Genomic DNA, 71,839 nt, shown 5'->3' on the forward strand with positions numbered 1-71,839 from the left:
GCCTGAATGCCAAGCACCATATCTGGAGGAAACCTGGCAACATCCCTATGGTGAAGCATGGTGGTGGCAGCATCATACTGTGGGGATGTTTTTCAGCAGCAGGGAGTGGGAGACTAGTCAGGATCAACGCAAAGATGAACGGAACAAACTAAAGAGAGATCCTTGATGAAAACCTGCTTCAGAGCGCTCAGGACCTCAGACTGGGGTGAAGGTTCACCTTCCAAGAGGAAAACGACCCTAAGCACACAGCCAAGACAACACAGGAGTGGCTGTGGCACAAGTCTCTGAATTTCCTTGAGTGGCCCAGCCAGAGCCCGGACTTGATCCCGATCGAACATCTCTGAAGAGAACTGAAAATGGCTGTGCAGCAATGCTCCCCATCCAACCTGACAAAGCTTGGGAGGATCTGCAGATAAGAATGGGAGAAACTCTCCAAATACAGGTGTGCCAAGCTTGTAGCATATGCAAACATTTCTAAAAACCTGTTTTTGCTTTGTCATTATGGGGTATTGTGTGCAAATTGATGAGGGAAAAAAACAGTTTACTCAATTTTAAAATAACACTGTAATGTAACAACATGTGGAAAAAGTCAAGGGGTGTGAATAGTTTCCGAATGCACTGTATGTAAAATAACAATTATATATTTTTAAAAGGCACGGCAATTAAACCGTCCACAACCACAGGGGTCTCGAGAGGGTGGTGAGCTCAGCCCAACCTATCACTGGGGGTACACTGCCTGCCCTCCAGAACATCTACAGCACCCAGAGTCACAGGAAGGCCAAGAAGATCATCAAGGACCTCAGCCACCTGAGGTCCTGGATGACCTGTTCACCCTGCTACCATCTAGAAGGCGGAGATAGTAAAGGTGCATCAAAGCTGGGACTGAGAAACTGAGGCCATCAGACTGTTAAATAGTCACCACTAGCCAGCCTCCACCCAGTACCCTGCCCTGAACTTAGTCACTGTTACTAGCCAGCTACCACCCAGTACTCAACCCTATACCTTAGAGTCATTTTTTTGTACCTTTATTTAACTAGGCAAGTCAGTTAAGAACAAATTCTTATTTTCAATGACAGCCTAGGAACAGTGGGTTAACTGCCTTGTTCAGGGACAGAACGACAGATTTTTACCTTGTCCGCTCAGGGATTCAATCTTGCAACCTTCCGGTTACTAGTCCAACACTCTAACCACTAGGCTACCTGCCGCCTCATTGAACACTAGTCACTTTAATAATGTTTACATACTGTTTTACCCACTTCATATGTATACTGTATACTGTATTCTAGTGTCATGACGTTGCCCTCTCTCTGGGTACAGAGAACACAGTTGAACCCTCTGCACCAGGCTTTTTCTATGCACCATCCCCCTACCTACCTCCTCCCACCCAGGCTGTGGTGAGAGGGGTCGTAAAATTCCAAAGGAGAATGTCCGGCCTCATGGCCCAGTTTTGAGACAGAGAGGGGTTTCAAAGAGAGACAAAGGAATTCTTCCAACTCACAGAATTGGGAAACCGAACGACATTTATGTTCTGGAGAAGGTATAAAAGATCAGGTGAAGAATCCAGCTACGAACTGGTCCACTTGGTACAATTTTGTGAGGCTCATTAGAGACAATATTGCCATATTACCATACTAAGGTTTATATAATAGCCTCAGCTATGGGACATGCATCTAAATGGTTGTATACAATGATTTAATAAGATTAAAGCTATTTGGAATATGTTGAGAGGCTATGCACTGATGTTAATGTGATAGAATTGTATTTCTGTTCAAAGCTTAACTCAGTCATCGCCACACCCCAGGGACACAGACAGGACAAGGCGTCATGTGACAGTTTTCTACATTCAGTATATAAGCCCACCCAGGGTTACTTTCTTCAGACCAGCTTACCTCAGAAGAGAGAGCCAAGGTTTGACCATGCCTTCGTCTACTGAAGTTTAACCATACCACGTGGTTAAACTTTTAGACTATCACCACGACAGAATAATAACAAGTCTTTGATATTAATTAATAGTCTGCAGCTAGAAATTTGATATCATCGAACGCGAAGACCGACGAAACATCCATTCTATAACGACATTAATGAATGTCGCTTTGAAAGATCCATTCTAACCGAGAGAGAGAGAACGCGGACAAAAACTCTCCAACAGGACAAAAACTCTCCAACAAGGATCCCGACGACACACTGAGCGTAAATATATATTGATTGCAATTGTTCCCGAATGAGTGAGCGTTCATGTGCAAAGGATTAGCATATCAATTGTTAATTTTTATCAACTCTGTAGGGTCTTCTCAGCTGACCCCCCCTTGTGTGTTTAACAAGCCGCCATGCTGGTTTAGCCCACTAGGGCACATTACTCTACCAATTCTTTGTGACGATAACCAACTGTTTTGTATGCTTTCTGTGAATTACTTAGTTTAGTAAATAAATGATTGTAAGACAATTGATGTATGGATGACTTAGTAAAGACTGGGTTCGTGCAGATACAACAATTTATGACATTTGGAATGAGACGGACGCGAGGTAAAATACACCATTTAAACCAGAAGATAATCGGTCAGATACTATAATATAATATATAATGTTATAATATAGGAAAGTTATATTAGGAAAATTATAACTTTGTAATCTGAATATTTTGCTTGGTGCCCCGATCTCCTAGTTAATTACAGTTAAACGATTAATCAGTTTAATCGTGTAATAATAACAGGGAGTTATTTTGATAAACATCAGTCTTCAGTTTAATGGTGCCCAAAGACACGACACTAGTCAAGGCTCATCCTATATAACTACTGATATACACACCGTTTCTATTCACATACTGTCCATACACACCATCATAATGTAAAAGTGGAATTATGTTTTTAGAAATTCTTACAAATGAATGAAAAGCTGAAATGTCTTGAGTCAATAAGCATTCAAACCCTTTGTTATGACAAGACTAAATAGGTTCAGAAGTAAAAATGTGCTTAACAAGTCACATAATGAGTTGTATGGACTCACTCTGTTTGCAATAATAGTGTTTAACATGATTTTTGAATGACTAGCTCATCTCTGTACCCCACACATACAATTATCTGTAAGGTCCCTCAGCCGAGCAGTGAATTTCAAACACAGATTCAACCAGAAACACCAGGGAGGTTTTCCAATGCCTCACAAAGAAGGGCACCTATTGGTAGATGGGTCAAAAGAGAAAATAGCAGACTTAGTGAAGTTATTAATTACACTTTGGATGGTGCATCAATACACCCAGTCACTACAAAGATACAGGCATCCTTCCTAACTCAGTTGCTGGAGAGAAAGGAAACCGCTCAGGAATTTCACCATAAGGCCAATGATGACTTTAAAACATTTACAGAGTTTAAGGGCTGTGATAGGACAAAACTGAGTATGGATCAATAACATTGTAGTTACACCACAATACTAACTTAAATGACAGAGTATATAGGAGGAAGCCTGTACAGAATATAAATATTCCAAAACATGCATCCTGTTTGCAATAAGACACTAAAGTAAAATAAACAAACATTTAAAAAATGTGGCAAAGAAATTAACTTTGGGGCAAATCCAACACAAAAAAAATCACTGAGTATCACTCTTCATATTTTCAAGCATGGTGGTCGTTGCATTCTGTTATGGGTATGTTTTTCATCTGCAAGGACTATGGAGTTTTTTAGGATAAAGATAAACGGAATAGAACTAAGCACAGGCAAAATCCTAGAGGAAAACCTGGTTCAGTCTGCTTTCCAACAGACACTGGGAATCAAATTAACCTTTCAGCAGGACAATAACCTAAAACACGAGACCAAATATACACGAGTTGCTTACCAAGCCGACATTGAAAGTTGCAGTTTTGAATTAAATTGGCTTGAAAATGTATGGCAAGACTTGAAAATGGCTGTCTATCAATGATCAACAACCAACTTGACAGAGCTTGAAGAATTTTAAAAATAATAATGTGCAAACATTGTACAATCCAGGTGTGCAAAGCTTTTAGAGACTTTCCCAGAAAGACTCACAGGTGTAATCGCTGCCAAGGGTGATTTTAACATATTGACTCAGGGGTATGAATACTTATGTAAATAAGATGTTTCTGTATTTCATTTTCAATAAATTAGCAAACATTACTAAAAACATGTTTTCACTTTGTCATTATGGGAGATTGTGTGTAGATGGGTGAGATAATAAAAACAATTTAATCAATTTTGAATTCAAACTGTAACACAACAAAATGTGGAATAAGTTAAGGGGGTATGAATACTTTATGAAGGCACTGTAAACATACATATTTATATTCCGGACTCTGACATTGCTCATTCTGATCTTTTTTAATTCCTTTCTTAAAAGTTTTGGGATTTGTGTGTATTGTTTTGTATTGTTCGGTATTACTGCACTATATTTCACTGCACCTGTGATAACATCTGCAAAATATGTGTACCCGACCAATACATTATATTTTATTTGTTTTACATATCTTACATAGTTCATCAGAAACCAAAGCTTATTGGGCAGTTCTTTCTCTCGACACAGAAAAAGCTTTTGATAGAATAGAATGGTCATATCTTTGGTCGGTTTTGAAACATATGGGGCATGGCTCCAATTTCATTAATATGATTAAAATACTATATGCCAATCCCTCAGCCAAAGTTATAACAGGTAATACCTGCTCTCTTCCATTCAGAATAACTACAAGTAGCAGACAAAGTGATCCCATCTCACCTCCGCAATTTTTATTGTCTATGGGGCCATTGGCCCAGGTAATTAGACAATCGAAAGAAATCAACCCTAATATCTCTCAATTCTACAGATCATCTCATTATACGCTGATGATATCTTACTTTATCTTGGCAATGTATCTCTATCCCTCCCAAACGCTTTGAAGATCATAGACAAATTCAGCTCCATCTCAAGTTATAAAATAAATCACCCCAAATCTGCCCTACTGCCTCAAGACCCTGATGGAGGACTCAATCTCCACTTATGGAATCCCAATCGTTTCCCATTCATATTTGAGAATAAATATTATTTCCTTCCTTAGATAAAACAATTGCCAGAAACTTTAATAGAACACTCAAATTAAGTTAATCCGACCTCAAGTAGATGGACTAACATCCCAGTTGCTGTAAAGCTTAAAGATTCAAAAATTCAAAATTCAAAAATTCACATTTGTGAATTATGGATCTGTCATTCTTATTGAAGGCAATTCTAAGAAGCAGTAGATCTGTTCTATGTGCATATTTCTATGCTTCCCAGTCTTTTACTTTCGGTTTTGTACACCGGCTTCAAAAAGCAGAAAATACAATATTTTTGGTTATGGAAAATACATTTCACAACCATTTAGATGGTACAGTGGTTCTCTACACTATACTTTCTTATTTTGCCCCATAAACAGAAATTAAGCGAATTATTAAAAAAATTGCAACCAGGAACCAGCAGAATATCTATTGTCAAAATGAATATATCGCCAAGACTGAATTTCTGTAGGTCAATGCTTCCCTTGTCTCCCTCTTCTGGCTATTGTGATAAAGTCCATAGTGTGGTTTCCGCATGGCAAGGTAAGTGATCCCGGATAAAATTAACATACTTACAAAGAGGGAAAGATGTAGGAGGACTATCCGTACCAAACTTTAAATTGTATTTACAGACACTTGTATTTCGTCCCATCCTAAATTAGTTTAGACATGATTCTTCCACACCCTGGCTGAGTATAGAGAAATATGGTATCTTATTGCCCTGGAAGAGGTGGTTATCACTGATATATCCCTTAAACAATGTAAACTACACTTCAGTCCTATTATAGCTCAAAAATCTCTATTTGGCTCACAATTGGAAAACAATGTTACTGGGAATCAAAATGGCATTCACATACTCCAATATTTCACAATAATGCCTTGCGATCTGAAGAGCGGACTTTTGTGTCCCCTCAATGGTCCAAATGTGAAATATGTACCCTTGCCGATATCATGGACGATAATGGTTTGAGAACATTCCAAGATTTGAAGACACATACACATTACCAGGCAACTCCTTTTTTCAAAATGTACAACTTAGGTCAGCTATGCTGGCCTATGGAGTCCCTTGGGAAACCCAACTACCAAACCATCCAATGACGGGATTTATAAATAAATGACCTGGGCTCCCGAAAGGACTGATCTTTATAATATACAGTACATTGAATACCGGACCGTATTACAAGGGGCCGCCCCTTTTGTCACAAAAAAACACATTGCAACACAGTGTCCGTAGTGTGTACATTTACCTTAAGGGGGGACAAAAATAAGAGGGTCCCTGAATGGTCTCACTCCATACACGCCCCCATCTTTAAAGCCACAGAAAGAGAGATTGAGAAAGGGGGAAAGAGGGAACAGTAAAGAGACAGCTGGAGCCCATACTGTACTGAAAAATTGGAGAGAAAAGAGGGAGAAGGTATTTTGTCTAGGATCAACATGATGAAGTTTTAGTGATCGCCAACCCTAGTCCCTGAGAGCTACAGGGCGTGCAGGCTTTTGTTCCAACCCAGCAATCTTGATAATTGGTTAGTGAAATCAGGTGTGTTACTGCTGGGCTGGAACTAAAACCTGCACCTGTCATAGCTCTCCAGGATGACCACCATAGACGATCACATAAGTTTCCCTGATTTGAAGTTTGGATCGTCACCCATCAATGGCTTTATTGATCATTATTGGTCATTGATACTTTGGCGTGTGATTGCTGGATCAATTTGGTCAGTCCTGCAGTCCAGCGTACATCTCTTGTGCGTGGTCTGACAAAGTCAATCATGAGTGAGAACCCAATTGCTTTCTCTCCTTTTCCCTTCTCTCTCTTTCTCTCCCTTTCTGTCTTACAATATCAGAAACAAACAAAACCCCACACACACACACACACACACACACACACACACACACACACACACACACACACACACACACACACACACACACACACACACACACACACACACACACACACACGTGCTCACACACAAACGCATCATATCTCAAGCACTCCCATCGAATACATTTAGGATAGATTTACCTGCCCATCTCCAATAACAAGTGAAGAGTGACAGTCTAACTCTCCAAGTCCACAACGGACCCATCCATACATCCATACATCTAGATTTACCACTGTTCCAACCCATAGTGGGAGTCATCCATACATCTAGATTTACCACTGTTCCAACCCATAGTGGGAGTCATCCATACATCTAGATTTACCACTGTTCCAGCCCATAGTGGGAGTCATCCATACATCTAGATTTACCACTGTTCCAGCCCATAGTGGGAGTCATCCATACATCTAGATTTACCACTGTTCCAGCCCATAATGGGAGTCATCCATACATCTAGATTTACCACTGTTCAAGCCAATAATGGGAGTCATCCATACATCTAGATTTACCACTGTTCCAGCCCATAGTGGGAGTCATCCATACATCTAGATTTACCACTGTTCCAGCCCATAGTGGGAGTCATCCATACATCTAGATTTACCACTGTTCCAGCCCATAGTGGGAGTCATCCATACATCTAGATTTACCACTGTTCCAGCCCATAGTGGGAGTCATCCATACATCTAGATTTACCACTGTTCCAGCCCATAGTGGGAGTCATCCATACATCTAGATTTACCACTGTTCCAGCCCATAGTGGGAGTCATCCATACATCTAGATTTACCACTGTTCCAGCCCATAGTGGGAGTCATCCATACATCTAGATTTACCACTGTTCCAGCCCATAGTGGGAGTCATCCATACATCTAGATTTACCACTGTTCCAGCCCATAGTGGGAGTCATCCATACATCTAGATTTACCACTGTTCCAGCCCATAGTGGGAGTCATCCATACTGAATACGTGTAAATGTTACCCTGTGGTGCGTCCATTTGTATGGATGGCTGTAGATGTATCCATGCTATGGGCCACAGTGCTATATTGTCTGTATAGATCTACTGAGATTGACTTGTGTTTTAACCCCTGAGTTGGCCATCAGTATTGATTAGAGTGGACTTAGCCTGGGTTTAATCCGTGCTTGGCCCGTCACTATCGATCGGGGGGAGCTTTCAAGTGGGTTTAACACCCCCTTTCCCTCTCCTCTGTTTCTACGCTCTTTCTTTCTTGGTCTTCTTTCGTTACTCATCCGAGTGGAGGAGTGGAGGAGAAGAGGAGTGGAGGAGAGGGGCTAAAAGGGATTCACTATCATGTACAGAAGCAGATGTGACACACATACCTCTCTCCAGGACATTACACCCCGTTACAGTGCTCCTCCAGTAAAACTGTTAATTAAGATCCGTATGTACAGCTCCTCTTATCCTGGGTTTGTTCAGGACATTATTACGGCGTAACACAAGATGAATTAATATATGTCACTGTTAGAATGCTCCCCAGTGAAATATGACCACTCACCCAGTGGTGGGAGATGTTCCCTTGTTTCTTTATGGGTCCATTTTAGATGGTCATATGCTACATTCTGTGGATCCATCCGTATGTGTGTGCGTTATTGCTTGTGTGCGTGTCTGTGCATGCGGCTGTGTGTGAATTTGCACACATCCTGATATTCGTGCTGTCTCTGTGTGTGTGATTGGCAGAATGTGAGTTTATTATACTGTGTGAATTTGCACACATCCTGATATTCGTGCTGTCTCTGTGTGTGTGATTGGCAGAATGTGAGTTTATTATACTGTGTGTGTGTGTGTGTGTGTGTGTGTGTGTGTGTGTGTGTGTGTGTGTGTGTGTGTGTGTGTGTGTGTGTGTGTATGCGTGTGTATGCGTGTGTATGCGTGTGTATGCGTGTGTGTGTGTGTTTGTGGTGTGTTTGTGGTGTGTGTGTGTGGTGCTGTACGTAGTGTGGGAGACGGAGAGTGTGCTTGGCGTTTCTCCTCCATTCGTCCTCCCAGAGGCAGATCAGGCGAAGGGGAAATAAATTGGAGAAAGAGAATAAATCAATGCTAAACTGAGCGCCAGCGAGACCTCCTAACCCTGACTCACACACAGGCGCGCACACACACACATTATATCCAGAGAGAGGAAGGGAGGGAGGAAGGAAGAGAGAAAAGGAGGGACGAAGAGGGAGAGAGAGACCTCATAACCCTGACTCAAACACACTGCACTATAGGGAGAACAATACGACCAGGACTGGGTGTATTTGCACTGGGAAAAGGAAGACTCAAACACGCATGCACACACACACATCATATCCTGTACATAAAACAGAGTATAGATTATTAAATAGCCCACCCAAAACAATTTTACAATCTCAAACATTATGCTATTACACGTTTGTTTTCACAATGGAAATACGAATACATCGCGTAAGCTTGTGTAAGTGTAAGCTGGAGCATACAAGTCTTCAGAGGAGAGCTATGGTGATAGGAGTGGGGGTTGGGGTATAGAGATTGAGTTTGAGGTATAGAGATTGAGGTTGAGGTTGGGGAATAGGGCCAAGGCTCTTCAGACTTTTCCATTCTCCTGCAGTCCTCCAAACCTCTTCTCTCCTGAGTGCAGCCAGCCCACTGAGACCTGATCTAATGCCGAGTGCCACATGTGTTGGAGACGGGGAACTTTGAAGAGAAACTCACTGGGGTGCGTGTGTGTGCATGTGTGCGTGCGTGTGTGTGTGTGTGTGTGTGTGTGTGTGTGTGTGTGTGTGTGTGTGTGTGTGTGTGTGTGTGTGTGTGTGTGTGTGTGTGTGTGTGTGTGTGTGTGTGTGTGTTTCTCTCGCTCTATCTAAAGGGCTGTTTGGTGTATTCTGCACAGGTCGAGATGGGGGGAGGTGGGTTCTTGGGGTCTTGCATTCAGATGTAATTAGTCGACACAAAGGCCTGGTTAAAGCTGGAATCCTCCGAGCCCCTCTCCCTTTGATTATGTGGGCCAGCTGTGGAGGAATGGCCATTATCTCCCTGTATCCAGTAGCATAAAGGAAACCCCCCAGCCTCACTCACCCCTGCTTTAGGGTTCCCACAGGGGGAGGGCCATGCTGTGGTCACCCCGTTGTACACACAATTAGCCTGCTCCTTGCCAAGAGTGTGTACTATCTGTATTATAAATATCATAAAGCGGAAACTCACTGCGCGTGGGGACACTTACCCCATTAGAGTTGGAGAAATTGAATCTTTACAGCATGCAGGCCATATAATTACTGTTAATTTAACACTCAGATTCTCTGTCATTAACTCTCAGGCTTTTGAATACAGAGTCAGCTGAGGCTCCTGAAACAGAGAGACAAAGCCTATCTAACTGGCCTGTGTTGACAGCCGCGCCAGTCCTTTGACTGAATTAACACATACTGTAGCCTGTCCGTCTTAAAAACAGAACTTGCATCATTTATGCGTTATTAAGTCTTGTAATTGGGCGGTCAGTAGTTTGCATATTACACAATTAGGGTAATATGTTTTGCTTCTCTCTGCCCATGACCGTTGGAGGCCCCCGGTGGCAAGTTCGGTAATTCTCGGAATTATGACCTAATCATCACAAATGTTCTTTCGATCTGGGTAATTCATTATAGGATTGATTGATGCCCAGATCAGCTACTTTATTTGATTCTTCAATTCATTGATTTATATGTTATATATAGAAAAGTGCATGACTTTTTACCCAATTCTTTAAGCTATGGTATGCAACTTGCATTGAAGTAACTTGATCTCAAAATGATCTTAAAGTTGCATTCCGTAAACTTTCCACAATCAAATAGCCCTGTCAATGATAAGTTTGTAATAGGCAAACAAATTTAATGGCATGCCTATCAAGTTTCTTGTTTAATCTATTGACACAGAGTGGTAGGTAGGACAGACACCATTTTCAGTTTACAAACAGCACCATCTTCCTGATTCCCTGCTGGTTCTGGTTCTTGGAGGTAGAACAAACATTGAACAAAATAGAACAAATTATACTTAACATCCCTGCAAATAATTCCGTTTTGGTGGAAAGTAACTACAAAATTATTTCACAAATCTCCCCAAAACAATAGTGTAGGCTATATTTCAATATTTGAAATTATTTATATAGTTGGCACCTATATAGTTTATTACAAGTGTCACATAATATCCAACATTGTTTTGCCTTCTCTCTCATGTTATGCATACAAAACTATATTTATTATCAGTCCTAATTATTATCACAAAACAAATGCCCTTCATCCTGTGTTGTAGACTACATTATCCCCTGCTGTGTTCATGAAAACTATGGAGCACAGGTGTTTTTGCCTTTGATTATTTGTCATTATTCATGTTCATCTTTATTTGTTTATTTTAGGTGGTGGGCCAATGCCGAGAAACGTGAAGTTGATCAATCCCTGACGAGGGAGGAGCTGATTTTTTTGTAAATTACAATAAAACATTCATATGATGACTATAACATTTGTTGGCACCTTCAATTCCTGCACATTTTCTCATAAAAAGTATATTTCAACACACTGTCTGCTCAAGAAAATATGCAAAACTGCTAAACTTGGTACCAATCAGAACTCCCGTACATATCCCTCATGATGAAGGCAGCCAATGGCCTGTTTCTATTTACCATGTAAACACAGCTATGTAAAAACACCAGCTGCTGTCTGATGAAGTGGACCAGATATAGCTAGCTAGCTCCCAGACTGAAATAAGAGAAATATCTGTTTTCGAGTGCACTTGATGCAGAATCCAATATGAATGGTCTTGATCGTATGAAGAGGTAACTCCGTTGACCATTTAGCCAATTTATGGAAAGCTAGCCAATGTTACAGTTTTGACTAGCCTAGCCAGCTATTGTAAATGTCCATTTGTGTTTCATTAGCTATATGTCTGTGAATTAAAAATGTTTTTTCATGTTTTGGCATGATTATGTCTCATTTCAAGTAACTAGCTGCAGTCTTAAAGAAACATTCAATCATATACTTTGCATAGAAACCCAAATAAAAGCATGCAGATGTTTCATGTACGCTAGACAGCTGCATATGCATATTAGCCAATACATATGGCATAGCCTACACATATAGCGTACTTTGCAAATTGCAATACAATCTTCTCTAAAAACAGTTGTACAATGTACTATGCAATAAGATAACCAGAAATTGATTTCTAAACCAGGTGTGTTCTTAAATAGCTGCTGCCCAATACCATGGTGGGCCTGCATAATGTTGGATGCATTGGAATATAAGGTGTGGAGAATAACAGAGCCTGTAGGATTATAGAAAAAGCAGTAGGGAAATGAATGTTTGAGTTCAGTGAATGTGAGTATATTTAGGTGATTTAAATGATTAACTTTCCTACTAACTTTCTAAAAGTTTGATGATGCCAAAATCTGGCCAATCCATTCATCATTCTACTAACTATGAACTATGGATTTCTCTTCAAAGTCTCCAACTGTCCCCAAAGGGGAAATGTTTAATTCACTTCCCTTTGACCTATACTGTTGAAGCTCGGCGCTTAAGATTTCCTCTGTACCCTGCATTTACATCTGCAACCCTGTGCATGTGACTAACAAACTCTCTGAATCAAAATATACCCCCCCTACACACACACACACACACAAAAAAAATGTATTATTGAGAGTAAGAATAGTAAAGTACACCAAGTGCAATTTATACATTTGTTTATGCATCAGCAGTCTTTCTCTTGTTATGTCAGCCACTCAATTAGCTGACAATTAGCCATGTCAATTGTTTGATTGATAGTTAATCTAGCCATCTAAACTTGTTGTAATCAAGGCCGAATACTGACTGGGCACACAGGGCACATGCCCAGGAGCCCTGACCTCCAGGAGGCTCCCATTGATTGTGTTGGTCATTCTCATTAAGATATCATATTAACATGGCATAAGTCATGGAAAAATGTGTAGAATTGAAGGAATTTAGCATTAAAGGCTCCCACCAGAGGGCAATGCCGCCACTATTTCTACGTAATTCCTGTCCGATAGCGGAAATAAATGATTTAGGTTCCACCTCCGAAGAATGACGCAGGCTGCTAATACATATTCACAAATTAGGGTGTGGAACGTTGTGATGATTTCCACGTGGATTTGAGAATTAACAACAAGTAGACACTTGTGATTTGTTGATGCACCAATCAAAACCATTCATCTTGGGGCGACGGGGGGAGCAGGGTTCCAAAATGCAATCATATCACACACAATTTTACCATTTATAAAATAGTATTTTTTTATACAGACTAGCTAAAAAATAAGTGAACATTTACAAATTATCCAATAGAATATGATACTTTGCTGGTAAAAAGTGGAGGTGCAAAAACACAAGTTTGCAAACCCTATTTTCATTTTCTGCATGGCTCAGTGTAGGCTACGGCGTAAAGCTGTTTGGATCAGCCAAAGATTATCTATTATATTCTCAGCTCAGCCGCGACTTGTAAAGAGGGAAGAACTTTGCAGGTGTTTCTGATTAATAAATGCCATGATGGTGGGTGGTAACATTCAAATAAAACCCAGCCCTGAAAAGAAACGTAGACTGAAAGGTATTAGCACGTCATATCATAGGGGAAACATATGGCTTTGACACAGAAACTGTCCAAAGTTACCACTTTGGATTTCCCACTTCAACCCCAAATATATCATACTTTGACTAAAACAATGACTTATTGACTTAAATCATTGTGCAACGTTATGGGTAAGCTATGGGCATTATCTTTCAGCTGAGAAAAAGTTAATTTCCACTCCTGTGGGTGTTTAAAACTGCAAAAATGTATTTCCACCCCATGGCAAAATGGGTAGAATTGCAGGAAATTAGCTGTAAAACTGAACAAAAAAAATGTATCTGCCCCATGGCAATTTTTTTTGAATTGCATTCAATTTGTTATAAAATTGCAACATTTTCTCTCCGCAACATGGCAAAATGTATAGAATTGCAGGAAATGAACTTTTAAAACTTAAAGCGTTCTCTCCCGGTGTGACGCCCTGACCATAGAGAGCCCTTGTTTCTCTATGGTGTAGTAGGTCAGGGCGTGACTGGGGGGTATTCTAGTTTATTATTTCTATGTGGAGTTCTAGTTTATTATTTCTATGTTGGTGATTTGTATGATTCCCAATTAGAGGCAGCTGGGAATTGTTGTCTCTAATTGGGGATCATATTTAGGTAGCATTTTTCCCACCTGTGTTTGTGGGATATTATTTTGTATTTTGTGCATGTGCACCACTTAGTCACGTTTCGTTTATTCTTTATTGTTTTGTACGTTTCACTTAAATAAAATATGTGGAACCCAGATCACGCTGCACGTTGGTCCGAGTATGCTTCCAGTTCGTACGACGAGCGTGACAGAATATCCCACCACACCAGGAACAAGCAGCATGCCCGGGAGGAGAAGGTATCCTGGGCTTGGGAGGAGATAAAGGAGGAGAAGACATTCTGGACTTGGGAGGAAATTATGGCTGGAGATGAAAGCCTTCCTTGGAAGCAGACGAACGGAGAGAAGGGAGGACAGCGACGACACCAGGGTTCGCGGCCACGTAGAAAGCCCAAAAGACAGCCCGGGGGGGGGGCACACGGGGTGATCAGCGGAGCCAGGGAGTGAGCCAGTAACAACCTGGGAAGAGATAGAGAGGGGGTCAGTCGACCCAATGAGAGTACCAGAGCCCGCCTGGGAGTCAATGGAACAATGCGAGGAGGGATACCGGAGAATGGAGTTGGCTAGGAGTATGCGGCAACGCAGGCGTTTGGAGGAGCGTGTCACTAGTCCGGTGCAACTTGTGCCGGTCCCACGCATCAGGCCTCCAGTGCGCCTCCCCAGTCTGGTACGTCCTGTGCCTGCTCCTCGCACTCACCCTGAAGTGTGTGTCACCAGTCCGGTACCATGTGTGCCGGTTCTACGCACCAGGTCTCCAGTGCACTTCCACAGCCCAGTACGTCTTGTGCCAGCTCCTCGCACTTGCCGTGCGAGGTGTGTCATCGAACCGGTACCATTGATGCTGGTTCTACGCACCAGGTCTCCAGCACATCTCCACAGCCCAGTATGTCCTGTGCCAGCCACACGCATCAGGCCTCCAGTGCGGCTTCACAGTCCAGAGCTTCCGGCGACAGTTCCCAGTCCAGAGCTTCTGGCGACGGTTCCCAGTCCAGAGCTTCCGGCGACGGTTCCCAGTCCAGAGCTTCCGGCGACGGTCCCCAGTCCAGAGCTTCCGGCGACGGTCCCCAGTCCAGAGCTTCCGGCGACAGTTTCCAGTCCAGAGCTTCCGGCAACGGTCCACAGTCCGGAACCTCCAACGACGGTCCACAGTTCGGAACCTCCAACGACGGTCCACAGTCCGGAACCTCCTGAGACGGTCCACAGTCCGGAACCTCCTGAGACGGTCTACAGTCCAGGCATGGCATCCAGTCCCGCTCCAAGGCTGGAGCCTTCCTCTGCGCCAATGTCCAGTCCAGGCACGGCGTCCAGTCCCGCTCCAAGGCTGGAGCCTTCCTTTGCGCTGCTACCCAGTCCAGGCACGGTGGCCAACTCAGCTCCATGGCCGGAGCCTTCCCCTGCGCCGATGCCCAGTCCAGGCACGACGTCCAGACCTGCTCCATGGCTGGAGTCTTCTTCTGCACCGGTGCTCAGTCCAGATACGGCGTCCAGTCCCGCTCCATGGCAGGAGCCTTCATCGGCACCGATGTCCAGGCCAGGGCTGGTGTCCAGTCCCGCACCAGAGCCGCCACCGATGCTGGCGGATCCGCAAGCTGAGCGGGTTCTTCGTCCCGCACCAGAGCCGTCCCCGATGCTGGCGGATCCGCGGGATGAGCGAGTACTTCGTCCCGCACCAGACACTAATCACCCCCCCAACCTCCCTATTTCGTTTCAGGTTTTGCGGCCGGAGTCCGCACCTTGGGGGGGGGGGGGGTACTGTCACGCCCTGACCATAGAGAGCCCTTATTTCTCTATGGTGTAGTAGGTCAGGGCGTGACTGAGGGGTATTCTAGTTTATTATTTCTATGTTGGTGATTTGTATGATTCCCAATTAGAGGCAGCTGGGAATTGTTGTCTCTAATTGGGGATCATATTTAGGTAGCATTTTTCCCACCTGTGTTTGTGGGATATTATTTTGTATTTTGTGCATGTGCACCACTTAGTCATGCTTCGTTTATTCTTTATTGTTTTGTGCGTTTCACTTAAATAAAATATGTGGAACCCAGATCACTCTGCACGTTGGTCCGAGTATGCTTCCAGTTCGTACAACGAGCGTGACACCCGGGGCCACTAAAATGTTTTGCTGCGAGGTGGGGGGCCCCAACCAAATCTTCCTTAGGGCCCCCAAATGGCTAGAGCCGGCCCTAGTTTCATGTATATACATTGGAACAAAGAACACCATCCCAAATAGTGTTTCACCATTTATTGAGTACAGAGACAAATAGTAAAGATGTCTCAGGCAGTATATGAAGTATCTAAATATAGTGTAACCAATCAATGTATATCAGGTGCCATGGAAAGCACAATCTTACAATGTTGCAGTCCAGAAATAAGAGCTTTACCATCTGCCAAAACGTCTGGGTTTCTGATGTAGACTGTAGAACTGTCAACAACACATGCTTCAGTACCCCTCCCTTCTCTCTAGGAGCATTTGTGTGCCCAGGCCCGTTAGACGTATCAAAATAAACCCACCCTGGTCACCAATGCAGCTGACCGATGTTGAGAGAGACAAGTGCTTTAGCATAGCGTGTGTGGTCCAGAGACGAGAACTCGGCCATCTATGGCAAAAGTCTGAGCTCCTGAATGGGACAATAGAATTCTCCCCACTGCATTTTACAATAGTAAAATAATCTGTTTGTAACCTGTTAAACTGATTGTACATTGAATTTAGTCTTTGAAATGCTCAAACAAGCACATGTATCTGTAGTGGGTGTTCTTCTACTCTAAAATGCACAAGACTGTGCAGACAAAATCACAAAAAAAAGACAACAGTCAAATGCATATGTGATCCCAATATCTAAATAGTGACGGCAGGGCTAGTTCAAATTGCAGTAGGTGAGTGAATCAGCCCATGCTTGGTGAATATCACTTGGTTGATCTCTGGGAGCGGGACACAGGAGAGCTGAATAGATCATGTGAGACAAAAGTGAGAGACAGGAATGAATACAATAAATCATCACAGTAAAGGAATGTAGTTTGTGAGCTAGAAAATGAACATCCTGACAGTCTGAGGCGGGGTTCTCTGCAATCGTCCTACTCCAACTATAGACAGGAATAATGTGGAATTCCTTAATTGTCAGTATGAATTAAATTTCTGGATCCTGCCTTTATGACTCTGTTAGATTTACACTACTTGTCCAATAGATTTTTGTAGTCTTAAATTATTACTTGGAATAAACGGAAAGCTAAAACACTCCGTGTCCAGGAATGACATGCTAGCTAGTGATAAAGCTATCTTATCCTGCTAGCTAGCAACAGATCTACTTGTTGTAACTCGCTCGCTAACTAGCAAGCTGCTACATTACTATGGTTGCTGGGTTGTAAATTGGGAGTAATTTGGAGTGTAGAGCAGAGAAAGTACCACAGATAGTACACAAGTTTTGATTGATTTACAGTTTAGTACTAGGCAGCGTTTGCCTGTCCAGCTAGAGAACATAAAAGTAAGCATTTTGAAAATTGCAAGAATTGACATTGCCAACAAACAGAAATGTGTTCAGAATAAATACATATACACAATATGTCAAAACCAGCTTCACCCTCGACAGAGATGATCATCTCAAAAACTAAAGCAGGTAGCTAGCTTGCTATGGCCCACCACCTATTTGGATCCACATTCGCTTTTGCAGAAGAAGCAGCTACTCTTTCTGGGGTCCAAAAAAAACGAATGACCTGACAAGTAACAAAACACTGATAGACAACGACAGGACAGTCACACAAATGTAAAATACAATAATATACAAACAATACAACAACAAAAATAATACAAACAAACTAGCTAAAATAATACAAACTAGCTATTGAACTACGGGGCGTGTATTGGTACCGGGTTCCAGTGTGGGTGCATGAATTGCGAAGTTTACCAAACAGGCACAGAATATAGAGGCACTGTGGGCGCCAGTGGGTTAGAAGGATATTTATTCACCACTCTCTCCTTGGCCCCGAGGTGCCCTCTTCGCTTGCCTCCTTTTATTTGTTGTGTCGGCCGAGCAAGCTGCTCGAATGGGCCCTTTGGAATGGAACGAAAAGAAGAGGCAAATGCAGCTGTGACGTGGGCGTTGTTGTTCCATTCAATGCGCTCGCTATGGCAACGGGGCAGAGGGCCGGGAAAAATGCGCCCCTTCTCTTTGGACAGCATCGCGAGAGGCAGCTGGAGAGTCCGTGACAGTTATTATCCCACTGCTCTGAGCACAAGCCTCCATAAATATAGGTCTACACAAAACAAGGATTTTCTCAAAATGCAACTCTATAAAGATACAAATATTTTAAATGTAAAAAGATTATACTGTTTGGTGAATAGGTATAGGCTATATTTATGCCAGGTCGCAGTTGTAAATGAGAACTTGTTCTCAACTAGCCTACCTGGTTAAATAAAGGTGAAATAAAATAAAAATAAAAATATTTGAGCAAAAAATTATAAACATTTGCACAAATGATATAGCCCATGGTTCTTATGCATTTTTACGCATTCAGTTTGTGGATGTTTCTCACAAAAAGATTAATAGCCTACTTATTCAGGATACATTACATCAATCGAACATACTAATAAACGTTTATCGAAGGTAAAGTTTAATGATTCGTTTTTTCCACTGAGATAACAGTATATCCAGTGTTTCTCAGTCAACCCCAGCTTTTCACTCTGCCTTGTAGTTTGCAGCAGGACTGCCAGTATTGTTGGGGCGAGTGATAGGGGCTTCTATAGAACCACATGTGACCAATGAGCGTGGTGCTGTCAGGGGTAACCACATCTGTCAACCGTTCTTGGCCAATAAAGAGCGGAGCGAGGCGGACCTCAGGTGCGCGCCTCTGCGTCCCCTTGGCACGGCGCCAGGGAGAACGAGAGAGAATCCTAGCTGCCCCGTGGCGGAAAAGAGTAACTGTCAAAGGCAGCTTCTTTAACAAGAGAGCTATCACTTCGGCTCCGAGAGTTATGGCGACCGCAGCGTCCAACCACTACAGCGTCCTGACTACCCCCAGCAGCGCGCCGCCGCCGCACTCGGAGTCCGGGAGCATGCAGCAGGCAGCGGCGTACAGGGACGCGCACACCCTGCTCCAGAACGACTACACGCTACCGGGCAGCGGTCATCCCCTCAGCCACGCGCACCAGTGGATAACGGCTCTGTCGCACGGGGACGGGGCTCCGTGGCCGTCGAGTCCCCTCGGAGAGCAGGACGTGAAGCCCATTCTACAGAGCGACCGGGAGGAGCAGCAGAATTCCGCTAGTCTACAGCAACAGCAGCAGCAGCGACACCCTCACCTAGCGCACCAGGCGCATCACGACGCCAGGGCATGGCGAACGAGCACGGCCACCACGCACATCCCCGGTATGGCGACGTCTGACGGCCAGAGCCTGGTGTATTCCCAGTCTGGGTTCGGCCTGGGGGGACCAGAGCAGATGCACCACCACTCCTTGCGGGACGAAGACCACCACAGCCACAGCCCGCACCTGAGCGAGCATGGAGGTGGGGGCCAGTCGTCTCTCTCGCACCACCAGCACGGGGGACACCCCGACCACTCGGACGAGGACACGCCAACTTCAGACGACCTGGAGCAGTTTGCCAAGCAGTTCAAGCAGCGGCGCATCAAACTGGGCTTTACCCAAGCTGACGTGGGGCTGGCGCTCGGGACCCTGTATGGAAATGTATTTTCCCAGACCACTATCTGCAGGTTCGAGGCGCTTCAACTAAGCTTCAAAAACATGTGTAAACTCAAACCACTGCTTAACAAGTGGCTGGAGGAGGCGGATTCCACCTCCGGGAGCCCCACCAGCCTAGATAAGATCGCGGCGCAGGGGAGGAAGAGGAAAAAGAGAACCTCCATCGAGGTGGGCGTCAAGGGGGCTTTGGAGAGCCATTTTCTCAAAAGTCCCAAACCCGGCGGCGCAGAGATCACCTCCATAGCAGACAGCCTGCAGCTGGAGAAAGAAGTGGTGAGGGTTTGGTTTTGTAACAGACGGCAGAAAGAGAAGAGGATGACGCCCATTGGAGGACAGTTACCTGGAACTGAGGACATGTATGGGGACACACCACCTCACCACGGCGCTCAAACCCCTGTACAATGATCTGAACCCCGTTATAGTAAACACACGGATCCCTAAAGGATATGATTGACCTTTATGTTTCTCTGTGCCGGGCCAGTTAGCATTGGACTGTCGCCAGTGCTAATTTTGGACCTATGGAACACAGTGGGAATACCGAGTGTTGGAACTAAAGCACTACACCCCAGACACAGCGAGAGCTATGTGGAGTTTTCATGCAGTGGAGATGCTACGCGCAATAACGGCTACATGGACCGTGTTTGGTGTGTGTGCTAACCAAAAAAAGGTTAAATATCATTGACATCAAATCGATTTTATGGTCAAGACGTGTAAAAAAGAAAGACAGCATAGACTGTGTGCACGAGCCTACCCGCGGGAAACAGGCATACAAGTTGCAGTCGACAGTCGGTAAATAAACGCCATCTTTCAGTCATAACAAAAGCAACAGGGGTTGAACACGGTCGAAGCTCAATACACCTGCTAAACCATTTAATACTAGCCAGTGCCATCACCAGCATATTATTATTTAACCTATTTGTATTGTTATTATCAAGGTATTATTATTATTATTATAATTATGTTTCTACCACAAAGGCAAAGCATATACCATGGTTATGCTGTGTATTTCCAGAGTCATAAGGCATGCATACATGGGAAAAGGGACATGGGATATATTGAGATGTATTTTGAGATGTATTTAATCAATAAATCAATATGATCAATATTTAATCAAGTTAATTTTAATCAAACATTTGTCATAATTAGTTTGAGTTTGACTAACTAGCCTATATTTGAATTGCGGTTGGTTAATGACCATCAAATAGTAAAGCACAGTAGATAATACACTGTCAACAACATATTTACCAAGGGACAATATCTCAGTTATATATGTGGTCAGATTGTATCCAAATAATCTAAACACATTTTTTTTCATAAAAATTCAACTGTCATATAATAGGCCTAAATAATAATCATAATAACAATAACAATAATAATACAGTAATAATAATTGTGGCTTGTGTATGCCTTTGCAAGGCACACACACCACGGGGTCAAAAGAACCATGAAAATTAATTCATTTTATATTCTCTTGACACTTCGTGACGTGTCCATCATCGTGTACATTTGACCGTTCTGCGCGACTTTTTACAGTAGGCTATGTGTTGTATTAGTATATTTATTTATGTGTTTCCAAAATGCTGTGACCAGAAAGACCGAGACTGTAAAGACCACACCATATCACTGAAGCCTGCCATTTGCCTTCGTTTCGTAAGAAGAAAATAACGGAATATATATGTACCAGCTATGTCTTCAGTGGCTCTAATTAATCTATACGATGATTAATTCACTAAGAAGAATTATTCGTGGGATGTAACTTTATTTGTTTTTGTATGGCTTTGTATGTTTGTTTGTTTGTTGAATTTCCTCTTGTAGACCAGTGCCAAAGCACAAACACGTGCACTTGCTCTTGTGCCACTCAACTCGTGATATATTGGCTATCTGACAGCATGCAGGGTCGGGGTTAACTTTGGCAATTCCTGGACTAAATTCAAAAAACCAAGGGCAATAGTCCGAATGTGTAAGTTATTTCAAGAACTTGGATTTGAATTTGAATGGTGTCAGGAGGAGGATGATTCGGGATTTGAAATGGAATGACAGGAAATTGAATTAAATTCATGGGAAATTCTCCACATAGGCTACTGACAAAAAATGGATTACATTGGTATAGCAAATCTATACACCCCCCCCCCTCCCACACACACACACACACACACACCAGTCAAACTAGTCTAATATTTCACTGATAATTACATAAAAAATGTAGCATAGGCTTATTTATTGACACAAGTAGGCCTGGCCTTAGTGAAAAGGCTTCCTAGGAAAATACAAATTGAGTAGGCCCACACATTCAATACAAAGAATTTGTGGAATTCAATTTAATTAAATTGTATTTCCTGTCATTCACATTCAAATGTAAATATTTTTTCTTGACAATTCAAATTCAAACTCAAAATGTTGGATTGGATGTGAGTTCATACATATTCTGAATTGACCCCGATCCTGTGACTCTGATCAACAGAAGGGGAAAATAAAATAAAAATTGCACAATTTCTATATTATGCTTTTTGTCATTAAAATGTATTTGTTTTTTATAATCCTTTTGTATTCTGTTCATATTATTTGAGCCTGACGAATGGATCACGGCTGTCACGCACAACGCTGTCGCAACAGGCTTGAGCGCACGAGCCTGCGTTATAATTATGGATTTTATCAATCTGTCTTGGTTGCTTGCACAAAATGTCCTTCAGTGGTTTCCGATAACTGTATATTACCGCTGATTTGCACAGATATTGTCTTGGGGAAAGAAATCGTGTCGTTACAGAAGTAGCCTGTTAATAACATTTATACAAAAAATTATATTGTTCTTACTTTGACGTAATTTCTGTGTCCACTATTGGAGTTACCGTTTTCTACATGTTGCAAAAGTGTAGGCTTGCAAATAAAACAATTGCGACAGTTATAAAAAACAATTTGCTTTTAGACGTCTTTATGGAGAATATATGATTACAGTGTTTCTAAAAAGACCCACATTTCTTACCTGAAATGCAATAAAATCGCAGAAAAACGATATGCTATTACAGGTTATTATGTATAGACAAACGCACCAAACTTTGTGACCAGGACTCCACAGACGGTCAGATAGGGTAGCGTACCCTAAACTAGCAGTCATGTTTGAACATATAGGCCCAGCACTTATATTTTTCTCACATTCAGTCGATAAAAAAAAAAATCAACATTGAATAGATATTTAAACTGGTAGGTTATCACTTTTGGTACCTTTTACTTTCAAAAAGCCTACGACATATTTTTTTGGAAAAGGAGAAAGAAATTATAAGTGGCTATAGACAAGCTAACCGGGACCATCGGTGGGATTTTATTATTTGGGCCTATAAATTAAAGCAAATTTCAAATTTTGAGAATGTATGAACAGCAAATGATTATGTTGTTATGTAGGCTAGTAATTGGTGGTATTGGAGTGTTTATCGTCGAAATCATTCCTGATTTCTGTACAATAGCTTACCATTTCTGCTTCAGGGTGTCCTGTCCTTTTACAGTCTATGTGGTCCTACTGCCTCGGAGGAAAACACGGTGGGGTGCTGCTCCGTCAACCTCTGTAACAGTCTCGCAGTGCCATCTAGTGGACTGTACTGTGTATCGCTTCAGGTTGGGCTTGTTCAAACAGCCTATTGCTGCTGTTTTTATCACTGAGCACTTACATCTCTGTAAGAGAAAAAAGGAGGGTGAGACTTTTTTTTTGAGCTCGTCTTCTGGCTCACCCTCCTTTTTATATCCTTGTAATAATCTAATACTAAGTAATCTACAGTCGAAGAAACCCTGTATCGAACTGAGAGAGAGAGAGAGAGAGAGAGAGAGAGAGAGACAGAGAGAGAGAGACAGGGAGAGACAGAGAGAGAGAGAATGCCCTCAGCGAGGATAAACAGATCCTTGATATTGGCAATAGGACATTTATGTCAGTTTGTAGGGATTTCTACACTCAAGTTACAGTAAGGGCAATGAAGCCTCATGTGGCTTCAAACACAGCATAGTTCATTAAGAAATGTAAGAAATATGCAGTATTTCAGTTGTGCAGAGTATGGCCATACTGTTTGTATGCATGCGTTCACAAGAAAGAGAGTGAAAAGAGAAGTGTGCGTGTGTGTGTTTAAAGGAAATAGACAGAGAGGGAAATTAAAAATATGAGAGAAAATACCATTTATGTGTGTGGGAGAGAGAGAGGGGAAATGAGAGAGAGTGTAAACCCAGCTCTCTGGAGGACCCTGCTGCCTGGATTCTGTCCTATCAGCAGGCGACCATCTGCCCTGCTCCCGGCCCTCAAGCTCCTACAGGCACTCTCTCTGCATTATTCATGTCATTACACACACACACACACACACACACACACACACACACACACACACACACACACACACACACACACACACACACACACACACACACACACACTCAGAGTCCTCTGCCGCTGGCTCCAGCGCTGTAGTCTGCCATCTCTGACTCACCAGAGCTTTATAATAATAGGATGCTGCTTCAGTGCCATTGTCTGAACTGGATTTCCCATTTCAAAACAGAGTGAGGCAAGACATGAGAGAGGAGAGCTACCCACTGTCTATGTGGAGAGACCCTTAATGGATTTCAACCACAATACGGCCACAGACTGAAAATGAGCCAAAGTCCTCCAAATCGTATTCTCTAGCTCTTATTCTCTGGCTTTCCTTTTCTGTTTGTCTGTCTCTCTGTCTTTACCGTTTTCCCTGTCTATCTCGGTCTTTCCCATCATCCCCCAGTCTTTCCCCACTCCGTCTTAGACCCCTCTCTCATGCACCCCCCACTCCTCACACATACATACACAAAGAAATGAGCTACGAGGCTAATCCTCTCATATTGTTGGGTTGGCTTAGTATTGTCTTAGCACACTAAGAGGGACACTGAGACAGATGTGCGGGTGATAACACAAATTGATATACTCACAGTATATAACTGTAAGTGATGATAAGATATGTCTAGGGGACCTATGGAGTTGTATGACGTTGAGCCCTAGATGCTGAACTAAGATTGGAGAGAGAGAGAGAGAGAGAGAGAGAGAGAGAGAGAGAGAGAGAGGGACAGAGAGAGAGAGAGAGAGGGACAGAGAGAGAGAGGGACAGAGAGAGACAGAGAGAGACCAAGCGAGAGGGACAGAAAGAGAGAGAGAGAGAGAGAGAGAGACAGAGAGGGACAGAGAGAGAGAGAGAGAGAGAGAGACAGAGAGACAGAGAGAGACCAAGAGAGAGAGGGACAGAAAGAGAGAGAGAGAGAGAGAGAGAGAGAGAGGGAGTGAGACCAACAGAGAGAAAGAAATTCAGACAGTATAGTACTGATAGCAGATCTAGGATTGCTAACTCTGTCTAAAACACAATAGAAACAAACACAGGTAAACACAGTAAAAAACAAAACACACAACAACAACAAAAACATATGTAAAACACAATAGAACAACAAAACACCGGTATAACCCCCAAAAAACAAAACACAATAATAAAGAATAAAAAACAGGTAAAATCCCAATGTCATTTTTTTTTTCAAAGACACGCATGGTAAAATGAACACAGCTATATTTAATGAAATATTAGGAGTGATTCTTTTTCATACAGCCACTCATCTCTAGTGGTAATACATTCATAGGAAGTTGTTATCTATTATGTTACAGAGTTTTTCTGTTAGCTCATATACACATGTAAAATTTTTTGCTCACCTATATCCAGTATACACTATGAGAGTCCACACATGTTTCAGCACACACAACACAGACTGACTATGTAATATGGCTCTAGTAGTCTAATAGCACAGATCTCAACAAGGAAGTGACACAATAGGACTGAACTCTGACCCCTGACCTTTGCTATCTGTAACGGAGTAGGACAAAGTTGCCCATAGACACTGATCTAAGGTCAGTTTTGCATGGCCCTCATGGTAAAGATTGGAGGAGGGACAGCCGATCCAAGATATGTGACCATGGGCAACGTCTATCTAGTATCCTAAAGAGGACCCTGGAAAGCCTATGTCAACGGTAACGTTCCACTTGGCACAAAGCTAAGCGATGAGGTATGGTAGGATGAGGATGACACAATCGTTTTTTGGTTTGTTTTGAGAATAGATTTGTACTAGATAAGGGACATCAAAAGCATGCCCATTGGTAGTAGGAGTTTGACACGTCTACTGGAACAAATCATAATCATCAAACATTATTTTAACATGTCACGATTCCAAGAGAGGTTTGCTTCAGGTTGAAATTGAGATTACAACATAGTTCTGACAAACGAATGGCAACCCAGTTCCAGTAGAATAAGAGAACGACACACAACATAGACATACAACGACACGCAACATAGACATACAACGACACACAACATAGACATACAACGACACACAACATAGACATACAACGACACACAACATAGACATACAACGACACACAACATAGACATACAATGACACACAACATAGACATACAACGACACACAACATAGACATACAACGACACACAACATAGACATACAATGACACACAACATAGACATACATTGACACCCAACATAGACATACAACGACACACAACGACACACAACGACACACAACATAGACATACAACGACACACAACATAGACATACAACAACACACAACATAGACATACAACGACACACAACATAGACATACAACGACACACAACAACACACAACATAGACATACAACGACACACAACAGACATACAACGACACACAACATAGACTTACAACGACATACAACGACACACAACATAGACATACAACGACACACAACATAGACATACAACGACACACAACATAGACATACAACAACACACAACATAGACATACAACGACACACAACATAGACATACAACGACACACAGCATAGACATACAACGACACACAACATAGACATACAACGACACACAACATAGACATACAACGACACACAACATTGACATACAACGACACACAGCATAGACATATAACGACACACAACATAGACATACAACGACACACAACATAGACATACAACGACACTCAACTTGTTACCGTGTTCAAATAGGAGAGAATCTGAACAAAAAACCTAATTGGCAGTATTAGAACAAAAGTACAAAAATATATAAGAAAATAAATAGCTACATTACATTAGTGCAAAAACAACCCCTCCATAAATACACAAAACAAATAGAAAACAAATAAATAGAAAATAAATAATGTAGACTACATATAAATACATAAATAATATTCTGGCACTGGCTTAAGCGGTCAACACCACGGCTGTGTCTCTCCCTTGGCTCTTATAAGTGAAGGCAAGAAACATGCAGACAGGGTATAGGGAGTGACACAGACAGTAACAGACTGGTATACATCATCTATACACAAAGGCTTATGTATCACTGTGTAAATTCACACCATGGAACCCATATAGAGGCTGACTCTGTTTTGTACTCAGATGTGGCGACATGTGGTCTGAGCACTTTCATTGTGCAGGAGAATTAAAGTTGCAATAAGGTTTGTAGAGGATCTTAATCATATCATCATCACCATTACAATCAGTACTTTCATCTTTGCATTACTAACTGCTTCTCCTTCCTTAGAGAACCCAATCTAGCCACACTACTTCACTACTATTCTCTGCTGCCATTAGACAAGATGAGAGTCCTGCCTCTGTATCCTCTAATGTGGTCATGTGTATCTGTATATATCTCTAGCTGTATCTATCAGTATCTGTATCTATCAGTATCTGTATCTGTTTTTGTTACTGTATCTATCTGTAACTGTGGCTGTATCTATCTGTATCTGTATATGTATCTATCAGTATCTGTATATGTATCTGTATCTATCAGTATCTGTATCTGTGTTTGTTACTGTATCTATCTGTAACTGTGGCTGTATATGTGGCTGTATCTGTATCTATCTGTATCTGTATATGTATCTATCAGTATCTGTATATGTATCTATCAGTATCTGTATCTGTGTTTGTTACTGTATCTATCTGTAACTGTGGCTGTATATGTGGCTGTATCTGTGTCTATATCTTTATCTGTGTCTTTGTCTATATATTTATCTGTATCTGTGTCCGTAACTATCTGTATCTTTATCTGTATCTGTATCTGTAACTGTGTATATATCTGTATCTGTGTCTATATATGTATCTGTGTCTGTATATTTGTCTATATATGTATCTGTGTCCATAACTATGTGTATCTGTATCTGTATCTATATATGTATCTGTGTTTATATATGTATCTGTGTCTATATATGTATCTGAATCTATATATGTATCTGAATCTATATATGTATCTGAATCTATATATGTATCTGTGTCAATATATGTATCTGTGTGTATATCTGTATCAATATATGTATCTGTATCAATATATGTATCTGTATCAATATATGTACACTACTGTGAACACCCAGCCTGAATGCCTGTACGTTGTATGCCTCGAAATCAACTCATGACGTACGATGACACTACGTCCCATCACACACACACACACACACACACACACACACACACACACACACACACACACACACACACACACACACACACACACACACACACACACACACACACACACACACACACACACACACACACACAAGCCATGCACTAGAAATAGACTAATTAGAATAGACTGTTTCACTGTTCCACACAGCCTACTATTAAATAAGACTAGCAACCAATACTGCGGATTATAGTAGTGGTTTCATGCTTAGCACAGAGTGAATTGATGCTTAAAGCAACAATGACCATTCTCTTCCTTGTATTTCTAGATAAGATTCATTCTTAAAGGGGGGTGGACACACCAGCTATATGTGATGAAAACAGAGATGCTGAGCAAAGGCCTAAGTGTTCTTTTCATCTATTGCATCTTTGCGCTCTTTCTCTGGCCTGAGGTACACACATATGCACAGACACACTGCATCACAGTAAACATTAAGACAGGCCAGCGTAGAAATGTAGATAACAGATAACCAGCAGGGTAAAGTGTGATATTCATTGGCACCTATCAGCCATGCAACTCCATGTCTATCTAGTCTATTTAGTCTATTTCTACATGATTGTTTCATCCGCTCTCAATGGCTAAAAGTACACACAACTAAGGATCTCCAGGAGTTTCCTCTCCTCCTCTTCATCTGATATGAAAGAATTGGACAAGTGGAAGAACGTTCCAGTAGGCATCCACCATATTGCTTTCACCTATCCAATGTTTTCAGATCTGTGCAGATTATAGAGAGGAGATGGGGAAAGGAAGCCACTTTAGACTTTTGAGATGTTCCCACAATCTACAGTATCTGCAACTCCCCCATAACATCAGACTATTCTAAAAACGATTGAGGAAATACTCGATAGCCTGACTGCAGATGAAAAGTGTCAGTCTTCTGGGAACAAATTGATGAATTAGAAGTTCGAAAACGTATCCTAGATCAGCATAAAGGGGTTAGTTGGGGGTCACCAGGGAGTTTGGTCATATTTAACAAGCACTGAGATGTTGTATGGGAGAACCACATATTTGCATTATATGACATTGGGATCATATATGTAATTAGCAGGCTATCTATACTACAGTGAGGGAAAAAAGTATTTGATCCCCTGCAGATTTTGTACGTTTGCCCACTGACAAAGAAATGATCAGTCTATAATTTTAATGGTAGGTTTATTTGAACAGCGAGAGACAGAATATCAACAAAAAAATCCAGAAAAAAGCATGTCAAAAATGTTATAAATTGATTTGCATTTTAATGAGGGAAATAAGTATTTGACCCCCTCTCAATCAGAAGGATTTCTGGCTCCCAGGTGTCTTTTATACAGGTAACGAGCTGAGATTAGGAGCACACTCTTAAAGGGAGAGCTCCTAATCTCAATTTGCTACCTGTATAAAAGACACCTGTCCACAGCAGCAATCAATCCATCAGATGCCAAACTGTCCACCATGGCCAAGACCAAAGAGCTCTCCAAGGATGTCAGGGACAAGATTGTAGACCTACACAAGGTTGAAATGGGCTACAAGACCATCGCCAAGCAGCTTGGTGAGAAGGTTACAACAGTTGGTGCGATTATTCGCAAATGGAAGAAACACAAAAGAACTGTCAATCTCCCTCGGCCTGGGGCTCCATGCAAGATCTCACCTCGTGGAGTTGCAATGATCATGAGAACGGTGAGGAATCAGCCCAGAACTACACGGGAGGATCTTGTCAATGATCTCAAGGCAGCTGGGACCATAGTCACCAAGAAAACAATTGGTAACACACTACGCCGTGAAGGACTGAAATCCTGCAGCGCCCGCAAGGTCCCCCTGCTCAAGAAAGCACATATGCATGCCCGTCTGACGTTTGCCAATGAACATCTGAATGATTCTGAGGACAACTGGGTGAAAGTGTTGTGGTCAGATGAGACCAAAATGGAGGTCTTTGGCATCAACTCAACTCGCCGTGTTTGGAGGAGGAGGAATGCTGCCTATGACCCCAAGAACACCATCCCCACCGTCAAACATGGAGGTGGAAACATTATGCTTTGGGGGTGTTTTTCTGCTAAGGGGACAGGACAATTTCACCGCATCAAAGGGACGATGGACGGGGCCATGTACCATCAAATCTTGGGTGAGAACCTCCTTCCCTCAGCCAGGGCATTGAAAATGGGTCGTGGATGGGTATTCCAGCATGACAATGACCCAAAACACACGGCCAAGGCAACAAAGGAGTGGCTCAAGAAGAAGCACATTAAGGTCCTGGAGTGGCCTAGCCAGTTTCCAGACCTTAATCCCATAGAAAATCTGTGTGCCAAACGTCAGCCTCGAAACCTTAATGACTTGGAGAAGATCTGCAAAGAGGAGTGGGACAAAATCCCTCCTGAGATGTGTGCAAACCTGGTGGCCAACTACAAGAAACGTCTGACCTCTGTGATTGCCAACAAGGGTTTTGCCACCAAGTACTAAGTCATGTTTTGCAGAGGGGTCAAATACTTATTTCCCTCATTAAAATGCAAATCATTTTATAAAATTTTTGACATGCGTTTTTCTGGATTTTTTTGTTGTTATTCTGTCTCTCATTGTTCAAATAAACCTACCATTAAAATTATAGACTGATCATTTCTTTGTCAGTGGGCAAACGTACAAAATCAGCAGGGGATCAAATACTTTTTTCCCTCACTGTATGTAGACTCATATTAAATCAGATTTGGGATCTGATTACATATTTATATGGAACTGCACTCATCTGCATCTTATCAGTGTCTGACATATCAATATAATATCAATAGAATGATTCATATTTTGCAAGGATGCAAGTCACGGGGTCAGTACGTCAAACACACATGGTACGTCAAACACACAATGCATCTCAAATTGGGGGACACAGGTAACACACACCACGTTGTTGCCGTGGTAACAACTCGACAATGCGAAACTGGGCAACAGGCGTTGACGTCACCCAGGTAGAGGAGTTTCTCAGCGATGGCGTCATTAACTCCTGATCTTTCTTTTTCTCAACTCTTTTCTCCATCGGTTTATCTTTACCTCTTTCTATCCCTCTTTGGCTGTTTTTCTCTCTATTCCTATTTTACTCCGTTTTTTTCTCTACTCGTCTATCTCTATTCCTTCATCTCTATATTCAGTCTTTCATTTCCTCCAGCCCATTGTGTGTGTAGAATCTCTGAATCCATCAGTCATTAACACAAACAACAGCCTCTGGCAACAGAAATTCCCCCCAGTAGTTATTCCCTGCTCAACAGGTACAGGGCGCTGTGTTGGGGGGAGGCACGAGACCCCTCCAGGCGGTGTGTGTGTCGTGTGTGTGTCATACGGCAGTCAACACTTGAGCTGCTCCATCTCAGAGCACTCTGTGTCCATGTCCGAGTCGTAGAGCGAGTGGCCTGTGAGGTCACTGTCTGGTGAGATTGTGTGTGTGTGCGTGTGAGGAGGGCTGGCCTCGTCCTGGAAGGTGTCTGTACGGGAGTAGAGCCCCAGGTCCTGGAGTTTGGACGGGGAGTCGTCGTCCTCTGTGGTGTCACCGTAACAGAAATCCTCCAGATCAACGAACCACTCGGGCCAGAAGCGCCGGCGGATCCTCTCACAGTAAATGGCCAGGTTGATCAGCTCGCCTGGAGCGGATAGGGTGGGTCAAAGGTCAACACAAAGGCAAAGGTCAACAAGCTCAGCTGAGAATGGGTCAAAATGTGGTGTGTTTTATTCAATAAAGATGGAGTCTCTTCTAGTCTGATTGTTGTCAAGGTTTCTTCCTCATCACAGTTTTTTTTCGTTATTTTTTTGTTTTGACATTTGACAATTTGTTATTTTGTGTGTTTCCACATCACCCCACAAACAACACAACAAGGAAACAAAACGTCCACTATACAACACATTCCCCAAGATGATCAACATATGATTTCCAAATTTCCTTAAACACTTCTGTTTTTATTTTATTTTATAATATACAAAATCCAACTTTATGTAGCTAGATTGTTCAGTCCTCCACTTTGTTATTGAGGGTAAATATGAGGCCTTCCAATTGATGGTTCTACTTTTTTGCTAGTAAAATAAAATATTTGACTTTATATGCCTCCTCCTGATTGCATGGTATCAGTACACCTAGGTATGTCATATGCATCTTTGTTCATTTTAAAATGTACTTTCTAAGCTTGAGAAATCATAATTAGAAATGGGCAATATTTCCATTTTCTCACAATTCGCTTTGAATCCTGATACAGCACCACATGTGTCTAACAGAAGTAAAATAAATGACAGAGAATGTTGTGGTTCAGATAAATAAATAAAAATGTCATCTGCATACAATGATATCACATGTTGATCTCCACCAATCTCTTTGCCCCGGATTGAGCCATGAGTTCAAATTGATGCTAGGGTTTCTGTGGCTAAAGAAAATAAATAACTAGACAGAGGTCATCCCTGTCACGCTGGTTTGGGGGATTTGTACAATAGCTCAATCCAGGAGATAAATACCGGACCAAAACGAAACGCTTTGAAGACAGCCACCAAATATACCCATCCCACCATATCTAATGCTTTTTCAGCATCTAATGATACTGCCACTATTGGAGCGTTCAAGTTTTTAGTATGACGGATTATATTTAAAAAATGGCAGAGATTGTTTGATCTGAGTTGATCTGAGTGAATCAACTTTTGTATTACTGTTTGTATGCAAAAAGCCAATACTTTAGCAATGATTTTGTAATCCACATTCAAGAGGAATATTGGGCGGTAAGATCTGCATGACAATGATTCCTTATCTTTCTTTTTAAGTAGGGTGATTGCCCTCACTGTTGCCCTAACTTGCTATTTATTTACTTTTTGGAACCCATGTAGACCCTTTCTGGGGAGTAATGTTAACCATGACACGCAATGTGGCTTGTTGGTGAAACTCACCTTTGATGAGTTGCTCTGGCCTTGTGCCCGGCAGGGTCCACATGGCAGGGGCTAGATGGCTGAACACAGTGGCATCCACCATAGACAGCTTAGGACCCATCAGGTACTTCTTATCACCTACCCAGAAAAACGCCAAGAATCAGGGGGCGAGAAGAATGTTGTATGGAACAAGGGACATGGGGGTAAAATTTTGACTGGAAATTAGTCCTCATGGTGTAGTGTCCTACTTTCTCCAGAAGAGGACAGAATTGTACAATTTATCTTGTTATAACATTTACATTTTAGTCATTTAGCAGACGCTCTTATCCAGAGCGACTTACTTAAATGTGAATGCATACATTTCATTTCATGCATTTTTTTTTTGTTGTACTGGCCCCCCGTGGGAATCGAACCCACAACCCTGGCGTTGCACACACCATGCTGGCGTTGCAAACACCATGCTCTACCAACTGAGCCACAGGGAAGACTATAAAAGGCCGCTCCTTTAAGCACTTGAAACTGGCCATAGTACTGTAAACTCAAGTAATTTAATTAAACCACAATGGAACCTACAGCTGGCCATAGCCCTAGTTATGGGATTAACAAGGCTTCTAAGGCTGCAGACTGTACCTTGTGAAATGAGATGGGTATGATGATCTGTATGATTGTGATTTTAATGATTATCTACAGTATACCCTCACCCTACCGAGTAGGGTGGCCAGCGTCCGCATGTCCTTCTCCATTAGAGCGTAGACCTCCTCCTTGGTGAATCGTCCAATCCCGTGGCCGTACATCTCCCTCTTCACGATGCCGCCAGTCAGGCGACTCAGGATCCACTTGAGTAGGTCACTCAGTGGCCCACTCACTGCCAGCATCTTCTGGGTCTCCTCCAGGTTGTCCACCCACTGACAGTACGCTATGGTCCTGTCATCACACACAGACGTGATGTTCGTTAGGTCAACAGTATCTCAAATCCATACGCTGATAAAGTGTGGTCCCAATGGCACAGTTGGTTGGAGCATGGAGTTTGCAACACCAGGGTTGTGAGTTTCAAGGGACAGATGTAATGGTTTGCGACCCAATCACATTCACTAGTTTATCATCCTATCCCTCAGTATCAAATAAATTAGGTCTCCAAACAGAGCAGCATCTAGTGGATGTCTTACTGTAGTGTCAGGAAGTGTCTCACCAGTAGAAGTGTTCCTCCACCATCTTGGTGACAGCCTGGGACACAGCCTTCTCCGGGGGACTGAGGTTCTTGTTGAGGCTCACGCCTAGCTTCTCCTCCAGGAAGTCGATGATAAACTCTGTACCAGACACCTGCTCCTGGTTGTACTCTATCCATGGCATCTTCCCCTGGGGAGACAGCTTCCCATCAAAGTAGTTCTGCATGACAGAGGGAGCGAGAGAAAGGAAAGAGGAAGAAGGAATTTCAATGGTCAGTTACTCTTCAATAGAAAATGACACAATGTTACATCAAATAATTCAACTACGCACCAACCCAAACATCCCTCTCTCTTTCTCTGTCTCTCTCCCCATCCCTCTCTCTCTCACACACACACACACACCTGGTAGGGCAGGTCCACCATGCGCAGGTAGGTCTCCATCTTGAGGCAGAAGGGGGAGAGGGAAGGGACACCACTCTTTGGCCTGGAGAACTGGTGAAGGATGATGGTATCTTTAGAGTTCAGCTCCTGTTCTTTCCTATGGACCAGCCAGAGCAAAGCAGTTTGAGCTCCACATTCTAATCACTCATCCTTATACATTTTATTGAAAGCAACTTACGGTTAGTGCATATATTCATTAAATATGTGTGTAGGCCTCCCGAGTGGAGCAGCGGTAAAAGGCACTGGATCACAGGGCTAGAGGCGACACTACAGACAGGGTTCTATCCCAGGCTGTGTCGCAGCCGCGACACCCATGAGGCAACTGGCCCAGCGTCGTCTGGGTTAGGGGAGGATTTGGCCAGCTGGGATGTCCTTGTCTCATTGCGCATCTCCTTGTGGCGGGCCGGGCATATGCACGCTGACTTTGGTCGCCAGCTGTATGGTGTTTCCTCCAACACATTGGTGTGGCTGGCTTCCGGGTTAAGCGAGCAGTGTCTCAAGAAGCAGTACGGCTTGGCGGGGTCGTGTTTTGGAGGACTCATGGCTCTCGAACTTTGCCCCTCCCGAGTCCATACGGGAGATAGTTCAAGACTGCAACTACCAATTGGAAATCACAAAAAAAATGTGGGAATCAAACCCTCAATTCCGATGTAGCAAGGCCATCCTCATATTAAATTAGTGCAAATTATGTCCCAATTCAAACACACTGTACATTATTTTAGAATCTCTGGATATCTGGATCCCCTAGTAGGTTATACACACTGTACATTATTTTAGAATCTCTGGATAACTTCCAAGCTTTTACATATATCTGGAGTCGATTATAGGCTAATGATCAAATTGTACTTTGAAAATAATCAAGGAAAAGTTCTTAGATCTTACACAACAATCTCATGTGCTACAGTAGTTCCCGTTTTACAGCTATCTAGCACAGAGAGCTTTGCACAAGACCCATGCTGAAACTTTCCTCGGGCAAGGGCGCCATTGCCACCGGGGAGTAGCTGTCCATTTAGCAGTGGTGCTGAAATGCCCACATACCTCAAAAAACAAACCTATTGATCCAGTTATCTATAGAATGCAAAGCACTTCGGTGTAATAACATATAGGGAAAGTAAATTAGACAGTAACTACTTAGAGATCGATTTAAAATGGGTCTCTAAGATAAGAGTACAGGCGGAGCAAAAAGAAGAGCTATGAGAAAACACACACAGTGCTAGCCACATGTAAAACAACAAAACAGTCAATCAAAATGCCCTTTTGTGTATACAACAACAAGCTTTAGGGCACAACGATTCCTATTGGTGTAGTGTGAAGTGAATTCAAATCGAAATAGGCATCCATCTCTGTAAGAGTGTGTTTATCTAGCTGAGTAGGCCTTGGGGTTATCGCTGCAGGTAACCCGATATGTTTTTTTAAGGACCGCAGCGACCTAACTCAATTCCCCCAGACATTATTTCAGCTACAATCTAGGGATTCTACTGCGAAGCTGCAGTTTTCGGTCACAGATGGTCAATTCCTGTTAGCTAATACATATTCGGGCCTGACTTTTAGCTGTATACTTCTCCCAAGTGCGAGGTTAGTAAAGGTCATTCTATCACAACCGCAATGTTTTTCTATAGTGCCAAGACTCGACTCGACAGAAAACATGTTTGCCTTGGGTACAGCCATCTAGCCAATATCACATGCCCTATCATCCCATGCCCTTGAGAAATCGTAAATAAATAAGAGTCAATCTTTGCAGCAATGAAAATTATCTTATTGTATTTACACACAAATATCTCTAATATCAGGCTTCACGCTACATATGAACAAATAAATGGACGGTTTTAATTTGATATCTAGGCCTAATAGCCACAATCACTGGAATACGAAGAGCCATAACATTTGTGTGATTCATTGGTTTATTTATTTTCTTTCCATAACGCGACTAAACATGGAATATCCTTCAAGCGGACCTGGCCGTTAGGCTACATTCATTTTGGAAGCCTACCTGATGGCGAGCAGCTCGTGCAGTAGATAGGCAGCGGCAGCAAGCAGAGCGCCCCCGGTCAGATAGAGCGTTTTCCGCCACCAAGAGTCCGACCCAAGGAGCGGCATGATCCCGCCGTAGTCCTGCAGAGGGTAGGCGATGATGTACCCATACAACGAGAGCTGCTCATTGGAGCCGCACAAGCCGAAGGAGAAGCTCTGGTTCCGTCCAAGATCAACCACAAACGAGCGCGTCCAGGCGAACCCGACGCGCCAGTACATTCTCTCTCTCAGTGGCCTTTTTCTGCCTTGCTTTGGCCGGTTTTGGCTTCATCAACGGGGGCTTCATGCGTGCCAATGGGTCGTTGCGATGCGGGATGCGAGGAAGAAAGGGATAGGGGCCATCTCGCCTGGCGGTTGTCCCGTCCCGGCTGCGGGGTCGGTATCCTCCGCAGCCGATCGTCGCCGCTCTCTCACTCTGCCGCGGATGAGAGTGACGTCACGATAGCTGCACCTTTGAAACTGTTTTTGCGATCAGTTGGGCAATAGCATAGGCTACTCAATTTCCTGGCAACTTCAATGTAGGTTAATTGCATAGTCTACTTTTAAAAAAAAAAAAAAATTCACCGTTCCCATAAACTTTATAGTATACATGTCTGCTTTGCAGCGTTGATAACAGTAACGACTCTACATTACCTCTCCTTACCAATACATATCGCACTAAAGTCATATAGGCCTAACTATTGCATGGTGGTGTAGCCTATGACTTTAATTTGTTGCAAGATGATCATTAGTTCTAGAAACTTTTAGACCATTATAAAATTAAATCCAGGCAACACAAATTTAGGGCTAGACGTGGTAGCCTATACAGCTGAGTTAGCCTTGTATCCTAGGCCATCTTAAAGTCTCGCGAGTTTATATTTTTTCGCTATACCGATTAATGAATGTATTTCTTTTTGGATTATATCTGTATTACTTCACTTTTGGAGCTAGAAACACAAGCATTACTCTGCACCTACGATAATGTCTGCAAATATGTGTACCGACCAATAAACTTTGATTTTAATCTTTGAGTGAAGTGAAGCGAAACCGGTCGGTCAGGATGGTCAAGCGTCAGGCAACAATTTAATGCCCCTGAAATAAAAAATAATATAAAACAGTCGTGCAGAGGAGGAGCACGACTGTCGTGCAAAGAAGGAGCTACAGATGCATCAACCCATTTGGTTACTGCAATATTCATTTTATTACCACAAAAGATTTTCAAAAAGAAATACAGTTCAAGTAATAGCCAATACTTGATAAACCATACATTTTCATGTTGTGTTTCTATAGAGACAGGGGGAAAACCTTAGTATGCCAATCCCAGTCAGTCACGTAAACACATTTGATAAATGATGGAGCCTGTAGAGGGGAAGGGAACTCTGAGGCAAAAGGCTGTATCTCAATAGTCTAAAAGCTGGATCCTCTCTCTCCTTTATCTGCAATGACTTGCAAACAGCCGGTATGTGAAAGTCATATGGAGCACGACCACCAAGTCTGATTTCATCTAGATTTTCTTTTCACATCAGTGTATATGAAGCAACCGATACAAGGAGAGGAATTCACTTCAAACTATTGGGATGCACCCAAAGAGAAGGGCCCACTAAAAAAACATCACTTCCCTGCAATAGGACACAGTGTGCTCGTAAGTCTTATTACCTTGATAAACAGCTTATTTTGGAAAGCATTCAAGCACCCAGTTCTGGACACAGATGAACACGTACATATCACAGAAACCAAGAGAAACAACCTCTCTCAGACACACACACACACAAGCAGCTCCCACTGTATAACTGTACAGAAAATATATCAATATATACAAGTAAATATGCACACAAAGGTATTGTGACACTTCAATTTGATAAAATACATGGCACATGCAGACAGAAAACATTGGACCCTTGCTTGTGTAGGACTGATTCAATATGCAATCAAGAACACACAGCTAAAAATCCACCTGCCTTCCCCACCAAAAATGTGGTCCTAACAATTCTCCATCTAAAAAAAGCAGAATAAAAAATAAAATAACGTTTTTGTTGCAGGCTAATTATATCATGATAGTAAACACATTTGAGCACTTTTACTTGAAGAAGACAGCAAATACATTTCTTGATTTCTACCCAAGCAAATTTGCTCAATCAAGTAAAACACAAAAGATGAAATGAAAGACATGAGTAAAGCTATTTACAAAGGCTGGAGATACAACAGGTAATGAAGACACTTGAATCTAGCGGGTATACCCCCAGAAATTCCATTCTCCCCCATGACTTCACCGGCTAAGCTCTGGAACCAATCAACGTAGACCTTAGATAACAGGACATGCAATCGGGTCACACAATCGAACAGCCTTTCATCCTTTCAGAATGCATCTCAAACAGTACAGGGTCCAATCATCTTAGCGATACCAGTAAAAAGGACTATTCTCCCTGAGGAATGAAGACACTGCCAAATCGGCCACTCACACATCACAATCACTAATGATCAAGTTCTCTGGTCCCACAGAGCTCCATATTATATGATTGTTCCCCGAGAGTGTTCAAGGAAGTCAGGATCATCACAACTCATAGTCCCCCCCTCCCTCACTACATCCTCCTGTTCCTCACAGTTAGGTCCATAAGGTTTTGGTCGCGTTCCCCTGCTCAGACGTTGAATGCATCAACCAATGGTTGCGAGCGAAGTCATCAACTGTGCCGGTCGGGCACTATATTGCTATAACATGTGGTTAGCTGATACGTAAAATACCTATCCAGGTGTTGTAAGATCTGCCATGCGTTAGCAACACCTGGGCACAGGAACGCGCCCTTTAACTGTTGAAGGATGGAAACACAGGACTGCTGCCGCCGATTGGCTAATGCCAGCATTCCTGTGGCCATCTCTCTGATGAGTTATCATACATGAGCCGAGGTGGACATCCCATTGCCTATGACTGGATGTAAGAGTTATTCTGGTTCCCACTGGAGCTCTGGTCATTATCACTGGTACACAAACAAAACAGGAAACAGTTAGTTGAGACAGGAAGTGAATGGGTCATGTTAACAGTACATAGGTGGAACACTAAAGTGAGATTAGGATAGATCTCTGTACCTGTTGGGAGGCGGCTTGGGTTTAGGCATCTTGTTGAGCACTGTAGCCATTTCCTTCCTGTCGTCAAAATTCTTCCACTGGTCGTACAGCTTCAGGATGACTCGGATGATCTCCAGGATCTGAGCAGAGCACATACGTCACCGCACAGACAATCAGCTTTCCCCTCTGATTGATGTATTAATATGCCATTTGTTTTGTGTGGCCGTACCTTCTCCATGTCGACAGAGAGCTCAGCAAACCACTGCCTGGCGTCTTTCTGCTGCACCACACAGGCAACATGCAGACATGCTGCGGATGCAGGGGGAAGAATGCGTGTGTGTAACACCTCACCTATATTTTATTGAGCTGAATATCTACTGGTAGGAAATGTGAGAGGCCTGACGGGGTGTCTTACCTAGTGCGATCATGAAGGGAGGGTAGAGTAAACAGAGGTCTGTCCTATACGTGTCATTCACTACTCTCCTATAGAGAAATAAGACAGTGTTTCAATATTGTCATATCAAATCAATACATGCTCCTGCAAACAAAGAAAAATAAACACATACCAGGCCAATGGCAGTAGCATGTCCTCCTGCCCCATGTCCTGCACATACTGTAGCAGGGGTCTGTAGGGGTGGTACACTATCAAACAGCAGTCCTGGAACACGCATGAAATCAGTTCATGAATCCATCCATCCAACAAATGGATGACATCTACCATTGAATGTATTGTGACAGAGACAAAACCTTCTATACTTACCATGAGCTCTAGTAGGTAGAACTCACATTCTAATATCTGTCATGAGGAAAGCAAATGAAGTACAAACTCAGTTTAGTAAATATATCAGTGTCATAGTCTCAACTTGTATCCCTTTTCTCTCTGTTATCTGGGAAGTATCTGGGAATAACAACATTCTGCTAACTGAACCCCTACAGTGTGAATAATCACCTCCTTCATTGCGCCACACCACCAGAGAATCAATAATTGTCTACAAGGTGTTAGGACAGCCCCAACGTGGTCCTGGCAACTCCGTGGAATCAGTAGATAAATAACCGGCGCTGCAATCGTATTCCACTTAGCGCCACAGCGATAGATACGCCCCGGTGAGGAGACGCCACCGACCACGGTCAAAATCACCTTCCATGGCGATGGGAGTTTTGCCATAGGCTTGCGAACACTAGTTGTGGAATGTGGCGTCTCCGTAGACGCCAACATACTGATACCTAACTACAACACACAATGTAAAGGACTCTTACTGGTGTATAAACTGGGTGGTTCGAGCACTCAATGCTGTTTGGCTGAAAGACATGGTATATCAGACCGTATAACACGGGTATAACTATACATTACTTTTTACTGTTCTAATTACATTGGTAACCAGTTTATAATAGCAGTAAGGCACCTCCAGGGTTTGTGGTATATGGCCAATACACCACGGCTAAGGGCTGTATCCACGCATTCCGCGTTGTGTCGTGCTTAAGAACAGCATTTTTGGCCATATACCACACAACCTCGGACCTTATTGCTTAAGTATAAATATTCCACAATGTAGTGAGTGTGTTGCCTCAGAGATAGGTCCCACCACAATGCAACATGATCGTAACATCTAGCTACAACAATGAATTATATTCAATCATTTAACTTTATAATAAATACTACATTGTTAAGCCTAAGAACTGTTCATACAGCACATCCTAAATGATTTCAACAGCGAGGTTAGGTCAGACTTACATGGTTCATTCTGTAAGGGAACTCCTTTGGGAAGGCATAGGAAAATCTTGTTTTTACTGTACAAAACAAAAACACTTGTTAGATTTGACATCAAATGAATGCAACGCATCAGAATGAATGTAGCCTTTGTACCACAGCAAGAGTGTATTTGTCATCTTCAATATAAGATCATATCTAAACGGAAACGCTTCGTGTCTCCTTACTTACACACAGACGTTGCTGCAGAGATCAGACGAGTGTTTGAAACAACACCAAATTCCTGGAAGAGACAGTAACAGAAGGGCTTTGAGGATGCTGTCAGAGTAGGATGGGGTGAACTGCACTATCAAAGACTATGTTACAGAGCAGTTAACCCTGTGTGTTAACCCTATCCCTAATCCCACACAGACTATGAAAACTGGAAAGGCAGTGGAATATCAGGCCAGATATACCTCCACTTTGGAGGCCAGGAACACACATGTAGGAGCCATGAGCACTGGGTCTATACTCTTCAGGGAGTACCTGCAGAGGAAGAAATAAGTAAGAGGGGGAGACAAATAAAGAGATTTGGAAGAGGCTCAAAGCTCAGGGCTCTACGCTGACCGTTTAAAAATAAATAAAACATTTACAGGGAGCACGTGTGCGCCTAAGTTGAAAAATGTAGGAGCACACAAAGAAATGTAGGAGCACAATGAAAAATATTTGAAGTAACAAGTCGTTTTCTTTGAAGTAATGGGGAAAGCATGACGGTTAAAAACTGCGCTCAGTGTATTCTCCATGGCACTCAGGGGCTGCGGTACAGTGAAATAATAATTCCAACAATTATCACCTGGGTGATTTTTTCCTAGGCGCCCTGGTGCTCCTAAATTAAAATTCCAGGTCGTAGAGCAAAATATTTAGGCGCATGTGGTGGCACTGTAGAGCACTGTAGATATTACACAATGCTCCCCTAGTGCCATTTATAATTCGCTGATGAACAGAACACAGTGTTGTTGTCATGAAAATGGCATAAGCACCTGGCATAGAAACGTTTGAAGTAGACGGTTGCTGTAGCAATGACCTGCTGGCGGAGCTTCAGGTGTTCCCCCAGTGCCTGGATCACTGGAACAGAACAATAAGTTGAACACAAAGCACATCTAACCTCAATTGCGTCAAACAGCAACCTTACAAGACACACGACACTGTACAGTGCACTCGGAAAGTATTCAGACCCCTCGACTTTTTCCACATTTTGTTACGCTACAGCCTTATTAGAAAATAGATGAAATAAAACATTCCCCTCATCAATCTACACACAATAGCCCATAATGACAAAGCAAAAACAGGTTGATTTGTTTAGTAAATGTATTAAAAAAATGTTGTTTTTTAAATACCTTATTTACATAAGTATTCAGAACCTTTGCTATGAGACTCGAAATTGAGCTTAGGTGCATCTTGTTTCCATTGATCATCCTAGAGATGTTTCTACAACTTGATTGGAGTCCATCTGTGGTAAATTCAATTGATTGGACATGATTTGGAAAGGCACACACCTGTCTATATAAGGTCCCACAGTTGACAGTGCATGTTAGAGCAAAAACCAAGCCGTTAGGTCGAAAGAATTGTCCGTAGAACTCCAAGACAGGATTGTGTCAAGGCACAGATTTGGGGAATGGTACCAAAAAATGTCTGCAGATTGAAGGTCCCCAAGAACACAGTAGCCTCCATCATTCTTAAATTGAAGAAGTTTGGAACCACCAAGACTTCCTAGAGCTGACCAAATTGAACAATGAAACAAGATTCTCTGGCCTTGTTCAGGGAGGTGACCAAGATCTCAATGGTCACTCTGACAGTGCTCCAGAGTTCCTCCATGGAGATGGGCGAACCTTCCAGAAGGACAACCATCTCTGCAGCACTCCATCACTCAGGCCTTTATGGTAGAGTCGCAAGACTGAAGCCACTCCTCAGTAAAAGGCACATGACAGCCCGCTTGGAGTTTGCCAAAAGGCACCTCAGACCATGAGAAACAAGATTCTCTGGTCTGATGAAGCCAAGATTTAACCAATTGTCCTGAATGCCAAGCGTCACGTCTGGAGGAAACCTGGCACCATCCCTACGGTGAAACATGGTGGTGGCAGCATCATGCTGTGGGGCTGTTTTTCAGCAGCAGGAATTGGGAGACTAGTCAGGATCGAGGGAAAGATGAACGGAGCAAAGTACAGAAAGATCCTTGATGAAAACCTGCTCCAGAGAGCTCAGGACCTCAGACTGGGGTGAAGGTTCACCTTCCAACAGGACATTGACCCTAAGCACACAGCTAAGACAATGCAGGAGTGGCCTCAGGACAATTCACTGAATGTCCTTGAGTGGCCCAGCCAGAGCCCGGACTTGAACCTGATCAAACATCTCTGGAGAGACCTGAAAATAGCTGTGCAATGACACTCCCCATCCAACTGGACAGAGCTTGAGAGGATCTGCAGAGAAGAATGGGAGAAAAATCCCAAGCTTGTAGCATCATACCCAAGAAGACTTGAGGCTGTAATCGCTGCCAATGTGATATGTATTTTTTTTAATTTTTTATAAAAACTTGCAAACATTTCAGAAAACCTGTTTTTGCTTACCGTAAATTCCGGACTATAAGCCGCAACTTTTTTCCCAGATTTTGAGCCTTGCGGCTTAAACAATGACGCGGCTAATATATGGATTTTTCCCGCTTTCAATATTTTTTTTTCCAAAAAAGCACATTCTGTGACGTGCTCAGTTTTTTGGCGGCATGAAGCTTTCATTAGACCAATGAAATTGCCGAACGGGTTAAGGTCAAACAACTTTTTTGTTTACTGTTTAGATTAAATCGAGCGCTCTCAAACTTCCCATCATTCTGATTACGGTAGTCATTTTGTCACCCTCATCATGCCAAAGACACGGAGAAATGCATATGATGCAGCTTTCAAGTTGAAGGCGATTGATCTGGCTGTTGGAAAAGGAAATAGAGCTACTGCACGGGAGCTTGGTCTTAATGAGTTGATGATAAGACGTTGGAAACAGCAGCGTGAGGAATTGACTCAGTGCAAAAAGACAACTAAAGCTTACTGCAAAATTTTTTTTTTTGTTACAAGCCGTGTTTCGTTAAAGCCTATCTATTTTTGTTACAAGCCGTGTTTCGTTAAAGCCTGTGTAAAGTTCATTTGTTTCAATGTACCGGTAGGCACCTGCGGCTTATAGACATGTGCGGCTTATTTATGTTCAAAATAATATATTTTTTTAAATTCAGTGGGTGCGGCTTATATTCAGGTGCGCCTAATAGTCCGGAAATTACGGTAGTCATTATGTGGTATTGTATGTAGAACAATTTAATACATTTTAGATTAAGGCTGTAACGTAACAAAATGTGTAAAAAGTCATGGGGTCTGAATACTTTCTGAATGCACTTTATATACAAAAGTATGTGGACACCCCTTCAAATTAGTGAATTCGGCTATTTCAGCCACACACGTTTCTGACAGGTGTATAAAATCGAGCACACCGCCATGCAATCTCCATAGACAAACATTGGCAGTAGAATGGCCTTACTGAAGAGCTCAGTGACTTTCAATGCGGCACCGTCATAAGATGACACCTTTCCAACAAGTCAGTTGTCAAATTTCTGCCCTGCTAGAGCTGCCCACAACTTTAAGTGCTGTTATTGTGAAGTGGAAACCTTCAGGAGCAACAAAGTGGTAGGCCACAAAACCTCACAGAATGCGACCGCTGAGTGCTGAAGCACGTAAAAATCGTCTGTCCTCAATTGCAACACTCACTACTGAGTTCCAAACTGCCTCTGGAAGCAACGTTAGTACTGTTTGTCGGGAGCTTCATGAAATGAGTTTCCATGGCCGAGCAGCCGCACACAAGCCTAAGATCACCATGCGCAATGCCAAGCGCTGGCTGGAGTGGTGCAAAGCTTGCCACCATTACACTCTGGAGCAGAGGAAACTTGTTCTCTGGAGTGATGAATCACGCTTCACCATTTGCACTTTGCCTTCGTTGGACTGCCAAACTGTAAAGTTTGGTGGAGGAGGAATAACGGTCTGGGGCTGTTTTTCATGGTTCGGGCTAGGAACCTTAGTTCCAGTGAAGGGAAATCTTAATGTTACAGCATACAATGACATTCTAGATGATTCTGCGCTTCAAACTTTGTTTCAGCATGACAATGCTCCCGTGCACAAAGCGAGGTCCATACATAAATGGTTTGTCGAGATCGGTGTGGAAGAACTTGACTGGCCTGCACAGAGCCCTGACCTCAACCCCATCGAACACCTTTGGGATGAATAGGAACGCCGACTGCGAGCCAGGCCTAATCACCCAACATCAGTACCCAACCTCACTAATGCTGTTGTGGATGCATGTAAGCGAGTCCCCGCAGCAATGTTCCAACATCTAGTGGAAAGCCTTCCCCGAAGAGTGGAGGCTGTTATAGCGGCAAAGGGGGGACCAACACCATATTAACGCCCATAATTTTGGAATGAGATGTTCAACAAGCTTTTGGTCACATAGTGTATGAGGTGGTAGCCTAGCGGTTAAGAGCGTTGGGCCCATAATCGAAAGGTCGCTGGTTCTAATCCTTGAGCAGACTAGATGAAAAATCTGTCCATGTGCCCTTGAGTAAGGCACTTAACCCTAATTGCTCCTGCTAAATGACTCAAATGTAAATATAGGTAATTGTTGCCAGTTATTGCTAGGAGTACAGTGTCAAATGAGATTTGAGGGTAATTAATGTTGTGACATGGTACCATTTCCCTAACAGTAAAACCATTCTCTCACCACACAGATTTATTATAGCATATGAGTCTGAAGAAATACCATTGGCAAAGAAGATCTGCAGTTTCCAGTAGTCCTCCTCAGACATGAACTTGATGTCCTTCTGACGCTCCTTCATCAGGTCCTGCTTGTCCAGGACCCACTGCAGACTAGTGAAAGAGAGGAGACAATCAACCACAACGAGCCCTCTCATACACACAGTATCATAACAACAAAACTGCTGATAGGAAATCTGAGAGCGGCGCGTCAGAAATAAACAATAACACAAAAATGCCTTGACGACCTGTGCACTAAGTTAATGTCAGTGTGGCTACGCTATTAAGCCAGCTCGCTAGGGGCGCAAAAATACTTAGCTGTCTCTACAAATAAATCTCAGCATTCATATCTAGATAATTACCATTAAGAAAAATGACCACTAAATGTTCGTCCGGTACACTAATATTGACATAATATAAGACTAGAGTGGGCGGACAAGCTGAAGTTAGGTAGCAAGCTAGCTTGCTAACTCTAGCTAGGCCCCAAATCAATGGAGTTTCTTTCCCATACATAGTCCTAATACATCACGTTTGGACAGAATACTTACTAATGTGAGCTCTGCCAGAAGTTCCCAGCCATGGCTTATGAGTTGAGGTAGAAAATGTTATTTTAAAATGTCTTTATTTTGAAAGATGAGACGGGACATAGAGAAGAAAGTGGTCAGCTAATCAATTTGTGGTGCAACACTCAATGCTGTTCTGACGGCGACTGGGGCGTGATGTGCTTGTGTTCCACTTAGCTGGGTCTGGGTTGCTAAAAGGGTGGGAAACGCACATCTCTTGTCGAATTTTGCGTGTAAATATACAATTGTTACAGTATCGATGTTGCCTAACCATCAGGGTTGGGGTCGATTATGAATTGAGTTGCAAATTGCTCTTTGATTCCAATTCAATTTTTACATTTGAATTAAATTTGAATTCACACTCCACAGAAAGAAGATTTTTAATTGAATTTTAATTAAAGGAAGTAGAATTTAATTAAATTCAATTCAATGTACAGGTCATTCAAATTGCTAATTTATTCGACAAATATCAACATAGTAATGTTTAATCTGAAATCATGTATGGTTACCAATACCATGCAGCATGAGGTTGAAAGATTTCATTTTAAAAACTCATTCTCCTAAAACAATTAAAAATAATTACAGTGGTCTGGAAATATTGTAAGATCACGTTGTGGGTTGTCTATAATAATTCATATTCCCCTCCATTTAAATATCAGAAGAAGAAAGAAAATCCCAGAATGCATTAGATCAAACACTGCAGTATGGTAGGGAACAATCCAGCATCTCATGACAAAAATACTATTAAAATCAAATCAAATTTTATTGGTCACAAACACGTGATTAGCAGATGTTATTGCGGGTGTAGCGAAATGCTGGTGCTTTATAGCTCCTACAGTGCAGTAATATCTAACAAGTTACATCTAACAAATTACACAACATATACCGTTGAAGTCGGAAGTTTACATACAGTTAGGTTGGAGTCATTAAAACTCGTTTTTCAACCACTCCACAAATTTCTTGTTAACAAACTATAGTTTTGGCAAGTCGGTTAGGACATCTACTTTGTGCATGACACAAGTCATTTTTCCAACAATTGTTTACAGACAGATTATTTCACTTATAATTCACTGTATTACAATTCCAGTGGGTCAGAAGTTCACATACACTAAGTTGACTGTGCCTTTAAACAGCTTGGAAAAATTCAGAAAATTATATCATGGCTTTAGAAGCTTCTGATAGGCTAACTGACATCATTTGTGTCAATTGGAGGTGTACCTGTGGATGTATTTCAAGGCCTACCTTCAAACTCAGTGCCTCTTTTCTTGACATCATGGGAAAATCAAAAGAAATCAGCAAAGACCTCAGAAAAAAATTGCAGACCTCCACAAGTCTGGTTCATCCCTGGGAGCAATTTCCAAACGCCTGAAGGTACCACGTTCATCGGTACAAACAATAGTACGCAAGTATAAACACCATGGGACCACGCAGCCGTCATACCGCTCAGGAAGGAGACGCGTTCTGTCTCCTAGAGATGAACGTACTTTGGTGCGAAAAGTGCAAATCAATCCCAGAACAACAGCAAAGGACCTTGTGAAGATGCTGAAGGAAACAGGTACAAAAGTATCTATATCCACGGTAAAACGAGTCCTATATCAACATAACCTGAAAGGACGCTCAGCAAGGAAGAAGCCACTGCTCTAAAACCGCCATAAAAAAAGCCAGAATAAGGTTTGCAACTGCACATGGGGACAAAGATCATACTTTTTGGAGAAATGTCCTCTGGTCTGATAAAACAAAAATAGAACTGTTTGGCCATAATGACCATTGTTATGTTTGGAGGAAAAAGGGGGATGCTTGCAAGCCGAAGAACACCATCCCAATCGTGAAGCACGTAGGTGGCAGCATCATGTTGTGGGGGTGCTTTGCTGCAGGAGGGACTGGTGCACTTCACAAAATAGATGGCATCATGAGGCAGGAAAGTTATGTGGATATATTGAAGCAACATCTCAAGACATCAGTCAGGAAATTAAAGCTTGGTCGCAAATGGGTCTTCCAAATGGACAATGACCCCAAGCATACTTCCAAAGTTGTGGCAAAATGGCTTAAGGAAAACAAAGTCAAGGTATTGGAGTGGCCATCACAAAACCCTGACCTCAATCTGAAAAAGCGTGTGCGAGCAAGGAGGCCTACAAACCTGACTCAGTTACACCAGGTGACCAACTATACATATGAGATGAGTAATGCCAGATATGTAAACATTAATAAAGTGACTAGTGTTCCATTCCTTAAAGTGGCCAGTGAATACTAGTCTGTGCTTATAGGCAGCAGCCTCTAATGTGCTAGTGATGGCTGTTTAACAGTCTGATGGCCTTGGAATAGAAGCTGTTTTTCAGTCTCTCGGTCCCAGCTTTGATGCACCTGTAGAGACCTCGCCTTCTGGATGATAGCGGGGTGAACAGGCAGTGGCTCGGGTGGTTGATGTCCTTGATGATCTTTTTAGACTTCCTGTGACTTCGGGTTCTGTAGGTGTCCTGGAGGAGGGTAGTTTGCCCCCGGTAATGCGTTGGGCAGACTGCACCACCCTCTGGAGAGCATTGCAGTTACGGGACGTGCAGTTGCCGTACCAGGCAGTGATACAGAACCGACAGGATGCTTTCAATTTTGCATCTGTAAAGTTTGTGAGGGTTTTAGGTGACAAGCCAAATTTCTTTAGCCTCCTGAAGTTGAAGATGCTCTGTTGCGCCTTCTTCACCACACTGTGTGTGTGGGTGGTCCATTTCAGTTTGTCAGTGATGTGTACAGCAAGGAACTTGAAGCTTTCAACCTTCTCCACTGTGGTCCCATCGATGTAGATAGAGGGTTGCACCCTCTGCTATTTCCTGAAGTCCACAATCATCGCCTTCGTTTTGTTGACGTTGAGTGACAGGTTGTTTTCCAGGCACCATACTCCCAGAGTCCTCACCTCCTCCCTGTAGGCGGTCTTGTCATCATTGGTATTCAAGCTTTCTACTGTTGTGTCGTCTGCAAACTTGATGATTGAGTTGGAGGCATGCTTGGCCACGCAGTCATGGGTGAACAGGGAGTACAGGACGGGGCTGAGCACGCACCCTTGTGGGGCCCCATTGTTGAGGATCAGCGGAGTGGAGGTGATGTTTCCTACCTTCACCATCAGGAAGTCCAGGACCCAGTTGCACAGGGCGGTGTTCAGATCCAGAGCCTTGAGCTTAATGATGAGCTTGGAGGGTACTTTGGTGGTGAATGCTGAGCTATATTCAATAAACAGCATTCTTACATAGGTATTCCTCTTGTCCAGATGGGAAAGGGCAGTGATGGCAATTGCATCGTCTGTGGATCTATTGGGGCGGTAAGCAAATTGAAGTGTGTCTAGGGTGACAGGTAAGGTAGAGGTGATATGATCCTTGACTAGTCTCTCAAAGTACTTCATGATGACAAAAGTGAGTGCGACGCGGCGATAGTCATTAAGTTCAGTTACCTTTGGCTTCTTGGATACAGGAACAATGGTGGACATCGTGAAGCATGTGGGGAAGGCAGACTGGGATAGGGAGAGATTTGAATATGCCCATAAACACACCAGCCAGCTGGTCTGCACATGTTCTGAGAACGCGTCTAGGGTTGACGTCTGGGCCGGCGGCCTTGCGAGGGTTAACACGTTTAAAGGTTTTTTTCACATTGGCCACAGAGAAGGAGATCTGACAGTCCTTGGCACTGTGTTATCTTCAATGTGTGCGAAAAATATGTTTAGCCTGTCCGGAAGCAAGACGTCAGTCTCTGCGTCGTGACTGGTTTACCTTTTGTACTCCGTGATTGTCTGTAGTCCCTGCCACATAGGTCTCGTGTCTGAGCCGTTAAATTGCGACTCTATATACTGACGTTTAGCTTGTTTGATTGCCTTACGGAGTGAATAACTACGCTGTTTATATTCTGCCATATTCCCAGTCACCTTGCCATGGTTGAATGTGGTGGTTCGTGCTTTCAGTTTCACGCGAATGCTACTGTCTATCCACGGTTCCTGGTTAGGGTAGGATTTAATAGTCACAGTGGGTACTACACCTCCTATACACTTCCTTATAAACTCAGTAGCCGTATCCGTGCATGCGTCGATTATTTTCGCAAACTAGCTCTAACATATCCCAGTCCACGTGATCAAAACAATCCTGAAGCTTGGATTCTGATTAGTCAGACCAGCGTTGAATAGTTCTTAGCACGGGTACTTCCTGTTTGAGTTTCTGACTATAGCAGTGGTTCTCAATCCTGGTCCTGGGGACCCAAATGGGTCCACATTTTTGTTTTTGCCCTAGCACTACACACCTGATTCAAAACATCAAAGCCTGATGAGGAGTTGTTGATTTGAATCAGGTGTGTAGTGTTAGGGCAAAAACAAAAATGTGCACCCCTTTGGGTCCCCAGGACCAGGCTTGAGAACCACTGGCCTATAGGAAGGGAGGAGCAAGATGGAGTCGTGGTCAGATTTGCCGAAAGGAGGGCGGGGGAGGGCCTTTGCCTTCTTGGGTACAGGAGAATTGTCTTGGGAGATAATATGGTCGGCATTTGATTGTGAGGTATTCTGGGTTGGGTGAAGAAAAGGACTTGAGTTTCTGTATGTTCCTAAAATTACACCATGAGTCGTTAATCATGAAACACACCCCTCCGCCCTTCTGCTTCCCGGAGTGATATGTATTCCTCTCTGCGCGATGTACTGAAAATCTTTTAGTTATAATCAAAGTAATATTTGAAATGGTATGTGTATTCTTTGCATTAGTAAGCGGCATATGCTTTTAATAAAATATTTGTCAAATGAACGAGACTTTCATGTCTCAATTGAATTGCTTTGAATTCAGTTATACTTCCTTCAATTCAAATTCTGCTTCCTGTGGGGTGTGACCAATTCAGATTCATTGTTTGAATTTAATTGAATTCCGAAATTACCCCAACCCAACATTTGCTATGTTGTGTAACGGTTTGTACTGAATGGCAGGTTTCCCAAAAATGTTCTTCAACGTTCTTGAACAGACTTTGATGTATGTTTGCTCCGTTTGGTGGGGTCTGGTAAATTACTCAAATGTAAATGTATTTAAAGGGCAGCAGACATATTTTGTCAATATTACCGTTTATCCCTCTTGAGCATAGCAACAAGACGTGTTGTTTAGCAACAAAACCGAGATGGGCGCAACTATGGGGCAAAACAGACTGGTTTGGCTTAGATTGTTGACAACATGTAAACTATATTTCCAAATGTTTACACTTGTTGTGCAAATATTAAAATTTTTGTACATCATTACAATTTTTGGTCAGCTACCTAGCAAATATTCTGCCATATTAGCATTGACATGAAATAAGTCAAACACCTCAAAACAAGACATGGTATCAAGAGGAAGATACATCTAGCTAAAATGAGCCACCTACGATTCCATACATGGCAGCTTCTTGACGTTGTTGCTAGCTATCTGAGCATTCAGAATTATAACAAAGCATGGCTTATGGCCACCCTCTACTGTTTTGAGGAAGTGTATATACGGGTTTGCCCACATCATTTTCGTGACGTTGTCTGCAAACCCATCTATACACTTCCTCAAAATAGTCTGAATTAATCTAAGATAAATATAGAAACCTGTAATACATTTTGTCATTTTTGCCGAAGAGGTCTTAAACTCGTAATTTTACATCTAATTAAGAGGTTTGGTGCGGTATTTCTCAAGTGGAAAAATGTGCTTGAAAAGTAGTGGTCGCTCAATGACTGACAAACGCTTCATTGAAGAATCCTGTCCATAGTTCCCACTCCTACTAGGAGTAGTACTGTTGACCAATCACAGCCTCAAGAAAACATGTTGTGTTCACAAACAGACAAAACGAACAAACATTTTGTAATTATTCGTTACGCGCAAACTGTTTCGACTTGGCTTTAACAGGGTGGTGGTGCCTCTATAGAGAGCAATAGTAATGGAAACAGTAGTTTTTGTATGGTTTTTGTATGAAGGCCAAAAATGAGATCTGTGGTAAACACAGATTTAAGAGATCTTATACGTTTTGTTCTATGAGATCATCTTTATCAGTTAAGATCACTTTTTGTGAATTTTGATGCATTTATGGATCAAAAAAGGAACGTAAAGCACAATCCTAAACCTCTGTTAACCTCAGACCTTATTTTCGGTGTTATCCCAAAAACCTATTCTTTCCCCTTTCATTTGCCCCATAGGGATAGCTTAACGAACCAGAGGTAACTCATTTCCGGGTTTTAGGACTACAAGCTGGTGAGCTCTAATCAATGCATAGTGGTAGACATGTGATTGTGAACTTTGAGCTGGTTGGTCCATTTGAATTAATTGTTTGTCGGCTCTGATTGGTTGCAGGTGTGACTGAGAATACCCCATGCCATTGATCCTGCCATATCCTAACAAACTTGGCCATCTTTGATAGGCCTAGTGGTTTATATGAACTATGGATAGGCTTATAATATGGTAAGAGGTGGAGCAATTGAAGTTTAAAATTCCTGGTTTTTGTGATGTCCGCTATTTGGTGCGACACAGACCCGGTGGAGAGCGTGGTGAAACAGAGGAGCCACTGTCAGTCCTTTTGAGTTTTGAATCAGATTCTCTAGCAGACAAAGTCATGTTAGGGTATACAGTGCCTTCAGAAAGTATTCATACCCCTTGACTTATTCCACATTTTGTTGTCTTACAGCCTGACTTCAAAATAGATTAAATAATTGTTTTTCCTCACCCATCTACACACACTACCCCATAATGACAAAGTGAAACTATGTTTTTAGAAATGTTTTCAAATGTATTGAAAATGAAATACAGAAATGTCTAATTTACATAAGTATTCACACCCCTGAGTCAATACTTTGTAAAAGCACCTTTGGCAGCAATTACAGCTGTGAGTCTCTAAGATCATTCCACTCCTGGATTGTACAACATTTGCCCATTATTCCAATTCAAAATTCTTCAAGTTCTGTCAAATTGGTTGTTGATCATTGCTAGACAACCATTTTCAGGTCTTGCCATAGATTTTCAAGTCGATTTAAGTCAAAACTCGATTTAAATCAAGTCGATTTAAGTCAGGAACATTCACTGTCTTCTTGGTAAATTATTCCAGTGTAGATTTGGCCTTGTGATTTAGGTTATTGTCCTGCTGAAAGGTGAATTCATCTCCAAGTATCTGGTGGAAAGCAGACTAAACCAGGTTTTCCTCTAGGATTTTGCCTGTGCTTAGCTCCATTCCGTTTCTATTTTATGCTGAAAAACTCCCCAGTCCTTAACGATTACAAGAATTCCTAATAACATGATGCAGCCACCACTATGTTTGAAAATATGGAGGGTGGTACTCAGAAATGTTTTGTATTGAATTTGCCCCTAACAAAAACATTGTATTCGGGACAAGAAGTTAATTGTTTTACCACATTTTTTTGCAGTATAAATTTTGTGCCTTGCTGCAAACAGGATGCATGTTATGCATTGTACAGGCTTCCTTCTTTTCCCTTTGTCAATTAGGTTAGTACTGTGGAGTAACTATAATGTTATTGATCCATCCTCAGTTTTCTCCTATCACACCATTAAACTCTGTAACTGTTTTAAAGGCACCATTGGCCTCATTGGGAAATCCCTGAGCTGTTTCCTTCCTCTCTGGCAACTGAGTTAGGAAGGACACCTATATCTTTGTAGTGACTGGGTGTATTGATACACCATCCAAAATGTAATTAATAACTTCACCATGCTCAAAGGGATATTCAATGTCTGTATTTTTTTTTTTTTTTTTTACCCATCCACCAATAGGTGCCCTTCTTTGCAATGCATTGGAAACCTCACGGTCTTTGTGGTAGAATCTGTGTTTGAAATTCACTGCTCAACTAAGGGACCTTACATATAATTGTATGTGTGGGGTACAGAGATGAGGTAGTCATACATTGTTTTTGTTGTTAAATACTATTATTGCATTATGGCAGGTTGAAGTGGCCAGAGTCAAAATAGTGCAGAAGGTGTCATATGCTGAGGCAGTGAAGAAAGTAGAGGAGGACGGGTCAAGGGTGAGGGATCCTGAGAGGATCCCAATGAGTAGTAGATCTGTGCCAGCACAGAGGGATAGGCCAACGAGTGATTTATGCTTCAGTAAGGTTGGTTTCTTAGTGTTCATAGCAATGGTTATCAACTGTAACGCAGAAATGGAATGTAAATCACAGAAAATAGATGTGGTGGCAGCTGCAGAGAAGTATTTGGGTGTACAAGATTTGACTGAAGAGTTACAGGGTGTGTTGACAGGGTGGTGTCCTGTTCTCCCAGGCTGTTGGCATGGTGCAGGAACAGATAGGGTCAAAGTAGTGGAATGGGGTAGTCGGTTTTTAATGATTGTAGGTGGCAGCTGCAGAGCAGTACCTGGGTGTACAAGATTTTACTAGAGATTTTTAGTAGAGTTATAATATGTTTAGAGATATTAATATTTTTAAATAGTGGTAAATAAGTGTAGGGTTAGTTGGTGGTGCAATTAGTTTAAAAAATCTATATATCTAAAAACCTGTTTTCACTTTGTCATTATGGGGTATTGTGTGTAGATTGATGAGGAATTTTTTTTTTTTCATCCATTCTAGAATAAGACTGTAACGTAACAAAATGTGGAAAAGTCAAGGGGTCTGAATACTTTCCAAATGCACTGTATATAAACTATTACTAAGGAATTATAATTCCATGTCTGCCCTAAGACACACACGGTAAGGCAAGGACAATGGGCTACTGCCTGGGAAGCCCAGGGTTCAAGCACAATTACTCTGTTTCTGTTCACACCTCCAATAGACTATGACTCTGTGCACCTGCCACATGCATGCAAGCCCGAACATGCGGAAAGAATGGAGCTATGCAGCCCCACAGTGATCATATGATTCCACTCTTGGAGAGATGACAGTATCAGGAAGCCGTCCACACCCCATCTTGTTACGACCTTATCCATGATAGGTTGGTAATGGGTAATGCAAATTAGGTTAAATATTTGTCACGTCTATGTTTTTAATACAATAATTGACTATAATTGTTATTCATCCTCATTAACCCATATGAACTTTAGATGGGATAATTACATGGGTAAATAACCAAGCTGTGGATAGGCCACACTAAAAAAAGACAGAAGCAACATTTTTATTTAACCTTTATTTAACTAGGCAAGTCAGTTAAGAACAAATTCTTACTTACAATGACGGCCTACACCGGCCAAACCCGGACGACGCTGGGCCAATTGTGCGCCGACCCTATGGGACTCCCAATCACCGCCCGTTGTGATACAGCCTGGATCGAGGAGTAGATTATTCTGCTCTGTAGGCTACAGTAAACATTCCAGTGTAATAACAGTCATTGTATTAAGACTCATTCAACCCTCTATTTTTACCACTGTAGTCTCTTCACGGAACCATGATAGATTTTTGCAGGGACGGTCAGCCTTCGGAATGGGGAGGTTCTAAATTCCTCGCCGCTGGTGCGTCTTGTCCTGGTGGTGGAAACTGGGAAGGGCTGAAGGAGAGTGCCCAGGTATAAAAGCACCACTATCCCATTCCAACGAAGTGTGAACAGTTTCCAGTATTGAGTGAAGGTAAAGTTACAGGCCGTCATCATGAGTCGCAGCCCAGAAAGGATGTCTTCTTACCGCCGCCACTTCGAGGACGCCCTTGCCTCCTCTGCTTCCTACCAGGTGCAGGTTTCGAGCCCTTCACCGATCCGAAGGGATGTACGTCACCGCTCTGCCAGCTACAGTCGCAGCGGTGGAACCATGGGGAGGAGGAACACCTCCAGCAACCGCAAATCCCGTATGACCAGGTAATACAACTCTCTTGAAGTTTTATTCTCTATGGATAGGACCATAATAGGCTACAGTTTAGGTTTTAATGCAATATCAGCATTAACTATCCATTTGTTCTTTCACTGGAATACTGCCTCATTTATAATAGGCTTAGCCTAGTAATCACTGAATTTATTCCTAATGGGACACTCATTTCTATTGATAAAATATATTTCACTTTGAGTATCAGACCTATTCTGATTATATCATTACCTGAACAATCCAGATGAAAAATGTAATGAAGTCAAATATAGTGGATGTTGATGGCTGGCCTTGTCCCCTCCTGTCCTGACCACAGCAGTGTGAGTATGGGGGCCCTGTGTTTCGGAATGAACATGGGCCTGGGGCCCAGCCTGGACCTGGATGCAGCTGCAGCGGAGAACCAAGAATTCATGAGCACCCGCACCGGCGAGAGGCAGGAGATGGTGGCCCTCAACGACCGCCTGGCTATCTACATCGAGAAGGCAAGACCACACCTCATCTCACACATTCTGTCACTCATAATCTCCTCTCTCTCACTCAAACTCTATGCCACACTCAGTCACACTTTCATGCAAACCTATCTTTTCTGCGCTCTTTCTCACTCACAAACCCATGTTCTGTCCCAGGTGCGTACTCTGGAGGGGCAGAACAAGCTGCTGGAGGCTGAGATTGATGCTCTGAAGAACCGCTATATGAAGCCGTCTGGGCTGAGACAGCTCTACGAGGGACAGCTGAGAGAGCTCCACCGGATCGCGGAGCAGATGAGAGTGCAGAGGGTGAGCTTTATGACCACCTATAGCCTATGCATGATATTTACATTTACAATGGTGGACTGGGATGAAACAGACAGGTATTGGGTTTGACTGTGTTTCCTCCACCCTAAGGACCTGGCTGTAGCGGCCAAGGGGGCCATGGCAGGACAGGTGGAGGTGCTCAAGGTCAAATATGAGGAGGCTCTGGAGGCCAGGAAGAATGCAGAGTTGGAGATCGAAGCCTTCCGCCCCGTGAGTCAAACACAGATGCAGACATAACCATTAAACAATATCAACATGAACTGAAATTGTGTACACACAGAATCACCTACCTCATTTACCAGGCTGTCATGAAACAATTTACTCTCTCAGTTATTCCTGTGTATAAACTCAATAATAAATTCATCCTCTAACCTGTCTGGCAGGATGTGGATAGAGCCACCTCGGCCCGTATCGGCCTGGAGAAACAGCTGGAGAACCTGGAGGTGGAGCTGGCCTTCCTGACCAGAGTTCACAAAGAGGTAACACGTCTGGGTGTATATCTCTGTCTACGTCTGTTTTCCCAACGAGGAAGGTAGCTGTACTCACAGGTGTAAGTGTCTTTCACTGTCTTGATTCACAGAGGGGCAACATACCTCTGCCTATATCTATTTTCAGATTGAGGTAGTCCTTTTCTATCTGTATCTGTTCACAAAGGCGGACTGTAACATACTGTATCTTACATACTGTATGTGTCTGTAGCAGCATCTGTTTAGTATGATTTGTGGCCATCACAGGCATGCAGCTGGATTCACAAAACTGCTGTAATGACCTGCTAATTTACTTATGACAGTATATGAGTTAAAGTGGGAGAGTTTGTATCATGGGCCTAGTGATTGCCAGTTTTGTGATGAAAACTTTATCGACTAACTGTGAAAACGGCATGGCAGGCTGAGTTCGGAAGTTAGGGTTTCCACAGATAAGAATGAAAGCGAAATTCACAGAAGGAATGAGTAGGCTCCATTTTGTTTTCCCCTGTCAGGAAATTGAGGAACTGATGCAGCAGATCTACGTGGCGGTGGCGAAGGTGGACATGACCTTTGCCCTTCCTGACCTCTCCTCCGCCCTCAAACAAATCCAGTCCCAGTACGACAGCATCGCTGCCAGAAACCTACAGGTACCAATTGCAGATATTATTACAGATTTATTACACACAACTTCATATTTGATTACATAATTACACAGAAAACTGAATCCATTTTGTTTCTATTCTTCCTCAGGAGATGGACGCTTGGTACAAGTCAAAGTTCCAGGACCTGAACAATGTGACAACCAAACACGTTCAAAGCGTTCGAAGTGTGAGAGAGGAAATCGCAAGTTACAAGAAAGATGTGAGACCCTCTTTTCTTATCATCGATAATACTGTTATTGACACCAGTAGGCAACAGATTGAAAACACATGGGTGGACGTGTTTAACTATACTTGTGGGGACCAGAAGTCCCCACGAGAATAGTAAACAAACACAAATTTGACCAACTGGGGACATGTTGTTAGTCCCTACAAGATCAAATTATACTTTTAGGGAGTTTAGGATAAGGGTAAGGGTTAGGGGTTAGGATTTTGAATGGTTATAATTGTGTGTCCCCACAAGGTTAGTTAAACAAGACTGTGTGTTTGTCTCTGTGTGTAGAGCTTAAACCTGGAGCGTGAGTTGGAGTCTATGAAAACGAGAAATGAGTCTCTGGAGGTCCAGATTCGTGACGCTGTGGCGAGACACAAGAAAGAAGAGGAGACACTGCGTGTGAGTAGTACTACTCTCACTACACACCTTTACTGTAGAAAGAAGCATGGGAGATCAGAATGGATATTTGCTCTACAAAGTGGGAAATGAGTGAGAGTTCTTTAAAATGGACTCTAACAGCCGGTCACAATTGGCTCCCTATGAGCTAAAAGCTTGTGTGTGTTTCCCACAGGAGCGTATTGAGGGGCTGAAGCTGGAGCTGATGGTGATGAAGGAGAAGATAGCTCTGCTGCTGAGAGAGTACCAGGAGCTGCTCAACGTCAAGATGGCCCTGGAGATTGAGATCACCACCTACAGGTGACAATCATAACTCTCCTATAGTCTAAATAGGCCTTTTCTGCTCCTCATTTCCCCTTGAAGAGGAAATAACTGGACAGGTAAATGCAGATTGCACCAAGTAGGTGTCCTCCATATTGCTTTCAGCTATCCTGGGTTTGTCAAATCTGTAGAGATGAAAAAGAGGAGGCAAGGAAAGGCAGCAACACAACTCTTTTGATATGCAGCCTACTTTATGGTTGCTAAGTGTAAATCTGTGATTTTGTGTGTCTTCTCTGTGGTTGTGTATTTGGCAGGGCGCTGATCGAGGGCGAGGACACCCGTCTCAGCACCATGGTACAGGGCATGTCCCTGGGTGGAGGAAGAGTAGGTGTGGCCATCAGCGCTAGCTCCACCTCTGCCTCGGTTAGCGCCGCCTCTGTCAGCGGATACGGGGCCGGGCTGGGCAGAGCCCCTGGTAATGGATACGGAGGCACCAAAGAGGCCCCTGGCGGGGCGGTGATATCACCAGAGAGCCAGACGGAGAGCTTCGAGGAACAGTCAGTGGAGATGACTGAGCGGAAGACTCTTCTCATCAGGTAGAGCAAGCCTTGGTCATAATTTAAACCATACTGGGAGATAATCTTACCTATAATCTGTGGATAAAATATGGCATACCGGTAGTCTGTTTTGTCATCTGAATATGTGATTGAGGACATTTTTATATATTTGTATAAAATATATTTCTCACCCAGTGTTGTTTTCAAACCCCTTTTCCCCCTGCCCTTTCCCATTTTCTCTCAGAACAGTTAAGACAGATGACATGTATGAGAGCGACACACAGGAACGCACCATTACCATCTCTAGAGCTGCTGATGTCACAGACGAGGACTAGAGATGGAAGTCCAGGCTCCCAACTCCTACACCACCGAATGAATGTTAGACCCCTTGAGACCTAAGCCCCAGCCCTTCCACCCTTGCCCCCAAAAATGTAACCCACACCAACCACCTAGGATAATGGTCTTCAGGATCAGGACCCCTATGGTCCTCTTCTGTGTGTCTCTGCCTGCACTAAACTCCCTCTTAGCCTCACATTGCTTTTCTGTTAGCCTTTAACTCCCTGTGTGTGTCTGAGAACCATATCGCTCTACAAGCAACAAATAAAAAAAAACAGCAAAGCAATTATAGTATTTTTCTCTTGATGTGGTAATTTCCAAACATATTTAGGTCCAAAATAAAAAATTAAAAAATAGAACAAATTTGATGTCAGTTTCCTATTTTTACTCCTGGTGTTCAACAATTACATAGCAGCACAGTCTTTCTAGTTGAGGTCCGTTCAAAGCAGTGCAATTACTCCACTATAAACAGTAATACAAAATTGATCTACAATAACTGCTAATGTAAACATGTACATAATTACCACTACATTGACAGAGGATTAAGGTTGGGTAAAAAAAAGAGGATAACAAGTCTAACCCTATTTAGCATATTTTCCCTTCATTGTCCAATACAGTGATTCCCTTTCATTCACAATGACAAATCAAATTGTTCAGACACACAGAAAAGTGATAACACAGTATTAAATGCAGTACACATTATAAAATGATTTGGCACCTGATAAAGACTACACATTTGACGTAGAATCATGGGTTGAGGAAGTTGTCATCATTAGATGCATGAAAAAAAAATGTGTTCGACAGACATTGCATAATGCCTGTTTATAAAGGTTTGGGCTCCTCTCCCACTCCTCCTGCGAGGCGGTACACTGCCAGGCTAACTTCATGTGCCAGGGCATCAGCACTCTCCTGAAACACACATCACCATCAGACAGTGAGCGACAGAAAAAGAAAGTGTAAAGAAAGTTAAAGGCATAGTGAGTGAACAAAGAAATGTGAATTGAGTGAATCCCTATCGCTCTGTTTTTTTTGTTCAAGTAGGTTTGAGTGTCAGCATCTCAGTCCCAACCGGTGTGTCTGCCTCAGCGTACACCCGGCCCACATCCTCAGTACCCGAGGGGCAGACAAAGGAGTGTGCATGTCTGTGCTTATTCACCAGGCTGCCTAAGGCCTCCTGCAGACCTGCTGGACTCACTGTTCTCCTCTCTGCATCTGTAGTGTCAATCACACGCCGGTCTGCCACCTACAGGCCACACAACAACACTGCAACTGAGGCACTGGGATAAACAGTGTTAAAACATATATACTAGATTTCTTTATTATACAGGCATTTAAAGTAACATACGATGCATCCACCCACGCAAACACACACCTTGACTTTGAGCTGTCTTTTGGGCAGGTCTGTGTAGATTGCGTCCCATTGTTGTACTGTCATCCCTCTGATGGTGAACACCGCCTCAATCAGCAGCATGTCAGAGATAGCATCTCCTACTGTCTACAGTGAGAGCGAGAGAAAATGTCAGTTATGCATACAGGATTGGACCCTTAAATTGCAATGAACGTGTGTAGTCACTATTGCTAAAAACGGTTGATTGTGTTGCTATGACCGTGTGTGGTCATACCTGTTGATGAGGTTGACTGTGTTCTGCAGTAGCAGTGCAGCATTTTTCCTCTTGTCGTTGGCGTCCCGGGCTACCTGCTAGATCTTCTCTTCTGCTTCTTTACTGAACAAGATCTGAGACAGGACCGCAATCATACAGACAGGCCGTCACTGAGCGGGTACGTTCAAGCAATCTACCCGTCACAGATCAGTGTGTAAGCATGTGCGAGTAGGTTTCCTACTCACAGTCCTGTGGCCGTTGGCCTCGAAGTAAACACCAATGTCAAACTCCTGGGCTGCATGGTGAAGGTGTTTCAGTCCGGTCTTGGTACACCGCACTATCACCTGGAGGGAGGAGGTCAGCACTGATCGCATGTGTGTGTTGGAAGGACTAAGGTGTGTGTGTGTGTCCTCACTATCATGGTGTCTTCCAGGTAGCGTGTAGAGCTGCCATTAGCGTACGCCGTCTGTACCACGGCTATTTGTAGGTCAAGACCAGCCTGCGCAAATCAAACACACACAGGGGAACATGTTAGTGTGTGCACACTTCTGAATGAGGAGGAGTTGGTGTGTTATGTAGGGGCATGTTTAAGCGTCACAGGTGAGTATAGCGAGTGCGTGGGTGTATACCTGTGTAAGCAGTTCTTTGAGGTATGTGCTGATGAGGGTGGCAATCTTGTCTCCGTCTAGCAGGTGAAATCTCCCTTCTGAGTCGCTGTAGTAATAAACAATATGATCAGCACACCAAACGAACAGCAACCCTCCCCTGCACTCATCTCCACACCTAGCGAGAGAGAGATGCGAGACAAAAGAGAAAGATTGGGATGGGAAAATGAGTGAGAGAGCAATACACACAGACAGAGAGTGGATGGCTCTGACCCTTCTAAAGGAGTTTAGCTGTAACAAGCAGTATACGTCATGTGATTCATTGAGATGACCCCCCTCAATCAGAAAGATTTCTGGCTCCCAGGTGTCTTTTATACAGGTAACGAGCTGAGATTAGGAGCACACTCTTAAAGGGAGTGCTCCTAATCTCAGTTTGTTACCTGTATAAAAGACACCTGTCCACAGAAGCAATCAATCAATCAGATTCCTAACTCTCCACCATGGCCAAGACCAAAGAGCTCTCCAAGGATGTCAGGGACAAGATTGTAGACCTACACAAGGCTGGAATGGGCTACAAGACCATCGCCAAGCAGCTTGGTGAGAAGGTGACAACAGTTGGTGTGATTATTTGCAAATGGAAGAAACACAAAAGAACTGTCAATCTCCCTCGGCCTGGGGCTCCATGCAAGATCTCACCTTGTGGAGTTGCAATGATCATGAGAACGGTGAGGAATCAGCCCAGAACTTCACGGGAGGATTTTGTCAAGGATCTCAAGGCAGCTGGGACCATAGTCACAAAGAAAACAATTGGTAACACACTACGCCGTGAAGGACTGAAATCCTGCAGCGCCCGCAAGGTCCCCCTGCTCAAGAAAGCACATATACATGCCCGTCTGAAGTTTGCCAATGAACATCTGGGTGAAAGTGTTGTGGTCAGATAAGACCAAAATTGAGCTCTTTGGCATCAATTCAACTCACCGTGTTTGGAGGAGGAGGAATGCTGCCTATGACCCCAAGAACACCATCCCCACCATCAAACATGGAGGTGGAAACATTATGCTTTGGGAGTGTTTTTCTGCTAAGGGGACAGGACAACTTCACCACATCAAAGGGACGATGGACGGGACCATGTACCGTCAAATCTTGGGTGAAAACCTCCTTCACTCAGCCAGGGCATTGAAAATGGGTCGTGGATGGGTATTCCAGCATGACAATGACCCAAAATACACGGCCAAGGCAACAAAGGAGTGGCTCAAGAAGAAGCACATTAAGGTCCTGGAGTGGCCTAGCCAGTCTCCAGACCTTAATCCCATAGAAAATCTGTGGAGGGAGCTGAAGGTTCGAGTTGCCAAACGTCAGCCTTGAAACCTTCATGACTTGGAGAAGATCTGCAAAGAGAAGTGGGACAAAATCCCTCCTGAGATGTGTGCAAACCTGGTGGCCAACTACAAGAAACGTCGGAGGAGCCTGTTGAAACCCCTCGGGTGGATTACGTCGGTAGACCAGTCGTGATGGATCGGCGGGGCTCCGTGTCAGCAGTAAAATGGGTCCAGGCCAATTGGCAAAATAGGTATTGTCGCCCAAGGAGTGGCTGATGGACCTCTTCAGCTAGCTGGGAGATGGGCCTAGCACGAGGCTAGTTCCAGGCTCACTGGTGCTTGCTTCGGGACAGAGACGTTAGCCAGGGGAAGCCACTCGGATAGCAGCTAGCTAGCTGCGATGATCCAGGTGAGAAGGTTCAGAGATTGCGGTAGAAATCCGGAGATGTGGAGAAAAAGCAGTCCGGTATGCTCTGGGTTGAATCGCGCTGTGCAGACTGACAGGAGTTGACCGGGCTAAGGTTAGCTGATGACCACTAGCAGTGGCTAACTGACTACTAGCTAGTTAGCTGGCTAGCTTCTGTTGGGGGTTCCGGTTCTAAAGTATAGAAAATAGAAGATCCATACTACATTGGGTGAGGCGGGTTGCAGGAGAGTATGTTGAAACTGAGGTTAAAAATATAAAAAAGATATACCAAGGAAAAAAGATATATACATGGGACATGACAAGACAAAGGCAAAGATGTCTAAACTGCAACGCCATCTTGGTTTATCCTTATAATAACAAGCAGGCAATTATAACAAGCAATTATAAGTTCTTGCAAATTAATAAACTTGCTTATAACTGCTGACCAATTTTTGTAATCATTTTTTTTATAGAATATGTTCAATATTTATAAAGCACTTAGCCATGCTTTTTCATGGTTATTAAAAAGTGTTACAGACAGAGCTTATGTAGTCTTACGTTCTAAGTGAGCTGGATGAATGCCTGGGAGTTTCTGGTAATAACCTTTGACCTTGGCATTGCCATAGCGACCCTGGGTGTTCTGACAGCAGACCATGTAGTGCAGCTGGGGTGTGGTCACCAAGCCATAATCTGATAGACAGGAAGAGTCACCAATAAGTGATTTCCAAACAAGAAGAACCAACAATCAAATACCAAGGTGTAGTTAAACCCAAGATTTAGTGCACCTTTACTGTGGCTTTCTAGGGAGTGGACTCCATCCAGTACTGCCTGTGATAGGCTCTCACTACTGGGCCTGATGTAACACAACCAATCACATTAAATGTCTGAGGTAACCTTGGTTGAGTTCTTATTGCATCACCTGGTGCCCCGGATGGGGTGAGTTTAAGTATTTTAGATCATTCAATTGGTCCTAAAGTGACATTTCCACCCACCTGGGACACCGGGTGATGAAAAATTAACTTGCCCCCTGTTATATTGCTAACCCTTGATATTCAAGATTATAGTTTAGTTTCTAGACTAGAGAATGTTAATACCCCAGTACCTTGTGTCTTTACCCACAAACACGCTGGCCTCCTGGGCCATGCTGATGGCCTCTCTCTCGATTACGTCCTTCAGGGCGGTGAGGAGCCCCCCCCGCTCTGCGTTAACCAGCTGGGTGGCATAGCCCTCCCACGCAGGGGTCACCATCTCCCCCATGGGGTCCACCAGTTTAACCCCGTTATCCTCCTGGAGAGGGAGGGTGGAGGGATATAGTGGATGGGAAGGGAGAGGAGGAGAGAAGGAAGGAAGGGGTAAGAGAGGAACAGGAAGGGGTGGTTGTAGTATTGTGTGGATATTAGGGGTGAGGTAGATGGAGAGAGGGAGGAGGGGAGAGATAAAGATGGAGATTGGGATATTGTGTAAGTCAGAAAAGCAATAGTTTCCATGAAAGCAAATCAATTCCAGACAACCTTTTTCTAATAATATCAGCAGCTTTATTTGTGGCCCTCGGAGCAGACCAGAATAGAACCAGGGACTATCGGTCAAAGACAGACGGGAAGGGTCGTTCCACCTCAAAAAGCAAAAGTAAGAGGATTGACACCCACCATCTCAGATTGTTCTGAAATTGTTTCTGTTGTTAGAAATATTTTGTTGAAATATAATTTGATTTGAGCAATTAAGCACCCAAATTGGACATTTTAATTCATAAGATTCATACAATATTCAATAAATAAAGTACCTAACATCTGTGACGACCCTCCCACTCTGTCTGCCGTATTCTCTCTCTTAGGTCTTGTTTCCTTATTAGGATGCTGGTGGGCGGAGCTGGGAGAGTTGTCAGCTACATGGGAAATACCTGGGCCCGGGTGTGTCCCAGGATAAATAGACCTCGTCGGCATTCATTGGGGAGACTCTCTCCATGCAGACACACTATGTTTATTTGTATATAGGTTACCTTAGTTAATAAATATATATTTTGTTATTCCTTGTCTCCCTTTTGTTACGAACTTTGAGCCGGTTCGTGACACATCCGATTTGGACCAAGCATGGGTTGCTGTCATACATGTCATGTCCATAAACTGCTGACAGGGTAAGGAAACCAATATGTAATTTTGTAATTTGTGTGAACTCTCCAACATTGAGGGGGGATTATTATAATTGTTTTAAATCACCTAATAGTAGGAACACCACCATCTAGTGGTCAGAATCTGGTAATAAGGATGTCGGATGGGATACAAACCTAACAGCTTCAATGACTAACTTCTCTGAACAGGGTGGGGGGGGGAAATCTCACCAAATTCACTGAGAATATATTACATAGTATGAATAAACAATACTCTGAGCTGCAGCTCCACAGTACTTGTCAGACAGAACAGATACAGAATACTGGTTGTTGGGGAGGATTGGCGTTGGGGGTTGGTCCATGTGTGGCTTCTGACCATTTCTTTGGATTCTTCATGTCTTAATTATTTTTAAAAAATTGTCAAAATCAGATGCTAGGTACTACATTTATTGAATATTACATGAATCCTATACATTTAAAATGGCCAATTTGGGTGCAATCAATTAGCTTAATTTATCATAGATCAAATTATATTTCAACAAAGTAATGTTGCAGGAATGCTATTATCTGTATCTAACTAGAGAAATGATTTCAGAACAATCTGAGATGTCATGGTTTGCTTGAAATGACATGGAATGACCCTGAAGCCATATAGACACAGCGAAGAGTATTAAAGGAAGCAAGTGTTAGGTTTGGCTCACCTCAGGGTTGTGTGACCATGACTCCAATGGTGGCCTTAGTCTTCTTGGAGCGGAGTGTGGCCAGTAAACCCATTCGGAACATGACATGGTCTAACTGCTTAGAGTTGGTGCGGAGCCCAGCAGTACCATACTGTAGGACCAACCCTACAGGTTTAGGGTGGACAGCAGACTTCTGGGATACTTCCTCAAACTGGGCCATTCCTGAAACACCAAAACAGAAAAACAAAGGGGATGTCTCAATTTGAGGTGGGTACCTCTCTTCAGCTCATCTCCTTCATAAAATGTAGCCTATATTATTCAAGGGATTGAACATTAAATACCCCTAATAATGTGATAATAATTTTGAACAGTTTACAATAATGATAGCCATAAACCTTTGAACACTATTTCAATATTTGATCTGTCAATTTAATGAGGGCACTGAGAAATCATGTTCATTCATTCGTCGTAAATCCACTAAAGTAGCCTTGGCCCTACCAGGTCATACTCTACGGGGCAAAGTTTATTTCAAAGGTGTATCTGTGCTGCTGCTGAGCATTGATAGCTAGGTATCTAACTAGCTAAATCAACTCATGCAGAAACATGATTAAGCTCCTTCCTCTCTATTGACAGATTGATATCGCAACATGCGTGCAAGGTCATTTACTTGTTACAAGACAAATAGAATACAGGCTATTAATTTCGAAATATTTACTAAACGTATAAATAGTTTCACTTACTTGCAGTTGTTGAAGGAGTGAATTGAAAGCCTCCCGATTCTACTGGCGACGCGGCTGCAGTTCCTTGTAAGTCCCTTGACCACGCCCTTGAACTGTCATGAGTCGCTACACAGCACGAAACCAATAATCTGAGCACATAGTAGGCTGGGCAGATTAAACATGTTTTGATGCATTTATTTAGTGGGCACAGTTTTAGAGGACGATTTCCCCAAGGACAATTAGTGGGCTAAAAGCTTTACCCAATGTTTTTACCGACTCAAGACAATTCAATATACATATCGATTTAATCATAAGGCCTATAATAACGTGCCCAGAATAAATGGGCCTATATAAAATGCAGTTCTTACCTATTATACACTACATGACCAAAGGTATGTGGACACCAGCTCGTTGAACATCTCATTCCAAAATCATGGGCATTAATATGGAGATGGTCCACCCTTTGCTGCTATAACAGCCTCCACTCTTCTGGTAAGGTTTTCCACTAGATGTTGGAACATTGCTGCGGGGACTTGCTTCCATTCAGCCACAAGAGCATTAGTGAGATCGGGCACTGATGTTGGGTGTTTAGGCCTGGCTCGCAGTTGGCGTTCCAATTCATCCCAAAGGTGTTCAATGGGGTTGAGGTCAGGGATCTGTGCAGGCCAGTCAAGTTCTTCCACACCGATCTCGACTAACCATTTCTGTATGGACCTCGCTTTGTACACGAGGGCATTATCATGCTGAAACCAGAAAGGGCCTGCCCCAAACTGTTGCCACAAAGTTGGAAGCACAGAATTGTCTGTCATTGTATGCTGGAGAGTTAATATTTCCCGTCACTGGAACTAAGGAGCCTGAACCATGAAACAGCCCCAGACCATTATTCCTCCTCCATCAAACTCTACAGTTGGCACTATGCATTGGGACAGATAAAGTTCTCCTGGCATCCGCAAAACAGACTCATCCATCGGACTGCCAGATGGTGAAGCGTGATTCATCACTCCAGAGAATGTGTTTCTCTGCTCCAGAGTCCAATGGCGGCGAGCTTTACATCACTCCAGCCAACACTTGGCATCGTTCATGGTGATCTTAAGGTTGTGTGCAGATGCTCGGCCATGGAAACTCATTTCATGAAGCTCCTGATGAACAGTTATTGTGCTGACTTTGCTTCCAGAGGCAGTTTGGAACTTGGTAGTGAGTGTTGCAACCGAGGACAAACGATTTTTACATGCTACGCGCTTCAGCACTCGAAGGAACGGAGTAAATTGAATGACATCAAACACATAGAAACCATGTGTTTGATGCTTTTGATACCATTCAATGACTCCGCTCCAACCATTACCACGAGCCCGTCCTCCCCAATTAAGGTTACAGCATACTATTGGTGGCCTACCACTTCGTGGCTGAGCCGTTGTTGCTCCTAGAGGTTTCTACTTCACAATAACAGCACTTACAGTTTTATACACCTGTCAGCAACGGTGTTGCTGAAATGGCCAAATCCTCTAATTAGAAGGGGTGTCCAGATACACTATATATACACACAGAAGTATCTCGCCCAGTATAGCACAACAAATGACAGATAATGATATTTTGTTTATAAGGAGTCTATAGGTTATTAATAAACTAAAATGAATCATGAAAAAACAATTTAGTAAACTGAAATAAAATAATGAACAAACCCGTTCGTAAAACTATACTGAAACTATTATCTTTGACTACAAAAATAAAAACCAAAACTAGGATGAATGTCTGTTTATTCAATCTGGTGGGTAAATGCAACCAGGAGATGGCAATGTTTCAAATGGGCCTAGCTTGCACATCACTATCACTAGCTATATCTAGCTAAGAGGGAAATAAAAAATCGGCTAAGTAGCTAACTTTATTCTTCTTACATGTACTACAAAAGTTGAAAAGCCTTTCGATTGGTTTAAACATGGGCGAGAGTGTCACGTCCTGACCATAGTAAGAGGTTATTTTCTATGGTAGAGTAGGTCAGGGCGTGACGGGGTGTTTTGTGTTTTTCTATGTTTTGTATTTTTTTAAGTTCTAGTTTTTCTATTTGTATGTTGTTTTTTGGGTCGATCTCCAATTGGAGGCAGCTGGTCCTCGTGTCTCTAATTGGAGATCATATTTAAGTAGTGGTTTTTCTTCCTGGGTTTTTGTGGGTTATTCTTTTTTTGAGTAGTGTTTGTTTCTCTCTGCGTCACGGTTTGTTGTTTTGTCAAATTCAGTTATTTATGTATTGCAAAATTTCAGAGTAAATAAATTGTGGAACTACAACCACACTGCACTTTGGTCTGCTCCTTTAGACAGCTATGACAGTTTCTTCCACCATATTTTTTTGTCTTGGAGCTATTCCTTTTAAATCAAATCACATTGAGATTGACTTTATCACTTAAACCTGACCCATGACCTTACTGTGCATTCGGAAAGTATCAGACCCCTTGACTTTTTCCACATTTTGTTACGTTACAGCCTTTTTCTAAAATAGATTCAATTTTTTTTCCCCGTCATGAATCTACAAGCAATACCCCATAATGACAAAGCAAAAACGTTTTTTATTTTTGCAAATGTATTAAAAGTAACAAACTGAAAAATCACGATTTACGTCGGTATTCAGACTCTTTACTCAGGACTTTGTTGAAGCACCATCCAAACTTCTTCTATTTAAGAATGATGGAACCCACTGTGTTCTTGGGGACCTTCAATGCTGCAGACATTTTTTGGTACCTTTCCCCAGATCTCTGCCTCTATACTTTCTCAGAGCTCTACGAACAAGTCCTTCGACCTCATGGCTTGGTTTTTGATCTGACACCCACTGTCAACTGTGGGAACTTATACAGTGGCTTGCGAAAGTATTCACCACCCCTTGGCATTTTTCCTATTTTGTTGCCTTACAACCTGGAATTAAAATAGATTTTGGGGGGTTTTGTATCATTTGATTTACACAGCATGCCTACCACTTTGAAGATACAAAATATTTTTTTATTGTGAAACAAACAAGAAATAAGACAAAAAAACTGAACTTGAGCGTGCATAACTATTCACCCCCCAAAGGCAATACTTTGTGGAGACACCTTTTGCAGCAATTACAGCTGTAAGTCTCTTGGGGTATATCTATATGCTTGGCACATCTAGCCACTGGGATTTTTGCCCATTCTTCAATGCAAAACTGCTCTAGTTCCTTCAAGGTGGATGGGTTCCGCTGGTGTGCAGCAATCTTTAAGTCATACCACAGATTCTCAATTGGATTGAGGTCTGGGCTTTGACTAGGCCATTTAAATAATTCCCCTTAAACCACCCGAGTGTTGCTTTAGCAGTATGCTTTGGGTCATTGTCCTGCTAGAAGGTGAACCTCCGTCCCAGTCTTAAATCTCTGGAAGACTGAAACAGGTTTCCCTCAAGAATTTCCCTGTATTTAGTGCCATCCATCATTCCTTCAATTCTGACCAGTTTCCCAGTCCCTGCCAATGGAAAAACATCCCCACAGCATGATGCTGCCACCACCATGCTTCACTGTGGGGATGGTGTTCTCTGGGTGATGAGAGGTGTTGGGTTTGAGCCAGACATTTTCCTTGATGGCCAAAAAGCTCAAATTTAGTCTCATCTGACCAGAGTACCTTCCATCTGTTTTAAGTCTCCCACATGCCTTTTGGCAAACACCAAATGTGTTTGCTTATTTTTTTCTTTAAGCAATGGCTTTTTTTCTGGCCACTCTTCTGTAAAGCCCAGGTCTGTGGAGTGTACGGCTTAAAGTGGTCCTATGGACAGATACTCCAATCTCCGCTGTGGAGCTTTGCAGCTCCTTCAGGGTTATCTTTGGTCTCTTTGTTGCCTCTCTGATTAATGCCCTCCTTGCCTGGCCTGTGAGTTTTTTGGTGGGCAGCCTTTTCTTGGCAGGTTTGTTGTGGTGCCAAATTCTTTCAATTTTTTTTAATAATGGATTTAACGGTGCTCTGTGGGATGTTCAAAGTTTCTGATATTTATTTATAACCCAACCCTGATCTGTACTTCACAACTTTGTCTCTGACCTGTTTGAAGAGCTCCTTGGCTGTCATGGTGCGACTTGCTTGGTGGTGCCCTTTGCTTACATCAAATCAAATC

At 42.8% G+C, this 71,839-nt stretch overlaps 4 protein-coding genes across 6 annotated transcripts; 2 read left to right on the forward strand and 2 right to left on the reverse strand.

Annotated features, from left to right (window-relative positions):
• The first annotated feature begins 18,750 nt into the window (after positions 1-18,750).
• Positions 18,751-20,458, forward strand: LOC106571484 (POU domain, class 3, transcription factor 2). The gene has a single exon (XM_014144647.2). The coding sequence runs from the start codon at positions 18,798-18,800 to the stop codon at positions 20,139-20,141; it is 1,344 nt and encodes a 447-aa protein (XP_014000122.1). The 5' UTR covers positions 18,751-18,797; the 3' UTR covers positions 20,142-20,458.
• A 10,358-nt stretch (positions 20,459-30,816) lies between these two features.
• On the reverse strand, positions 30,817-37,797 carry LOC106571486 (failed axon connections homolog). Of its 2 annotated transcripts, none has more exons than XM_014144648.2 (6): positions 36,691-37,797; positions 34,662-34,797; positions 34,283-34,479; positions 33,800-34,017; positions 33,115-33,231; positions 30,817-31,832 (listed from the first exon to the last, which is right to left on the reverse strand). In XM_014144648.2, exons 1-6 carry the CDS (start codon positions 36,948-36,950, stop codon positions 31,540-31,542), a joined length of 1,221 nt encoding a protein of 406 aa, XP_014000123.1. In that variant the 5' UTR covers positions 36,951-37,797; the 3' UTR covers positions 30,817-31,539. The 2 variants fall into 2 exon arrangements, with proteins under 2 accessions (XP_014000123.1, XP_045551722.1); XM_045695766.1 differs by lacking the exon at positions 36,691-37,797 and adding an exon at positions 34,879-35,032.
• A 95-nt stretch (positions 37,798-37,892) lies between these two features.
• Positions 37,893-47,014, reverse strand: LOC106571487 (cyclin-C). Its single transcript, XM_014144649.2, has 12 exons — positions 46,841-47,014; positions 46,300-46,406; positions 42,498-42,582; positions 41,934-42,003; positions 41,710-41,761; positions 41,503-41,558; positions 40,531-40,566; positions 40,337-40,428; positions 40,186-40,253; positions 40,000-40,079; positions 39,792-39,910; positions 37,893-39,682 (listed from the first exon to the last, which is right to left on the reverse strand). The coding sequence occupies exons 1-12, from the start codon at positions 46,870-46,872 to the stop codon at positions 39,628-39,630; spliced, it is 852 nt and encodes a 283-aa protein (XP_014000124.1). The 5' UTR covers positions 46,873-47,014; the 3' UTR covers positions 37,893-39,627.
• Positions 47,015-56,342: 9,328 nt separating this feature from the next.
• Positions 56,343-60,664, forward strand: LOC106571488 (glial fibrillary acidic protein). Of its 2 annotated transcripts, none has more exons than XM_014144650.2 (11): positions 56,343-56,613; positions 56,934-57,099; positions 57,244-57,393; positions 57,502-57,621; positions 57,795-57,890; positions 58,391-58,525; positions 58,629-58,739; positions 59,040-59,150; positions 59,323-59,447; positions 59,723-60,004; positions 60,210-60,664. In XM_014144650.2, exons 1-11 carry the CDS (start codon positions 56,411-56,413, stop codon positions 60,298-60,300), a joined length of 1,590 nt encoding a protein of 529 aa, XP_014000125.1. In that variant the 5' UTR covers positions 56,343-56,410; the 3' UTR covers positions 60,301-60,664. The 2 variants fall into 2 exon arrangements, with proteins under 2 accessions (XP_014000125.1, XP_014000126.1); XM_014144651.2 differs by having other exon boundaries at positions 60,215-60,664.
• Positions 60,665-71,839: the final 11,175 nt, after the last annotated feature.

Source organism: Salmo salar, chromosome ssa15, assembly GCF_905237065.1.
Source record: "Salmo salar chromosome ssa15, Ssal_v3.1, whole genome shotgun sequence".
Taxonomy (NCBI): Eukaryota; Metazoa; Chordata; class Actinopteri; order Salmoniformes; family Salmonidae; genus Salmo; species Salmo salar.

Excerpts from the sequence above, each read along its gene's own strand:
- LOC106571484 (XM_014144647.2), top strand. The coding sequence starts at position 18,798 with ATGAGCGTGGTGCTGTCAGGGGTAACCACATCTGTCAACCGTTCTTGG.
- LOC106571486 (XM_014144648.2), bottom strand. The coding sequence starts at position 36,950 with ATGTACTGGCGCGTCGGGTTCGCCTGGACGCGCTCGTTTGTGGTTGAT. Across the intron at positions 34,798-36,690 it reads CACGAGCTGCTCGCCATCAG|GAAAGAACAGGAGCTGAACT; the intron begins GTAGGCTTCCAA and ends GCTGGTCCATAG. Across the intron at positions 33,232-33,799 it reads GACGCTGGCCACCCTACTCG|GTGATAAGAAGTACCTGATG; the intron begins GTAGGGTGAGGG and ends TTTTCTGGGTAG.
- LOC106571487 (XM_014144649.2), bottom strand. The coding sequence starts at position 46,872 with ATGGCTGGGAACTTCTGGCAGAGCTCACATTA. Across the intron at positions 46,407-46,840 it reads TTCTGGCAGAGCTCACATTA|TCTGCAGTGGGTCCTGGACA; the intron begins GTAAGTATTCTG and ends CTCTTTCACTAG. Across the intron at positions 40,567-41,502 it reads TCCCTTACAGAATGAACCAT|ATATTAGAATGTGAGTTCTA; the intron begins GTAAGTCTGACC and ends TCCTCATGACAG.
- LOC106571488 (XM_014144650.2), top strand. The coding sequence starts at position 56,411 with ATGAGTCGCAGCCCAGAAAGGATGTCTTCTTACCGCCGCCACTTCGAG. Across the intron at positions 57,891-58,390 it reads TGACCAGAGTTCACAAAGAG|GAAATTGAGGAACTGATGCA; the intron begins GTAACACGTCTG and ends TTCCCCTGTCAG. Across the intron at positions 59,151-59,322 it reads AAGAAGAGGAGACACTGCGT|GAGCGTATTGAGGGGCTGAA; the intron begins GTGAGTAGTACT and ends TGTTTCCCACAG.